Raw genomic sequence first — 72,089 nt, 5'->3', positions numbered from 1 at the left:
CTATAAACTACACCCATCTATCATTATTTCTGTCTCCGGTGCAACTGCAACTACCAATATATGATATCATTTTGTAACTTGGAAGAGCTGTTGTACTAAAATATTGAAATTATATAATTATTTATTTATTTAACCTGACCTACCATTTTTTTTTTTTCAAAACATTATGGTAGAACTTAAAAGTGTTTGGAATGAAACATTGGGACTGAAACGTGATGCTAAAACTTTCAACTGATTTATTGGAAGGTACAAAAGGAAAAAAAAAGCAGAGTTTCGTTCACAAATTTAATTGTTATACCTGGAAAGTTACACTTTGAGAAATATTTCTGATCAGACAAACACAAATATACTATATTAACGATATAAAATAAAGGAGTTGGCCTCAGTAGAACATGAAGCAAGTACATCGCCTGTCATAGACTGGAATAAAGTCAAACTGATAAATCAGACAGAATTGGAGTGGAAAGTAAACATTGGAGAAACATTAGAAACTGTAAATAATAAAACTGTTGTGCTCGATAAAGAGGCTGGTAGAAGTTTAGAAGAAACAAAGTATTGGACATACGTCTTATAAAACTTTGTGTTTAAGTCTAAAAGGAGCTAAAGATATGTAGAATATTTTTAGGGCTGATCCATGACTTTAATCAATTATTTATTGTGCAATTATTTTAACACTGTCTATTCCTTTTAATCATGTGCTATATGTTCTTCTTACAGGAAATCTTATCGAATCACTGAAGGAAGAATTATTAAAATTATTTTTTATTTTTATTCTGATGTATTGGTAGCCCAAGAACAATTGAATAAAGCTTACATTGACAATGAAACAGTTATTTTATTCAGTAAACAGAATTATGTTGGAATCAGTATATATTTATGGCAGACGTAATGACTATTTAATGTATGTTATTTTCCAAATGCCAGAAAGTCAAAAGTAGATTAGAAATGCTATATAGACATAACTGTTAAAGGGTCGACTTGAGAACTAAAATTTTTATATCCATAAATACTTCAATAGAAATTTCGAGAGTGTCGTACCTCATACGTCAAAATAAGATTATTACCCACAGCAACAACGTTCATTATGTAAAAAGTTATACTAATATAATTAAGCAAACACAAGTTAATCTGTATAAACATGTGGTTTTGCTAATGATTATGCAAGTATTTTAAAATGCATGTCTGCATATTAATTCACAATTGTACCTTTGTATTTATCTATTGTACTTAATTTTTGAACTTCTTTAAAAACGTTTGGGAATAATTGAAGCGTTGTGTGTAGGATCTTGACCCATAAAAAATACAAACGACGGAAATTTATTTATAAATTGTGAAACGATTCAAAAATAGAAGATAATGGACTTAGAGGAGTAAATCGACTAATTTTTTATATAAAAAACAACAACAGCAAAGAAAAACATATTATCTTTGAGTAAAGTATGTGTTTAGTCAGAAAGCACTTCCAATCCTCACGCTCAGATTCGTCCACTTCAATTATTTTTATGCGACCTTACAATATGTAAAAAGTGTTCCGTTTATAAAGTTATATATGTCAAACAACTCCAGTGAATGGAGAGGGCGCATTGACCTGAGCACATCACTGGAGCCAGCGATTTATGTGTTTACTAGATGAGTGACTCGTTATTCTATTGATCCATTAAAAAAAAAAGAAATTTTCTTTCTCTCTTCGGTGATTCATAAAAATCATTTTACTCAAGTACAGCTAGACAGACAATAAAGCTGGTGAAAATTTCCATAACACTTTACGTACAAACGTTTAAAAAGGACAATACAGAATTACTAAGCATAACTTTGTTATCGACTTACGAGTTATCATGTGTTACACAAATGGATTGTTTGTTTGTTTTGAATTTCGCGCAAAGCTACTCGAGGGCTGTCTGCGCTAGCCGTCCCTAATTTAGCAGTGTAAGACTAGAGGGAAGGCAGCTAGTCATCACCACCCACCGCCAACTCTTGGACTACTCTTTTACCAACGAATAGTGGGATTGACCGTCACAGTATAACGCCCCCACGGCTGAAAGTTTGAGCATGTTTAGTGTGACAGGGAGTCGAACCAGCTACTTTCAGATTACGAGTCGCACGCCTTAAAACGCTTGACCATGCCGGGACCACACAAATAGAAATGTATTGTTTGTTTTGGATTTGACGCAAAACTGTACAATGAGCTGTAATCACTGTCGTGGTCGAATCCCGCCATCTAGCTTTAGAACTTCCTGATCTCTTTTCTCAGCCCTCGATGAGCACGGAATTTCAAAGGTATCCTCTCTGTACAATATTTTATTTCATAAGCACTTTAATTGTTCTTTTTCTTTATTAGTATAGTATAAAGCTATCATTTTTTTATCATGACCAAGTTGTGTGGTACAGAAAGTAATTTTATTTACGCTGCATTTAAAATTACCTCATGCTTGAGACGTTTACTGACACCTGTATCATTTACACAATATAGAGAGGTTTAAAAAAAACGTTGAATTTTGCGCACAGGTATCCGAAGGTTATCTGCTCTAGCCGTCCCTAATTTAACAGTGTAAAACTAGAGGGAAGGCAGCTAGTGATCACGACCCACCGTCAACTTACAGGCTACTCTTTTCACCAACATATAGTGGAATTGATCGTCACATTATAACGCCCATTCCCCTGAAAGGGTGAGCGTGTTTGGTGGTACTGGAATTCGAGCCCGCGAATTTCGGATTAGAGGAAGAGCGAACTAACTACCTGGCCATGCTGAGCCATTTGAGATCAGACCGAATGAATCTCCTCTTTCGTTTCCATACTTGAGTTTTTAAACTTTGTTCTTTTGTAGCCATTAACAGTTGAATGTCTCATACCTGAAACTTTTCATGGTGATGTGAGGGATTGTTCGAATTAAAAACATACATTACATTTTTGGAAGTTTTAGTATGGAGACCTTAATCAGGGCAACTCTGAGAACTGGTTACATAGAGTTTCTTAAGAATTTATAAGAACGTAAATAAATACGGTGTTTTAAAACATAGTGTGCACAATTTTGTGGGTAGTAACTATTTCACGTAATGTTTGAAGAATAATTTACGAGTATATAATTAATATTTTGACCAAACTAGGAGATGAACATAATTTTCTAAGGTAAATAATAACAGAGTCGATAGTTTAGTCAGCATAGTTACCACAAATACTAAATCTCAATTTTTACTGTGCGATAGAAGTAACTATAGAAATAGTCAGAAGTTACTAAAAGTATTTCTTAACACTAGTGTGAAGTGTGAATGACACAGTGACAAAACTTTTGTTATTAACACAAGATGGTCTTAAAAAAATTTATTCCAGAAATTAATTAACACGTTTTCCTTTTCTGTGTGTGTTCAGGTTTATTGTGAAGTAGTGACTGCGCAATACCGATTGACTGTAAAAGAACAAAAGTGGCTCTGAGACACGCATTTCAAAATAATTGGATCTCATCGATATAAAAAAGAATTCAATGCAAATCTGAACATTGTAAAGGTCAAGATACACCATGGAACACATTCAGTACAAAGTTCTGGTTCAGTACTGAACATGGACTCTGGAACTTCCGGTAGGTCAAACGCTGTTTCAATCAATGAAAAGACAGGAATTGTGATAGACGATATTATCACTTACAGCGGAAAAGCAAATATCATGTTTCAAATAAACTGAACATTCATCAAACTAGTGTGTCTCATCTTACGGAATAATGGAATAAAATCCAGAACTTACAAACAAATTTGTAATCAGTCAAATCCGGATCAATACCTATTGAGTTAGTATTGGGACACATCTTGCTGAGTGGACATGTAAAGTAACAGACTCTTAGAATCTTTAGATGCGAAGAACCTGTTGAATACAAACAATGGCTACTCTTTCACAAACAAGTGGCTACGTGGACGTCATTTTTCACATACGGGATTACCGATCCTTATTTTACTGAGGATCACATTAATTGTAACCACCGTAATCTGCAGATTTTCTCTAAATTGAAAAGCTTTCATGAACAAATGAACCTGCAAGGTAGCGTAAAAACAAAACAATATTAGAGATGAAACTCCTGTCTTGCTATAACAGTCATTTTACGAAGATTTAGTCTTCGAAAGTCACTGAGAAGACACTGTTTAGTCATCTTGTCCTTCATAACTTGGACGACTGACAACACAATGCAGTTAATGAAACTGACCATATTCCACCGCTTTTACTATAATTGCAAATGTACCTAACTGAATGGAATTTTGCATACACGGTTAAAATAAAGAACACGTGATTCATCGATGACTGATGTTTCCGTCATATAGTACAAATGGAATTGTAGCTTGTTTGTTTGGAATTAAGAATAAAGCTACACAATGGGCTATCCGTACTCTGGCCACCACCGTTATTGAAATCGGGTTTCTAGCAGTATGAGTCTGCAGACATGCCGCTGTACCACTAGGGGTGAAACTGTAGTAAGAACATTGTGTAATCACTGTACAATCAATAATAAATCATGTTTTCCTCTGGTGTATATTTACTGGACCACTCGATACGTACTCTAAATAAATGTGTTTTAAATCATCACAAAAGCAAAAGCAATACCACTGGTAAAATATGGATAATCACTTGAAAATTAATTATGCACTAAAATGCGCAAGAATATCGTTTATTATATTTTCTCATACAAGTTTTCTTGGCACAGTTGTTCTTAAATTGGTTTCTGTTTGTCATTTAAATCTTACGTTATTGACATGAGCTGCACGACATTCTTTGCTTTCAGCGAAATAAACTATTGATGAAATTCAATAAAAAAATCCATTTAGCTCTTCACAACCCGGAAGCTAGTCTGTTTGTTTACAGTGAAATCTTTGAACCCTTTCCAGATAATATCCGCAGAAAGATTTATTCGAGAGAGACTTTTGAAACACTGATAATAAGACTAAGACTACAGAGGCTTGCGGTTCTGATTTGTTCAATTATGGCACTAGTATCGAAGATATTTCTGAGTCTTGCTAGCGAGTTGGTTGTTATTAGGTGACGGTGTACGGCTATCAAATCGGTTCAACGTATTAATGTTCTAGTGTGTTTTTTTATGTTGTTGTTGTTTTCTTAGTGCAAAGCCATGCAATGAGCTATCTGCACTCTGTCCATCGCAGGAAAACGATCACCGGATTTGTAAATTTTAATTGTGTAAATTGGCGCTGACCTACTAGAGAACAAACCTTTTTATTATTATTATTAGTAAGGAAATTAAAGTAAACTGTCTTGTTAAATGTTTTAAATATAATTGTTTTGTTATTTTCAGTTGAAATTATTATTTATATATGTTTTTTCTACTAACCTTAATATTGTTTCTGGTGAAACGGTATTGCTCTACTAAAAAAAACAACTATTTCTATTGTATAATTTTATGTAAACCTGAGGTTGAACGCATCCCTGAAAATTTTCAAAAGAGATGATGAAGTATTTCGTAGTACCCCGGTGGTACAGCGATAAGTCTTCGGATTTACAACACCATAAAATCAGGGCATTCGATTCCTCTCGGTGAACTCGGCAGATAGGATGCTAAAAGAAAACACACATGCATTTAGTATGCCTTCATGTAAAACTTAGCGTGAATAGTTAAAGAAACACGCAATATATAAATATTAGAAGTATCAATGCGTGTTAAAGATGTCGAAATAATATTACAGAAATGCGATGTACGAAACAGTAATAATTCTTGATCACCTGAGATTAGCTGCACCTGAGACTATTCAATAGTTTTATCAGGTCATCTCCTAAATAATGTCCGATTTTAGGTTCAGAAAATGAAAAATGATTTCAAACGCTTTTAACGTTATTTAATCAATAATGTATATTTCATTATTATTAATTACTTCTTGCCAACGATTTACAAACTTCTGAATGCCACTTTTATAAAACTCTTTGGGTTTGGAGGATGAGAATGAAGAGAGGGTAGTTTTGACTTCTTCATGTGTTTCAAGCTCTTTTCGATCAAAATAGTTCTGCAAACTTCGGAATAGATTAAAATCAGATGGGGCAAGGGATGGAGAATAAGAAGGATGTGGACATTTTTCCCAGTCTAGCTCCTTAATATTTACAGATGTGATCTTTGCTGTATGGGGCCGTGCATTATTCTGGTGTAACACAACACCTTTACCATTGATCAGGGCAGGCCTCTTTTCTTTCAGTGCAACATTCAAGCGTTCTAACTGTTGACAATAGAAGTCTGATGTAATCATTACATTGAGTAGCAGCAACTCAAAGTGAATCAATTAAAAATATCTCATCAACGCTTAACAAGACTTTCCTACGGTGGTGGTCCATTTTGGACTGTGCTTTAGCCAGTTTATCTGCACCTAACCATTGTCTGCGGCGCTTAAGATTTTTATAATATATGCATTTTTCATCTCCAGTCACTAACTTGTTAAAAAAAAAAAGTGACTTACGTTCACAGGAGTGTAGAAAAGTACAAATATCCACTCTTGCTCTAAGGCTGGCTTCTGTCAAATCATGGGAGACCCATTTTCTAAGTTTTGACACCTTTCAAGCTGTTGCAGATGACGGTAAACTATTAAATTGGTTGAATTAACCTTCTGTGCTAGTTCTTCAACTGTTACAGCACAATATTCATCAAGTGCAGCCAGCAACAAGTCGTCATTAAACTCAACAGGACGATCTGAACGTGGCGCATCACTTAAACTATAGTTACCTCATCTGAAATTGGGCCCGGCAAGGCCAAGCGTGTTAAGGCGTGCGACTCGATATCTGAAGGTTGCGGGTTCGCATCCCGGTCGCGCCAAACATACTCGCCCTTTCAGCCGTGGGGGCGTTATATGTGACGGTAAATCCTACTATTCGTTGGTAAAAGAGTAGCCCAAGAGTTGGCGGTGGGTGGTGATGACTAGCTGCCTTCCCCCTAGTCTTACACTGCTAAATTAGGGACGGCTAGCACAGATATCCCTCGAGTAGTTTTGTGCGAAATTCCAAAACAAACAAACAAACAAATCATCTGAACTTTTGAACTACCTTCGACATTTTTTTTTCATTGAGAGATTCTGCACCATAAACATTTTGAATTTTTCGTGTAGTTTCTGCTGCACTATTGCCTTTTTTAAATTCATAAAGCATTATATGTCTAATGTACTCCTTAGACATCCATCTTTACAAGGGTTTATTTGATTAATGATCTGAAAACGTAGAGTTGGGTTAGTTTCTTTTATTTGTCTCAACATTTTATACACGTCCTACTTCATATTTTAGTCATTAAAGCCTTTTAAAATGACAGAAATGAAAATGCACTTTCTGTATTAATATTTCGAACATTACTTATGGGATGATTTGATAGTAACTTGCAAGTAGAATATCCAAAGGAAAATGATTAATCAAATTGAAGTGACATTTTAGTGTGCGACAAATATCCTCATATTAAAATAAGAAAATTCCTATAAATAATTTTTAATGAAAATCATAATGAATTTAATGTACCCAGGGTGTCTTCTTGTGAAATGAAACATGTAAGATCTGTGATTGTTTTGTGTGTGTGTAGTAGCAGGGAAGGGGGTGTAGCGATTAATATTCACAAACTCCAAGACTTTTTGTTGCAATTTTAATATTAACTCTGAAATTTGGAAAGTTTCAGTAATTTTTACACTCTGATAAGGGTGCAGTAATTTTATGCTCTGAAAAGAATTGCTTTTCTTAGTTTTGAAAATATATTCAACTGCGTGTCTAGTGACTGACTACCAAAATAATTCATCCACTACTGTTAAAGACAGTGGCTGTGGTGTTATATTTTAGGATGTATACATTTATTCGTTATATACTGAACAAATATGATATGGATCTGCCTTTCTTATTCTAATTTGTATCAAGATATCTATCTCTTCTTAGTCATCATTTCTTCAGTGTTTTGTTTAAGTAAGAAATATGGTTTCCACCTCAAAGCACCTACTACTTATGAGAGGTTTTAAAGCACTAGTATTGTTGTCTCTAAATTGCCCAATGAAGTCCCAAATCCAATGAAATGTAACATCTATAAAACCATCTCAAAAATTACTTATAAATTTTATACCACGGTATTTTTGTTGTTACTTGTTGGAAAATAATTTGAAACTTTATTGGAAACAAACTAAGTTTATTGCCCCTCAGAGCCTGTTTTTATATGTTCCGTTTCGGCTTTTTTAAGTTCCTGGTTGAGTTTTTCAATTTAAAATTTTCACGGATAGAAAATAAATAGCCTCCTCCACCAAGGACTGATGGTAGAGTTTTATTTACACTATACCCAAGGGCATAAAATAATACAATGAAGAAGAACAAGAAAAGTGTTGAATTGACTCTATCCATTATTAGCCAGCCACAAATATTAATGTTAGGACCATCAATCTACAAGAATTCAAAGGCTGCTTTCTCATCCCATGTGACGATCCACCTGGCAAGATCTTATGCGATAGTCTATTTGCTATTTATTATGTACAATGAACTTATAGTGGGTTATTTGGAACCTAGAAACATTTACACAATGCTACACAAGTGTTATATGTTCACAGCCATCTCTTATTTTGAACTGACAGACCAGGAAGAAGCCAATTAGCCAACATTTCCATACACCAATTATTTGGTGCAAAATGCCTTTTTTGCTCAATAATTCAAAATCCATGAATTTTAGATTTTATAACAGAAACAAGCTAAGCCCAAACCATGATTCCAAAAGATACAAACGTATCATGTGTGAACCCTTCACCACGAATAGAAATAATAGAAGAAAATAACAATAGGATACCTGGGATAATATATCATTTTGAGGCTCATTAATAATAAGTTCGTAAAATTAACGTTGTTAAATAGACGATTAGAGTTTTAAGTCGCAAAGACCGTTTATTCATTTTTGTTTCTTTGCGAAACTGCATAATGCACTGCCTCCATGCGCTAGACAAAGAGATCGAAACCATAATTTTTATGTTCAGGATTACCGATGAACTACTATTGTGATTTATAGAAAATTTAAATACACACATACACACAGATAAATGTGTGTATTGAGATAATTAAGTAAAATATGCTGCAAATAAAATGTGTTTTTGTACCTACCTAATATATAAGTGGACGTGACAACGCTTGTAGACGACTGACTACTGATATCGTTAACAGATAACATTTTGACTTTTAACAGGTCTTCGTTAGGTTTTAATTTGTTATGGCACAAAATTACATATTAAGATATTTGTTCTGTACCAACTAAGATTATCAAAACCCGGTTTTGAGCGTAAAAAGCCATTATTAGACTTGTTGGTGACCAACAGACACTATCAGGTAACAGGTTGTTTTACATTGTATTGTTTATATAACTTATACTGTTTTAAAGTTTCAATAAATATCTTTAAAATCATATTAATGTTCACGAAACTTTTTATTTTCATTTTAACGTTAGATATAATTTTCTACTGTCTGAACAGATCGTTTGAGAAATACAATGCGTAGCACATTATAACTTACATCATTCCACATACAATGCAAATATGATGTTAAATATTGTCATATTGAAAAACTATTTATAATTTTACAAATTATACTGCCCCTCTAACGTTATAAGTTGTAGTAAAAACAATAAAAAGCATTTTGAAATTCCGAGAAATATAAAATAAAGCCCAAAACTGGTAGGTATATCCTCAAGGGATGTTTGCAATTTAAAAAAAGAAGAACACATATAGGTATCTATTTGACGAAATTCAGATTTCTTGCGTTCAGAATATTTGCATTTTTCTTAAGGCAGTTCTGCTAAGTCTACCTACAGGTTTCCGGAGCTGCCTTTCATTTTCGTAAATCCACGCACTACATTTTTTTAAGCATGAGTAGTAGCAAAAGCAATAATTTTGCATTAAATTACATTAAAGTATCTAGAAATTTCATATACAGAAGTCTCCAATAAGAACATTTCCTCTTTTTATTTCCTATCCCATTAACTCGTTTTCTCTTGTACTCCGATAACGATGTTAACTGGCATCCCTTTATCTATTAACATTCGTTAATTTGAAAGTTAAGTCCAAAAATGTATTTTACCCCGTACTAACGTCACAAGTAGTGTAAGTGGGCATTAGCAATTTCTTCGTACTTTTTATACATTTATATTCTTTTTTCTTATGTATCTAGATTTTCCACGTTAAATATTTCAATGTAAATTTATAACTTATTTTTAAAATTTTTGAAACTTCTGACTTAATGTATTAATTAAAGGCGGTAAATATTTAAAAGTAGAAATAACAATGGAACAATAGAATATTTAGAAACTGTGAGTGTGCTTCTGTGCATATTGGTGCTTATAATTCGTTTGCTAACAGAATGGCATGAAATGTCGAAAATCGATTTAGACTCCTTTTCCGACAGTCACTTCAGCTTTTCTTAATGTTAAACATAATTGCTTATTAAAGTCTGAAATATAGAGTATCGAAATTTTATGTATATATGAAACCTTGGAAATATATGAACATTATTTAATTATGAAACAAATATTTTCTATATAAGATAGCATTGTGAACCTGTTTTTTATTCTCAAGTCACCCGGCATTCTTTAAGCTATTTTGTTATCTTGTGTTATATAATAGGAACCATTTGTTGTAATTATAAATTTGAGTACCTTTCTTGTGATATTCTGTTTCTAAAACTTTGATGGTAAATTACTCTTCAAGCACAGAAATATTCTTTATACAGATTCCGTGAGGTTTTATTAACCTTTGATCCACCCTGTCGGAATAAGTGACAATGTGACGCATACGTAGATCAACTTGCATCATAAGACCAAAATCTCAGTATCTAGCTAGAATTATCCCTTTAGTGCAGGGCTCGAAGCTGCATATGTAAGAATAGTGCTATGGGAGAAAACAACTATGATAATTAAGAAATTTAAAGATAGCTGAAGTTTTTCAAATCAGTCATAATAAAATAATTTGTATTTTCTGAAGATCATTGATAATCATACATTTTTTTTATCATTAGTCACATGGCTACATATCTAGAATGTTTGAAAACACAGTATAAATAAACATTTTCTCTTAGGAATACTTCGCACATCCATTTTATATATCCTATAATTTTTAATTGTGTTAATGTTCAGCAACATTTGGTATACACACTTGCATAAGCACACAGTTGGTGACAACATTAATCGCATGAGCGACGCCGCCGTCGATGATAAGCTAAAAAAGGCTTCTTGTTGCAAAAAAAAAATAATTAAAGTGGTTTAATCATTTAGACATGTGTTGGACTTCGGAAACTCCCGTAACCTCTTTCACAGTTTGGATGCTTTACGTGAATTATTTGAATATCTGGCATTTTGGTTTTTGTATGTACAAAACCGAAACAAAAATTGGCAAACTGAAGACTTGCGCAAATAATAATAACTTATAAATTTTAAATATGACGGGTTACATCTCATTACATGTATTCTCAGACGCTTACAGTTAATTACGCGGGATAATAGTCTGCTGTAACACTCTCTGATTTTTCTGTTTTTGTGTGAGTGTTACATGATTTGTTTGCTATTAGCGAATATTAGAGACATAATAATATATTCTGTTATGTAAACATACGACGAACATAAAGAAGTTAAAGGAACGCAAGCATATATTTATTTTAATCTTGATATGCTGGAGTAACATTATAGAAAAAATTCCAGGGTATTGAACATGCTTGCTCAAAAATAACCACCATCCTAATATTTGTGCTTTGTAAAAAAACATTCATAAAATTACCTGTTTTAATGTTTGTTTTAGAGTAAAGCCACGTTGGAATATCTGCTGCATCTACCAGGGGGAAATTCAACCTCAGATTTTACTGATGTAAGTTAGTAAATTTACTTGTATCCCACCAGGAAACATGTTTGTTTGGTTTATTTTGAATTTCGGCCAAGGTTACACAAGGGCCATCTGCGCTAGCTGTCCCTAATTTAGCAGTGTAAGACTAGAGGGAAGGAAACTAGTCATCACCACTAACCGCCAACTCATGGGCTACTCTTCTACCAACGAATAGTGGGATTGGCCGTAACTTATAACGCCCTCACGCATTTTTGGCGTGACGGGGATTCGAAGCCTCGACCCTCGGATTACGGGTCGAGTGCCTTAACCACCTGGCCATGCCGGGCCAAAACAATAAATACAGAGACGGAAAATATTTATAATAACTAACAAAAATATTACTATTAATAATTATAATTCATATAAAAATTACAGAATATATCGTTACATATATATTGTCTAACACAATAATGAGATATGCTATATTTTATTTAAACATACACATGAAAATAAAGACACAAAAATATGTTTTATTCCATGTTTTACTTTGCTTTTTGTAATTTATTTAATGATTTATTCTTTACTGTTGTGAGATTATTTTTAACAAATTATTTATTATCTACAGGCATTCTCTTGATTAATTAATACAGTAAAGCTCTTGACATTCAATGTATTGAAAATGTACCAGTTTAGAGTGATGGTAATAATATCCAAGAAGTGCTGCAAAGTTTTAGATATCCGAATATCTGTTAAACCGCTGCTTCCAATTTAATAAACAAAGGTTTTTCGCTAATTTCACAGTTAGTATTGGAAATAACTACTTATTGGAAACTGGTCGTTCAGAATTTTCCTGTTGTGTTTTCTTTGTCATATTTCAACAGATCGTTTTTATACATTGTATAAATTATAATTAACGTTTCTTTTTTCAAACCTTTCTAATCGGGGCCCGGCATAACGTGGTGGTTATGACGCTCGACTCGTAATGTTAGTGTCGCGGGCTCGAATCCTCGTCACACCAAACGTGCCAGCCTTTTCAGCCGTGGGGGCGCTATAATGTGACGATCAATCCCACTATTCATTGGCAAAAAAGTAGATCAAAAGTTGACGGTAGATGGTGATGACTAACTGCCTTCCCTCTGGTCTTCCACCGTTAAATTATGGACGGCTAGTGCAGATACCCCTCGTGTAACTTTGAGAGACATTCAAAAACAAAACAAACAAAAACTTATAGGCTATTAGCGGAATGAAACATTAACCTTTTTTGATATTTGAATATGAATAATATAATAACTATATATATATAGTCAGCATCTATTTGTTTGTTTTGTAATATCGCACGAGGGCTATCTGCGCTGGCGCCGTCCCCAATTTTGCAGTGTAAGACTAGAGGGAAGGAAGCTAGTCATCACCACCCATTACAAACTCTTGGGCAACTCTTTACCAACGAATAGTGGGATTGATCGTCATATAATAACGCCCCCACGTCTGAAACATGTTTGGTGCAACGTGTATTCGAACCGTCGACTCTCAGATTACGAGTCGAACGCCTTAACCCACCTGGCCATGCTGGGCCGTTCAGAAAGTCATTTGAAGCTAAACCGTTAAAACCTTTAGTATAGACATTTCAAAGAATGAAAAAATATGTTTATGGACCAAACCACCATTGTCGAAAGAGAAGAAAATCCTAAACACGCGCAAAACATGAAATTCTTCCAGTCAGGGCTTGAATAAATTAATCTATGAGATCTTGAGTGCAGCCAATTACATCAGTCGAAAGAGTTTGACCTCCTGAGTCCAAAACTTCAAGTGGGTTAAGAGATGACAGAGCTATAAGTTTAAAGTTTGTAGTTGAAAAAAAACAATAACAATAAACAAACAAGAAACAACAGAACTGTAAGCTTTTCTAAGAGCTGATATGCTGCGACTAATAAGTGGGGTTCTTGTTTTCCAGCATCCAACTGTACAGTTTAAGGTATGTTATTACTTATCTTTCTTTGTTACTCAATGATGCTTTTGAAAGAAACAATTATATTGACTGAAAAAAATTGTGTGTTTGTATATACGCAAAGCTACAAAATGTTTTGTCTACAGTGTTTCCTCCTCAAGAAACTCAACCTTGAATTTTTGTGCTAAAAACCCTAAACCTCACCTCTCAGATCCGGAGAACAATAGACGAAATTTAATTTATTTTTATTATATTATAAATAACGTGTTTTAATTTTCTTAGTTAATCTAGAAATGTCTAGACGAAGCTCAAACCCATAAAATACGATCTGGTATCACAGAATTTGCAGCTCAGTAAGAGATCAAAAAACGATTGTTAATAAAGAATGTCATCTGGTCATTGGTTTCGTTAAAAGGAGTTAGAAGTATGGTCCATTTCTCTATCAGAGTTGTTCCCTGTCCATCAACATGAGGTTAACCACATGCTGTGAATGTTTTACCCTGAGGATTCCATACATGTTCAGCATGATACCAAAACAGTGAGTGTGATAACTAGACTTTTCTTCCGGGAAGTTTCCCAACTGCTGAGCGAGTTCGAAACGTGAATTGCCACCCATTAGAGGTAGTTTCTAATCAACTGCTTATTACAACATAAGTTTGTTAAGACTGCATATCACGTGGTGTTCATGGTGCCTTAGTGTAGCACATAAAAGTCCATGTGATAATCAACGCTGTTCTCTGACCTGACCAGTGTGTTGCCACCGCCATTCACACGTCTTTCTTTCATGAAATTTAGATTGGATCTAGTACCGGCAATCTACACATGAATTCTTATTTTATATCTGGCTGCAATTGTAAAGTATTATTCGTCTGTGAACAATATTTTCTCTTTAGTGACGTTTGGCCTATTCACATGTTTATGACACCTTTAAAAACAAAATGTTTTGGGTGGGGTTGATTAGAGAAACACCCTTACCAAGACTGTTTCTGACCGTTTGCATGCTGTCTTCCGATCCAGTTACTACTCTAAACTATCGAGTGAATTGGAAAAATGAGGTTTACCGTTTGCAGCGAGATCTATATAGTCAAACATCACTCAACTTGCAGTGTTGTCGGCAATAATCTACATTGTCTTAGTAATCAGCCAACTGCGAGTTTACACGCTTCTACCACTTCGCAACAATTTGCTGTGTTTGAAAGCGACCAAATATTTTCATTGAAATTTAGAATGATTTACTGTCAATCTGAATTTCTTCATAAAGAGATTTCGAGTATTATTTCTGTCTTATAAACGCTCTATTTTGTTCAATAATTAAGTTAGTTTCATAAGAAATGTTTAAAATGCGATACTGGCTTTAAATTTTAATGAATTCATGTAAAATGGTTATTAAACAATAAATGCACCGTAAATTAAATAAGTCGCATGTCTGATGATAAAGTTTATACTTTTGTGTGAAACCGTATGCATTTTCATCGGCAATACAATAATTAATAAATACGAATACTACTTGTAATAGAAATATCAAATTGATATAAATATATATATATATATAATATTGTCGCTGAACAGTCATGCATGTCTCCAGAGGGGTGAATTCAGCTGGCTTTTATTGTATGATTTACTTTTGTAGACTTATATCACGTTAGCTTTCAGACCTAATTTCAATTGTTAACAAGCATTCCTGTGTGAAAACTCTTTGTTAAGCGTAATTACGAAAGCATTTCTCTAAAAGTGTTGTATTAATTAATTAAATAAAATTTGTGAAAAGCGAGTTTTTAAAGAAAGAAAACGTAATTTAGTTTTTTTTAAATTTAGAAATCCATTAAAACATACGAATAATGTACTCAGTAGGTTAAGCAAGAATCGATATATTTAACATTTTATTTTACAATTTTTAAAATGGGTGTGATGAATGCATTATTTCCTCTTCTCCTAGACACAATGACAAAGTAAAAGACTTTTGCATAAAATGGGATATAGGATGATGTCTGTTTTTGCTTTGGGAAATATATTGTCAAATAGCAATTGGGCTGCGGGATTCTCGACAATGGCCTACTGTGTCCAGATCTTCGGTTAACTGTGATGGTTATCAGATAGTGTTTCCGCGTCCTACCTATCACATTTAGTGAGATACATAACCACTCCGCAACAGCTTGTAACGTTAGCTTTCAATCTAGTAGTTCATGCTGTCACTACTAAGTTTGTTTGAAAATGCAGACTAAATTCCTTGTACCTGTGACATCAAAGGTATTTGACAATTGTGTATATATGTATATTATAACTTCTTTAATATTCGAATCAATTTTACTCAGATACTAATGCACAAAATATATTTAGAAAATAAAGCGAATCAATATGTAGGATAAATTTCCCTTTTTCTGCAATACTACAGCATGTGACATTTCCAATGGCTTTGAGGTTCTAACTACGTAGCAACGACATTTACATTTTAGTTAGTGTTTCATATATACTTACTTTAGTTGAGTATAGTATTGTGAATTATTTGTTTTTGTTGCTGTTACTTCTAGCAATAGACTGAAATGATGGTAGAAGAGCATATAAACTACGTTTTCTCTTTCTTCTTTTTTTTGCAACTGCTCGGTGTTATAATTATACCATTACAGGCGATGCAACAATGTTAAGTAGTTATTACGCTTCATAAATTCACTTTTAGGAAACCAAGTAATTAAGTTCATTCAAAGATGCTTTAATGTAACTCATTGTAGATGGCTCTCTACGTTAAACAAACCCTCAAAAATTATTCTAAGGAATGGTATAAGAACCATAATAGAAACGTTTAGTGGAGTATAGCTCAACTAAAAATCTTTAATTACTCCTGTAACAAGCTTAAATTCTTATTTTGTGTGGTAGAATGACTGTATTTCATTAGAAAGCCAAAATGAAGTAGAATTACGTAAGCTTTGAAATGAAGGTGTTTGAATAAATGCTAAGTAGCTGGTTGTATTTATGAACTGCTTAGAGCTCGATAAATTACCCTGTACTATTATCCAAGTAAATGATCATTAGAGGGCGCTAGTATTCGGTCATACTGCCTTCTCGGCAAAGTTGAGAGCAAGTACCTACAACAACATACTTCGCCAACAGAAATGAGTAGCATTTGAAAGGGACCTATATAGTCGAACTTATGTATTTTGCACTGATAAATAAACTCAGAAATATTATTACGTATTGGAAGGCTTTTAAAGTATCGTTTAGGATATTTATAAGTGAGATTGTGCAGAACCTTCTATATTTTTGGTTAAAAACATCATTCATATTAACGGTCAATGATTAATTAATGAAGCGTGCATTTAATTATATGGAAAAAGTGTGTAATAAAACATCTCGTTAAAGTAACCCTCTGTAAATATTTTTGGTAAAAATATTTCAAAATCAATCTCGTGAGGTTAATTATGCTTTGGCTATTGGACTAATTAAAATAATGTAAAATTAAATGACATTATGTAGATGATATTTTTTGTTTTTATTAAACTTATTGTAAGCTTTATTTTTAATAAAGTTTTTTTTTATAATTGCTACTAGTACATTTTAGCAGGATTAATTTAATTTAAGAAGTATTATTATAGTTCTCATAAATAATTCAGCATTTTTTTGAGATTATATAATCGACTTTTTTAGCTTCAGAAACATATTAAATGATGTTTTTGGCTTAAACGAAGAAAAAATATTTAATATGAGGCCCACATATTAAAAGATATGCAAGAATTAAAGTTTAGATCTACAAGTTGGAGGGTAAATTAAATCATTTACACATTTCGATTGGGTAAATATTCAGAATAGCATCTCTGCGAAAGAATGAAGTGTTTTATCTTCAGTGTGTCATTGAAATTTCAGCTGAATATGTAAACATTAATTACTTGTTTTTTGGGTGACACTCAACTTTCGAATCTACTCGGTCAAAATCAGATGGAAAGTTTCCGAGTTATGCTGTTCAGATACCGCTGACTAACCAAGAGGAAATGGTAAACTAATCTGTCTTAGAAGATTTAGTTACTTATTTATACAACTATAGCTATTGCAGTTTGTGCGTTTTACTTTAGTATAGACAGTCAACACTTCATAACTAATAACATTATGAACAATAAAAAGATCTATATTGATGGGGTGAGGTACAATAGAGCTCAAAGTTTTTAAAACTAATATTTAATTAAACTTTCTATTAAAGTACGAAACCTTTCTTTTAAAAAACTTATCTTTAGTTTAATATAGCGAGTTATGGCTACCTCAGGTCGCAACAAAAATAATCGCTTTCAGTAGAATTAAAAAAAAAATCATTTCTTTGTTTTGATGTACTTTATCCAAAGTTACGCCAGAGTTATCTGCGCTGGACGTCCATAATTTTAAAATGGAAGACTACAGGGAAGGAATTGACTACACACAATCTACTGTCAACTCTTGGGTTATTCTTTTCCGAATAGTTGTATTTGGCTGTTACTCTCACAACGGATCTCCATCTACAAAGTGCGTAATGTGCTTGAATTTTTTTTTTTTTCAGTAACATAATGCGAACTACTCAGAACTATAGTCTGACACGCTAACTAATGGGCCAAGACGAGAAAAAATAACAAACATTTTTGTTCTCAATTCGTTTGTGATTGTGATATGGGATATTTAATTCCTAATGACATCCTGAACCAAAATCAATTGTTACTTTGAAAAACAAAACATAAATCTAAGAGATTATCGTTTTCTTCAGCTTACATTAAAAGAGACATATGACAACATAAAATTATTGCCTGAAAAATAGAAATAATATTCTGTGACCAAGCTCTAGAGCTTCGTTGAAAATTCCTAAATTCATTGTTTTAATCATAGGCATCTATTAAATTTCATCACTGAGCTTCATAAATAAATAATTTCGAAACACATTTTGTAATACAGAAGTTAAACCGAGATTTACAAGTCCTTGAAATTAAGATAACATATGAAACTCTATTATCCTCGCTAGTAATGAATGATGTTGTATCTGTATTCACATGAGTTTTAGTAATTCCCAAAAGTATTGACAAAATGCGTTTAAGTAATATTTCCATGCTCTTAACGTTATTAAATAAAAAGTAAAATAAAGAGCTGTTGGAGCCACAAAACGGGTGCGTGAATGACTTTTGGGAATTTTATTTTATAAAAGGTTTAGCTTGACTGTTTCAAGTAAATTTTTTAAATATATTACAATATAACAGGCTGATAAAACCATTGGCATAAATTCAAAATTAGGATTTTTTAAATATCAAATCCTTATGTAAAGGATTAATATCAATAGTATATTAATGGTCGCTTAAAGCATGACATAGGTGCATTTTCCCATGAAGTGTCTAGAATAATTTTCCAATAACATGTAAATAACAAAATAAAATAGAGGAAGTATGGCTCAATTACTTTGCACATAGTTTTCATAGTCGGATAGTTGCAAGTCCGAGGCTTGGTCCCATTGTGTTGTTGTGTCTCTGAGTTTGTTTGTTTCTTAAAATTAAGCACAAAACTACAGAACGTGCTGTTTGTTTTCTGTCTATCACAGGTATCGAAATCCGATTTCCGCTGTGCTACTGGAGCGCATGTCTTTTAGCAAGATACTTCACTTAAATTGTTTCAGTCTACCAAGTTTTATGATGGGTATTAGGCGTTGCAAGAGGATTAACTTATGATGGACTGGAATATCGTCCACGTTGGAATCTGTCTCCACTTTCATTTACTTGTGTAAATTAAGCAGGCATTAGGGCATACATGCCTTTTCAGCATGGCGGGAATATGACCGTCTGAATAAAATAAAAAATAATTACTTATTCTTTTTTTACCGTTCCTTTCGTAATTTCTTGTCAATGAACCTTTTCCCTGTTTGGATATGTAGACTACATATTCACAAATAATTTACAAAATGTTGAAGTCAAACAAATATGTATGATTCTACTATAAGCATGGAACCACCTCTAACATTTCGTGATGTATTGATTTAAATTTAAATATATGTTATCTTTCATTATGTGGAATTTTATTCGAGAACTATTCTTTTCAGCGACAATATCACTTATTTTTTTCTCATCTCATCATCTACCTTTTGATAAATAGGTGTTAATCTGTACTAACTCTACTTCAAGTGCATTTTTTTTTTATTTTGCGCAAAGCTACTCAAGGGCTATCTGCGCTAGCCGTCCCTAATTTAGCACTGTATGACTAGAGGGAAGACAGCTAATGATCACCCCCCCCACCAACTCTTGAGCTACTCTTTGACCGAAGAATAGTGAGATTGATTGTCACGTTATACCCCCATGGCTGAAAGAGCAAGCACGTTTAGTGTTTCGGGGATTCGAACCCACGACCCTGATATTACAAGTCGAGTGCCCTAACCACGTGGCGATGCCAGGCCTTACATTAGGTTGTTTAAGGTAACACAATTCAAGCTGTTAATTAATCGATATAACTTTAGTCTTAGTAAGTACTTTATTTTCTATTATCTCACAGTTATCCTCTGAACACAAACCGAGAGTATTGGCTACTGATTAACGTTCCGACAGTGTGTCTGAGAGTCCATGGATCGCGTCTCGTTAATGCAGAAAAGAGTGCTTCGTAACTGTGATCTCAGTTCTTATTAAATAGATCAGATTAGTCTAAGAGATAGCGATGAGTGAAGCTGACCAACTGCTTGCTGTCTGTCTATTCTATCCATTCAAAATTAGGAACAGCTAGTAGTGTAACTTTGCGCTAATATTCAACACAAGGAAACCTGTACTTTGACCTTTACTTTTTTTTTCTGAGAATTATTTCACGTTAAGCTAAAAATTAAACTTTTAAAGTTTACAATACGAACATCACGCCAAATATAAGTAGCAAAATGATGATTCGTAATCTGAAGTTTGCGAGTTTGAATCCCCGTCATATCAAACTTTCTTGTCCTTTCAGCCGTGGGGGTGTTACGTATAATGTTCGAGCAGTCCCACTATTATTGATAAAAAGTAGCCCAAAAATTAGTGATGAATAGCTGCCTTCCATCACGTCTTACAGTGATAAATTAGAGACGGCTAGCTCACAGAACTCTCGTGTAGCTTTGTGCGAAATTGAACAAATAAACAAACTATGCAAGAAACGTTCAAAAATATTCAAAGTTCAGTTTGTTATAGTTAAACAACATGAAAAGATTCTAAGCAGTATAGGTCCAGACTAAATATTTTGTTGCTTGAAAATTATGTTAGAACCGAAATTAGGTAATTTATACATTCAATTCAAATTAAGATTACTTAATGTTCAACGTTTTGAAATATTGTGAAAAAAAGAATGTCAATATTTATATTTTTTATTTTTGTTGAATGAAAATCAAAAGAGATTCGTAACTTCGGTGCGCAGCTAATTATTAACTCTAACGATCTATTATCTGTTTTGAATTAGGCACAAAGCTACACAAAGGGCTATCTGTGCTCCCCACCACGATAACGATCAGCAGAAACTGTGAAGAGTAATAACGCTAAAATGGGCGAAGCGCATACAGCCCGTTGTGCATATTTGCCCTTAAAAATAAAAAAGTAAATTTCTGAATAATGAAATAATATCACTTGGAAAATAATTTGACGTTCAAACGTGTATTTAAATTGAAACTTCTTAACACATTTTTCTGGAAATAATTATCACAATTTTACAAAAATAATTTTGGAAAATTTGCTAAAATGCTTTGTGAAGTCATTTAACCAAGTTTGGAATTTTATCTGACAGTCAACATAGTTTCACTACAGAAAAATCTTGCCTTAGATATCTTCTGACATTCCTTGAAAAGGTTACTGCTTATATAGATGAAGGTAATGGTGTTCTTAAGCGTTTCAAATAAGCAGATAATAACGGAAATCAAACCACTAAGCTTCACAGTTGAAACTTCAAGTCTTCAACCTTGTGATGTACAATGACAGACACACTGTAAAACACACGATAGTCTTTATTTGTGTGTATATACAATACTTCTAATATGAATTAAAACAACGAACTCCTCACATCGGAGATGGCACTGTGTAAACTGTTACGACCATTCTAAATAGAAACTGTGAAATGTTTTGTAAACGGACGTGTATCAGTTACAATAAATCTTATATCCCTTTTTTCTTCTTGCCTGTCAGTTTTTCTCTTATGTTGACATTGTTGTATGTTTTATCTCAGCTCAGTGAGCATAGGCCAGGTAGGTTTTTATTTTCTATAATAAAGTTACAATGTAGAGTTTCTTGTTCTGTGACAGCTACATCTGCCATGTCCATTTGTAACTAAATAGCTTCACCTATAAAATCTTCTTCCCTCTTAACGTACTTCTTCAACAGATTGTTGAGGTAAACTTCAGTTATCGCATGTGAATCGAACAATGTCTAACTTGGTTATCAGAAAATGTTTATGCATTATTTGTTTACAGGTTATTTAACCAATCGGTAATAGCGATTCGTATGCAACTTAAGTAACCACATTAAAAGCTGAATATACATTTATAAACTTTCTTCTAATTTATTTTGAAAATTTCCATAATCCCTCTTTCTTCCAAATCAAATTAATTTGAACGAAATTCTTTGCACTTGGCTCGTCATCATTGAGGATTACTGTTGAGTGTCGTTGGCTCAAGCTCCAACTCCAAATGTAATTATGTTTATTATTATTATTTTGCTCAACACTGAACATTTCTTGTTTATTGCTGAGAGTTATCTAAGAAGTCATTTTAATTATGCCAATATAACAAAACGTTATGTTTTATTGGATTACGATGAAATTTTGAAAATCTTATTCTAATCTTGCTAATTAAATTTTTGAGACTTAAATAAGCACTATAAACAGAAATGACCCATTATTTAGATCTGAAACTAATTGGAATTATAGCTTTACGTAAGTAACGAGGAAAAATCCCAAAGTTGTGACTTTTCAGAATTTATTATTTTATCTTTTTATTCATCCTCATAACTGTATCACAATATTAAAGACTCACATTATACGTATCTTTATATATACGATTGGCTGACTGTTTGGATTTAAGAACAAAGCTATACATTGGACTGTCTGTTTCTCTGCCCACTACGAGTATCAAAATCGCGTTTTCAACTGTGTGTGTCCGCAGACAGGCTTAATTACTTTTAGTTTGAGAACTAGAGAATCAAAGTCTCTATCCAAACATTTCGTTCTTCTGAAACCATTTATATTGCAATATCTTTGTAAATGTCTTCATAAACATGTCTTATACAGTATCCACATATTTGGCGTGTTTGTTCTTATAAACATATCTTGTACAATATCCCCACATTTGTTTGTTTTTTTTTAACATGTCTTGTACAATATCTCCATATTTGGTTTGTTTTTCTCACATTTTACCGTGACGTCTGAAATTTGCTTGTTTGTTTGTTTTGGAATTTCGCACAAAGCTACTCGAGGGCTATCTGTGCTAGCCGTCCCTAATTTAGCAGTGTAAGACTAGAGGGAAGGCAGCTAGTCATCACCACCCACCGCCAACTCTTGGGCTGCTCTTTTACCAACGAATAGTGGGATTGACCGTCACATTATACACCCCCACGGCTGGGAGGGCGAGCATGTTTAGCGAACCCGCGACCCTCGGATTACGAGTCGCACGCCTTACGCGCTTGGCCATGCCAGGCCCTGAAATTTGCAAGTTAATGGTAAAGGTATCTAGCATTTACATGAAGTAAACAGTAATACAAACATAAGTTAATTAAAACAAAGATAAAGTACTATACTGTATGCCACTAACCGTTATATTAAACATTTCTAGCCAGCCACTCACACGTTATTAAAGATTGTTCAATCTTTTTCTTTTATTCACGATACAATAAAAATAATTTTTAATCACCGAACTATTTTTCGTTATGAACACACTCAGTACAGGAACTTCTTGTATTCGTACCCACACTATACTTTATTACTCTCATACTTAATTCCGTTATTCTGGAAGCGTCCCTTTTAACAACAGCAATAAAAGAGAGAGACGTAAAATGTCACTTGATCAATGTTTAAATCACGAGCAGATACAAGCAACTTAATTATCAGAGCTTAGTCTGTGTTGTTGATTTTTGTTATGCACAAATCTACATAATGGGTCATCTGTACCTGCTATAAAGCCTTCAGACATATCGTTGAGCCACAGGAGAGAGCCATAAATTATTCACATTTGATCTTGTTTTTAACGTATTTGAGCTTAAATACGAAAGATTTGTTTTTATTAAGACCATATATATATACTTTATTTTTAATACCATTCATAATAAACAGGATAACTATATTTAAAATAAACAACGTTTTTTCTTATTATAACAGGAGAACACAAGTAAAGTTACCGATTTCTAAGATCACACAAATCAACCACTAGGCGATGCCCGCCACTGTATTGGAAAACATGATACTCTGCACAAAAATATTTGCGAGCAAAATCCTTGGGAAATTTCACTTATTGTTTTTCTTTTACCTTTCCTTATCCTTCGGGGACTCATGCAGTTAGTTTAAACAGCAAAGTTCAATACCCTTAATAGGTATGGCACGAATAGTTCACTGTGCAAATTTGTTGTGTTATAACCTACGAACACTAGCTCGTTAGAGATGTAACCTAACTTTAGAACTGTAATGACACGCACAAATATACACATATATATATATATGTACGTTCTATTCGATGGAACAACTAAGTGAAAATTTATATTAGGTGATAACCAATAATTCTACCAATTTATTGCATATTTAATTTATTGAAAATCAAACTATTTATTCGTGATTCCTTTCTCCGTTATTCAGGAATTTATGTACTTCTCGCAGTACAATAAATACAACGATGGGTCTATTTATCTCTATCTCATTACAGTTAAATATTAAAATAAATAGTACGTTTCCTGTGGTTAATGAATAAACATAACTGCTTATATCAATAAAAGTTTGGATTCAATCCCCGCGATGGTTACAGTTCAGATGTATAATTGTGTTTCTCTGTGCTTAAAGATTCACTATAAACAAAATATCAACTAAACTTCATATGAACGGCTGGTACAAGCTAAAGCAGTTACTACAGGGCACATGTTTGACAACTGTGTATTTGGTTCACATCGAACACTCGACTATTTATCATTCGCTGGTGCAACCTCTAAGACTTATTGAGTATAGGATATGTACTGCAGTATATTCTGAGTAGAGATATTTGCGGTTAGTAATGGAAAGCAGTACTATGTCTCTCTACTTTCACACATGCAGGTGTACTACCTTAAAACACATGACAGTTCCTGAATTATAATATTAGAAATATAAAATGAGATTGTGCGCTAAAGGAGAACTTCTTTGGTCAAAAAAGTGTCATCTCATCATAACAAACCTAGCTTGTTTTCACTTTAATCTCTCTCTTTTTGTTGTTGTTGTTTTGAGAATCTCAAAATTACTTATGACTTTTGGAGCACCATAGATGCTGATTTACCATTGGTGATTCACTGACAAATTTTATCTAATGGTGTTAATTTAGTTTCTGGGTTACCATTCCTAGTTTGGCTGTGAAAGAGTAGATGTGTTTCATATTGTTTAATAAAACAAAATCTACTAATGTAAAAACTTATCTACACTTCATAGGAATTACTGATATAAACTTAAGCAACTGCCTCTGGTAAACACCACCCACTGCCAACTCTTAGGCTAGTATTTTACCACGAATAGTGGGATCGACCACCTCAATATAACACTCTCATGGTTGAAGTTGAGAGCATGTTTTGCGACTAGAACATGAACTCGTGACCAGCAGATTGCGAGTCGAACGCTCTAACCACAAGATCAATCTCTATATGTACGTGATTGTTAAATCTATTTGTAAAAGAAGATAATCTGTTCCAAGAAACCAATTAATCAGTATCGTATTAGTTTCTAGCTTTTCCTCTGACGCTGTGAAACTGTAAGATTTTTGAATAATTGTTGATAACAAAAATTAAAAAGAATTGTCTGGAGTAGGAACTCCATGCCATACTAAAAGTATTTATTCCTATTATCTTCGATTTGCAATATATTCTTACTCCGTATTATATTCATTTACTACTAATGATTTTGTTATTTTACATTTCTTAGAATTGATAATTTTCTTCTCCAGTTTCTTCTGTTAGCTTTAAGAAGAATTTTGACAAATAAAAAGAATAAGAAGGATTGTGCTGGCTATTAATAACTTCATAACCTGGATTTTGATTGAAATAACTCAATGAAGGCTGGCCTTGTGCATAGGTTTCTTCTCATTGTTGAGTTATTTTCGTTGATTAATTTTGAAAATCTGATTAAACTTCCGTATATAGTTTTATTTTTATTAACAGCAAGAAAATGATAATTATTCAACTCGAAACATAACATAATTAAATAAATTTTCTTGTAACAAACCCGAAGAGAGTGAGAGTAGAAAGAAGGATTTGAAATTGTAAACATTTTTTTTAATAATTGAAATAGAAAATAGAGTATAAAAATAACATTTTAGTCTAAATCTGATACTTGCGCGTGCAGTATTATTAAGGTATTATGCAATGGCATAAATTATGTTGAATATTAAAATAACAAAAATAAAATTATTGTTATATTGAATAAGTATTCTGGCGTTGTTATTGCAACATAGTGTACATGAAAACAACTGAAGATTGCTGAACTAAGTACCCACATACACTATCTATTAATATACAATGAGCTTTAAACCGATATTATGAAATTGTTTCTAATTATTAATGTATACTGAGCTTTAAACTCATAAGATGATCTTGTTTTTATTTATTAATTTATATTAAAAATTAAAGCACATAATATGACTTTTTCTAATTATTAATGTATAATGAGCTTTAAAGCAGACAATATGATCTTGTTTTTAATTATTAATGTATAATAAGCTTTAAAGCAGATAATATGATCTTGTTTCCAATTATTAATGTATAATGATCTTTAAAGAAAACATCAAAACATCATGATAATTATCAATCCTCGCATAAAAGTTGAGTAAAGTTTAAGACTTACCTATCTCTAGTTTGTAATGTTAAGAGTAAAAAGAATGATAATTAGAATATCCCATTATATTCTGACATTTGAAAATGCCAAATCAAATTTTATAACTTACGAAATAAATAACATCAATAAACAACAACCTCAATAAAAAAATTATGGAAGTATTTTAACACTGAATTTTTACAAAGAAAGTTGAATTTAAAACAAATTAAAATACAACATCGACTTTAGGTGTATTATAAATTAGAGATATAGCAACTAATAGTAGTTTATTTCAATGGTCTTACCATCATGCAAATTCCTATTAGGATTTAAACAGTAAAACTCGTGTATGTACACACACACGCATATGTATAGATGGGTAATAAAATTTGAGAGATATTATGGGTTGTTATTATCTAAATTTTGCAGTCGAATTGATGTGTTTGTGTGTTAATACTGTTTCGCCTCAATAGTCATAAACGCAATCATTTTGAGCTTTCAGAGTGACAACGATATAACTTATGCATACCTTGATCCCTTACAATATTTCATCAACGTTCTCCTTTGGAAATTTCTTGACAGAATCTAATTTCGTAAGACTATCCGGAAAAGAGATAACTGTTACGATGTGTTTGTACAGATTTTGATTAGAAGAATTTTGGAAGAAATAACATTTAACTAAACAAAAATTCTATACAGGTTTTTGTTCTTTTTTAGTAACTAGAAATACAACAAAAAGTTAATACAGCTGGATAAAGACTGTTTGTATTTCTCAATTAGAGATTATTGAATTCATTTTTAGAATAAGACCAACAATATTTAACAAAGAAATAATAACTAGCCAAGAACAAAATATATAAAACACAGGAAAAAGAATGAAATGTCAAATGGTAACTAGAAAATACAGGAGCAGAAGGTCAGGTGATAACTAGAAAATACAAGATCAGGAACAAAATGTAACTAGAAAATACAAGATCAGGAACAAAATGACAAATGGTAACATGCTTTTGAAGAGTAACGTTAGACTCTATAACATTTCTAACAGAATGAGGATCTGTGTCAGTTATTAGGAGGAACATGAGAGAATTCTCAATAGCTGCTGTAGTTGAAATTATTTTAGGCAGGTTTAGAGTAAATAAATCAATGAGATATTTTTATTAGCTATTTTTTTCTGAACCAGTAATCCCAAGCGTGGGTCAAGCATATACTCAGTTTATTTTTATTGCTCATTAGGATCTTTGCCAGCCTACTCTGAAACAAAAATTGTCTTATGCAATATTAGAGTACTTCTTGATGACGAGAAACCCACTTGAAATAAAAATGCATTTCAGAACGGCTGGTATGTGTATTAACACTTTCATCGATAAGGAGAGAACAACCTAAAGATGACCTAGGAAGGTCGAAACGTTGTTTTCTCCTTATCAATAAAAGTTTAATACCCATACCAGCCGTTTTGAAATACAATATTAGAGTACATTAATCTACGAGTCCTTGAACGTGGACAAATACATCAATCCAAAGGGTTTGACCTCCTGAGTATAAAAGTGTAATAAAATATCTAATCAGACAAGAGGTAACAGAGGTATGAGCTAAATATTTTTACTTGAAAAAATAAAATAAAAAAGAAGCTCAAAGCCGTTATGCCACGGCTGAAAAGCTTATTTTCCATTCATGTGTCTACTTTATTTCAAATCACAGAAAGCCACATGGTGCGAGATAAAGTTCACAAAAATGGAAACGAGTTGTCAAGAGTGGCGAGTTATATAGTTGTTTCTTAAGACGACCTTTCATGGTTTTATAAAAACAATTATAGGGCACAGAAACAACGTTATCACCTACATCTTTCACCCAACGTATATTTTATGCCTTAACGAGGTCAATTTGTTTCCTGACCTATAAAACGTTTTGTGTGTTGGATTTTGCGCAAATACTACACAGTGGCTAGATGTAAATCAGCGTCATTCGTCGCCAACTTTACAACTATTCTTGTGAGACTAAGTACAGGCAGACCTCACAACTCGGAGCTTTCTTTTTCTTTTAGTAGCACATCGTTTGTTTGGTTGTTTGTAGTTAAGTACAACGCTAAAAAATGGGCTATCTCTGCCTCGGGTATCGAAACAGTTTATAACGTCGTAAGTCTGCAGACATATTGCTGTGTCACTGGCGAGAGAGGGGAATAGTACCTTGATTCAAACTATGGGACTTCCACTACATAGTTTCATAGGCTAAACACTAGACCAACACTGAGCACCCAATTACTCTGAGTAAATCTTTAACCAAGGGTAAAAAAATATGTAAGCATATAATTATTCTGCCTTATGTAAATTACTATTTGGATAAAGTCAAAGACATATTTCACACTCTCTCAAAATCTAGTATATATTATTTCTTAACTCCGTTTGAGTTTGTGATGAATAAATATATTAAATATCCCAATTATTCTATAATAAATCCGTAGATATAATCCTATAAACACAGTCATTGGTGAATAAAAAACACTATCCAAGATTCCACTTTTTTGGTTTAGTTCAGTTGTTAACTTTAAGTAAATACAATATTTTGTTGCACAAAATATTAAAAAGCACATTATAAAACTCCATGTATTCTATAAAACATTGAAATAACATAATGATATGAAACTATGTTTCACTCACATGGAACAAAAATAATAATGTTATCTTAATAACCTTTATTAAGTGATAGCAAGTGCGCAGCATAACAAATGTACAGTATATTCCTGTTATTAACAGAATCCCTGTCTGGCATGCCGGTACTTAAGGCACTCGACTCGTAATCGGAGGGTCGTAGGTTCAAATCCCCGTCACACCAAACATACTCGCCCTTTCGGCCGTGAGGGCGTTATAATGTTACAATCAATCCCACTATTCATTGGTAAAAGAGTAGTCCAAGAATTGGCGGTGGGCGGTGATGACTAGCCACCTTCCCTCTAGACTTATACTGCTAACTTAGGGACGGCTAGCGCATATAGTAATCGTGTAGCTTTGCTCGAAATTCAAAACACACAAAATCTCATCAGTGGTGGGTTAGAAAACGTAAAATGCTAAACACCTGAGTTTTAACCTGTTTTTATAATTCTACGCATATATTTCACTGTTCAAAGTTTAGATAAAAACCAACAAGTATCAGAGCATATTCATCAGTTACGAAGCACAAAATTTCCGTAATATGCTTTTATTGAACAACATTATACATGTATATTTCTGACCACATAAAATATGCTACCTTGTTAATTTTTTTTCTTTATTGAAACCAAGAAATGTTGAAATATCGTATTACTTATGTTAAACTATTTGAACATAAATCTTAAAATGTAGTAATCAAAATTAAATAGATGAGGATTTTAAATTTATTACTACGAGTGCTATTCATTTTATTTCTTTTGTCCTACTTTCTTTAAAGCCAATACTTTGGAATAAATTTAATATTGTTTTTTAATGCAGATAACACAATGGCTGATAAAAATTTATTTGAATTGTATCGAAAATTTTCTGGCTGCTGAAATTACTTCCTTGAGTGATGAGTTTACTTTGAGGTAAACCTTGGTTTGTTTTTGACTACTAGTCAATATTCTCCGTTCTAGTATGACCTAATGGTTAGGGCACTCGACTCGTAATCTAAAGGCTGAAATTTCGTCACCGTAAGTGCTCATCCTTTTATCTGTGATACTGTTATAAACTCGCGGTCAAATCCACTGTTCATTGATAACAGAGTAGCCTAAAAGTTAGCGGTGGATGATGTTGAGTAATCGTCTTCCCTTTAGTCTTTCAATCCAAAATTAAGGAAGGCTGCCTCTGCTACCTTCGAGTAGATTTGCGCGAATTCAATGAACAAACTATATTTTCTATCTGCCTAGAACTTCCATCAAAGTAGTTTAGAACTGAGGTGGAAGATGAAGTTCATTTTGTTTACGGTATTTGTTTATATTATTATCTAGATGTATATCCTTAGATAATTCTGTAATGTTATAAAAACTAAAAAAATATATAATGTTTAATCTATAGTACACCAGGCAAATTAGAGGGTACTGAAACACGTGTTATTATTGGTGTAACTTCTATTGCACTGTTACTTAAAGCAAATAAACAGTTGTACATCTGGTGTCACTTGTTGGGAATTGTACGAACATTCTTGTTTTAGTAGACAGTATTCTCTACAGTATGGTGATTTGACAGCAAGGGCAGTATAAACTATAAATTTGGTGCTTGTGAAGTTTATTAATACGAGCCAGACCAATAGGAACAAACACATTATATATACAATAATAACACATCCAACAAGATAAAAGAGATCTATTGGTAACTCATCAATTGTGCTCATGTTTGGTAGGAAAATACTGCTGCACTAGGATATTATGAATAGTGCACCTTTATAATAGAGCAGTATGAAAGAACATATGGAATGACTACATTAACTGATGTGTATATATTTACACACATATACATAAGATAGGCTGCCTTAAACTAGAGAACACATTACCATACGTTATTAAAGGATTTTTGATCTTTAAATGAGACCGGTTAAAACAAACTTCGACACAACATTACAGGAACATTTCGTCTGTGGCGGAACATATCTTTGTTTCGTACTCTGACTGATAAGTTCATTGTCATAGAAGATATAATGAACACGTGATGTACATAAGTGCTTGGAACAAACAAAGATATATGGTATTTTTTTTACATATGTATTAGATAGTAAGGCCCGTTAACAATTTCAATCTCTGATATCTTTTTGTGTTTGTCAAATAATGAGACTGCACAAATTTGACAGACTGATCCAATTTTGTTTTTTATGAAACAAACAAAAATGCAGTGTACATGCTTGCACACATTGAAAGAACACATTATTTTTCGCAGGACAGATTTCTGTAGAGCTAACAATCCTGATTTTAAAATAAATAAAATCAATGCTGGTGGAGACGATAGTCGTTAGAAAAATACTTATTGAATACCAATAATATGTAATCGATGGTGCATATACCATCAACTTAAGTAACTATATGTGAAATATAAGAAATTCAAATGAAAACTGCCTATGTCATTAAATACTAGAAATGTATTGCAATATAATTACAAAATACATATCAGGACCGTTATTTTCTTAAACATAAATTTGATTAACTTACACCTTCAGAATGCTGCTCAGGATATATATATATATATAACGAACATTTCTGTGCGATATAAAGCACTTTTAACAGAAGGTAAACAACTTGCATCATTAAGACTACTAAACTGCTTAAGTTAGACTTTTAATGCATTTTAACTATCTTGATTACCTGAAAGCTAAGTGATGATTTACATGAAATTTAAATATTACATACTTGGTTCGAAGAAGAAAATGAAGGATGGTAGTGATAACTTGTTGAAAGCGAGACAAATACTCATTTATGGTTGCTCCAGATCATTTTTAAGAGGAAATTCCAGATGTTAGGAAAGTTCCACAACTCTATAATGTGCTTTATTATTTCCAAAGAAACAATTCATGAATGTTACACGTTCATAACTAGTTTTTGTTTGCCATTGTTGCGCCATTTTGAGAACATTAGTGCATGTCTACCTAGTTAACCCAGAATAGGAACTAGTTAGTTTTTCGACCTTAGTATTTCTGGTTTCCTTTTAATGATCAGCATATTGCCTCAGTATTATCCTTTTGTAAATATATTATTAACATTTTAACCTTTTGTCCGTTCATGCATAACCATCTTCTAACATTTTCTTCGCATTTGTTAATAATTGTCGTCTACTTAACTTTTAATCGTATTGTTTCTTATAGCGTAGTTTCGAAACTGTGCCTCATTAGCCATTGCACACAGAAACCCTCAGCTGATCTTTTGAGAGTAGACTCATTACCAGCTGCCTCTCTTGGTCTGTGCTTCATGAAAAACTTAAGGAAGAAATTGAACTTTGAAAACATGATTGAATTCAGTAAATAAACTTGATTTATCTATCTAATCGATATCACCTCCTTTTGACCTTGGCTCTTTTAGATCATTGGTTTTGTGAACCATCATACAACACCAGCTGGTTCAGCAAAGGATGTTAATCCTATTAACCTGGATGCTATATGCTATTGCAATATTTTCTCTTTCGACTAGAAATTATATACTAATATAAAGAATAAAACGATAAAGCAACTCAAGACAATTTCAATGACTTTTTGCGCATGTATCTGAGTTACAACATGCAGTTACTACATTAGCTTGTATCGCTGAGGGTGATTAGTATGTTTTGATTCGGTTTGCTAAATATTAAGCAGAAAGCTACACAATGGGCTATCTGTGTTCTTCCCATTGGCAATATCGAAACCCAGTGTCTAACTGTGTGACTCCACAGACATTCCCTGTGTCACTGAGGGGAAGCATGTGATCAATAGGCGTTCAAAAACTTAGTAAAAAGGCGTTTACATTTTGCTTTCGCAACTACTGAGCAATTTCTAAGTTGAAATGCAAGTATGACTTCTGACAAGATAGCTCACCCAACCGAATTAAATCGTAGGGGTTCTACAGATCACGTGATATTCATTACATTATCTCCTCTGTTCCCTAAAATGTGTATGTATAACTCTTTACGTTAGAGTGTATCTATGACTTTTTATGTTGGAGTGTATAAACGACTCTTTATGATGGAATATACATATGATTATCTTTGTTGGAGTGTGTATGCATGACTCTTCATGTTGGAGGATGTATGTATGATTCTTTATGTTGAAGTGTGTATGCATGACTTTTTATGTAGAGGGGTAGTCGTGTTTTTTCTCAGCACAAAACTTATTGTTATGAATTTTGGTGGAAGAATGTTTATTTGAATGGATTTGTTAGAGTTACTTTTTGTGGTATCAGCCAAAACATACAATATTTTAAAGGGAAATTAATGCACCTGAGAATGTGTGTGTGTGTGTGTGTTTGTTTTCTTATAGCAAAACCACATCGGGCTATCTGCTGAGCCCACCGAGAAGAATTGAACCTCTGATTTTAACGTTGTAAATCCGTAGACTTACCGCTGTGCTAGCGGGGACACCAGAGAATATCACAGTTTCAAAAAAACATGGGACGTGAACACTGTTCTTATAACGTGTAATAATCTTTCCTTATAGATTAGATTCATGTTATGTAATCTTAAAAGTTGAAAATAATTTAGTTACCAATGTATCATAATATTAACATTAAATCAATGACTTGCGTGTGATATTTGTATATAGACACATGAAATATTTTTCTAAAATACCAAATGTAGTTTGTTCTAAAATATTCATGTGTTTGAACAAACAATAGATTCCTTTATCTGTACCATATCTTAATGACATAATATACATAATAAACAAATATTCAAAGCTTCTAAATAAATCCTCGGTGGTCTGAGCAGATAGCCTGATGTGGCTTTGCTATAAGAATAAACACAAACACACTAAATAAATCCACTATGATTTTAAAATGACATTCTTCTATAATGCTTCGTAATCTATGAATTTCATTAGTTTACTAAAAGTTGTGTTATACTATAGAAATACATGTACGTATATTAATTTTTTAAATAAGTTTTCTATACTGTTTTATTTTGTTCTTGTTTAACCGCAAATAAGCGGAATGGTCCATCTGCTCTAATCCCACCTCATAGATTGACTCCTGAATTTTAGCGTTATAAGTCTTTAGACTGGACCACTGAGAGGAATACAACTTCAGAACAAGAGAAGGTATTTGAGGTATCATGTCTCAGTGTTTCGAACAAAGTGTTTTAAGGCACAACAACTTACTATTACATATTTAGTTTTGTACGAAACAAGCATTTGAGACTTCTATGGTGACTTTCAACTAATATTGAAAATTAAAAACAGACAAACGTATTATTAACAGCTCAGTCAAACAAGTTAACTGAGTTTTGGATGTCATCTTGCAGTAATTACGATAGATCTACGTACCAGAATTTGATTGTCTGCACGCAGTATCCATGCAATATTCATTAAGTTTCTGAGACCGGCTATCCAAAATTTAGTTTATTCATTGTGAAAACAAAAGTAATTTAGACACGTTTATAAGAAATCCACCGCTCAAGAAATTACAATATCTAATGTTCTATTCAGCTGCAGTTTCATATTTATGCACTAACGGATGTCATATTGATGCTTTAAAAAAAGAAAATGCTTGTGTTTATGAAAAAAATAACGAAAATACTTTCCTTTTTTCACAGTTTATTTATATTGTTTGTAGAAATTTGTTATGATAATGTTGAGATCGCATTTCGCGTTCTCTTCCACTTTATGAAAATTGTGTTTATTTCTATACAAGACATGTTGCAATTTACTACCATAATCAACAACACATGGACTAGGTTTTGTTTCTCGGGTGATGATGACATTTTTATATCCCCCCACAGTGGCTCAGCGGTATGTCTGCAGACTTACATGCTAAAATCCGGGTTTCGATACCCGTGGTGAGCACAGATAGCCCATTGTGTAGCTTTGTGCTTAATTCAAAACAACAACAACAGGTTTTGTTTCTTGCAGGCGGCATAATACTTCGTTTCTTTATCGTTTTATTGGTTCTCTCACACGTTTCCCGCTCATTATTTTCTCTTTTCTTGTAAATTCCCGTCTTTTATGTTATTTTTAACCAAATTAAATACCTGTTTTCCTTATATCGGATTACAACGTCTCTTACACCTAAGATATATCGTAATCTCAATAGCCGCTAGACAAGGAAGGAAGCAAATCCATCCAATTATTTTCTAACTGTAATTTCTTACTCCTTTAGGAATTGACCAAAATCTTGTTGCTTTCTCACCTTTCTCAGTCCCAACCAATATTCTTTAAACCAAATTTCATAACATGATTTCACTTACCAGGTTCGTTTTGACCAATATTTTAGAGAGTGTGCATCATAATTACTACGATTTTATATGTCAGTTTAAACCTGAATTACTTCTTGAGTTATAGTGCCTGTGATTAGGAAAAAGCTTTTCGGAAGGTTACGTTTCTCACAATAATTTTATTATTTTCAGGTAATCGCATTGTTGTTTGTTTCTTTTAAAATATAAAGATTTTGAATGCTATATTAGATTATTAATTCTTGTACTTAGAATTTATTTTTATAATACTGTTGTAACGTTAAGCTATAAGTCATACCAAATCGTATTTTCCTAATGTGATTTTCTTTATCTTTCTTATTTCTGTATCGGAGTTACGTGTAAGCAAACAACCTTAAGCAAGATCTATATAGACGACACTGACATTGAGCCTATTGTATTAGGTGGAAAAAAAGATATAAATAGGAAAAGAAATCTGGTTTCCTTGCCAAAGCCAATAAAAATCTGGGCATAACTGAATAAGTAAAGAATGATGACTGCTTTTTCCATATAATTCAAATATTATTGCCCCAGACTTATCAAGGTAATAATGCTATTTTATATCATAATATATGTTTGGTTTTCGTTAAAATGATCACTAGAGATATTCAAAATTTCAAGAAAGCATGCCCATGGTCATCCCTAGATTAACGCAATTGCACCGTAAATTTATGCAATTGGCATAATATCACAAATGCAGAGAAATCCTAGTAATTAATCATCCTTGGTTCTCTGTTGTGTTTAAGATGGGTTTACAATGTATCTTAATATTATTGATATAAGTTCTTGAGATCTACCTAGAACATCATAACCGCTACATAATTTAAAGTTAATTATGTAGATAATAAAATACTGCTGTGTTAAAACAAATGTGTATTAGAATTTTTACACAAAAGACACACTATGGTTCACAAGCAAATAACATACAAATATGAAATAATATTAAATCTAGTTGATCAGAAAACATGCATGAATATGCGTTAGACAGAAAACTTCAGGGAAAAATCTACGAAGCAAATTGTGTAAAATATAGAGTGAATTATTTAATTGATAAACACCCATCTGAAAATATTAAAGTCGTTGCGACAGAGATTTGAGACAGAAAAATGATCATTAGATAAATTGGGACAAAAATGTCGTCACTAAAATACATTTTGAACATTTTTGGTACAAAATTTCTGTGGCACGAACGTTTCAAAGTAAAATAACCTACGTAATTATTTTGTGTTTTAATTTGTTTTCATGTCACTCATTTATCGCTGAAGAAAACGACGGCGAAAGTACCCATATATATTTAATTGGATTTTGAGATATTGAGGTTGGTTGCAATACAGAGGATATAAACTATTAAAACACCCACATTTTCACTTAACTTTTACAAGAAAAACATTTCTTTAACTCGCAAGCTATGGTCACTTTTTGTCACACCTTCTTTTCACACCTAAAGTGTTTTTGATATAGATATTATATCATGACTTTTTGTCAATATACACCAACAAAGCATAGCAAGCAAAAAAATGACACTCAATAGTAATGAACATTAGCTTTAGGATCGCAGCCTTATTATCCGGAACGGACCTATTCTTTACAGAAATACACACATTCTATAAAATATATGTTGGTAATTTTTCTCTCTGAACTTTATTAATACCTTCCTTTTCAGTGATGTCATGGAATCTAGATTAAGGTTTCCGTGTCAACACCTGCATGCACTTAGTAAAACCCTATCAAGCATCATTATATACACTTAAACTAATATCACTTGACATTAAGCTTTCCTTAATTAGAATAATTTTACAATTAATAAATAAATTATAATCGTTCATCCGTATGGTTATTTTAAAAGCTTAAGCTAGAAACTGCTAATATAGTTTGCTTGCCCTAGCTGAAAGTTACGTATCTGCACATACTTTCCCCCTATAGTTTTGCTGTTCTAACTCAGCCTCTTTAATCCGAATGACAAAAAACTTAAAATGGCCCACTTTTACTCTAAGGTTAAGATGTAGTAAAATTGTTACACAAATAGCTATTGTGATTTTTTTGCGCAGACGTGCACAAGCATTTTCGTTAAATTTGAGCGGTTTCTGCTGAATAACTTTACACGTGTGTCTTGTATTTAGACCAAATTTGAGACGTGATTGGAAGCTGCTAAACACTATCAGTATACCAAATACATGAAACGTAACTATGCATTTCTATCAACTAAATTTTCCGTACTTTTGGTGCAAAAAAAAAGAAACACAGTAAGAAATTCATTCAAAATTGGAGGTTTTATATCCCTGGTAAAAGCCTTGAAGTTTGGTATATGAAATAAGTATCTAAAAGTTTCTATAACTTCAGATTGAGCTACAGAAAATGAAATATTGCCAAATTATTATTCCTGTTAATGATACACGGAATGTTTTAGGTTGTTTTGTGCAATGAAAATTAAATAATAAACAATCATGTCTATAGAAAATTATCTAAACATCTTCAGGTGGATTTGTTTCTTTGTAGTTAAGCACAAAGCTACACAATGGTCTATCGTGTTTTGTCCACCTCGGATATCAAAACTCGATTTCCAGCGTTGTAAGTCCGCAGATATATTGCTATGCCACTGGGAATGGGCTCATGCCCTTTGTCAGTTTATCTCACTTCATGTCTTCATTTGCAATAGTCCGTCTATCTTACAGTGATGAAATGGCCACCCATTTAATGAGTTCGGGATTATTTCACGAACTAAAATATACTTTGCCGTATTCGCAGTTTGATGCTTATATACAAATTTTATTTAACTAAGTTTTCCTTGTACTTTTAGTTTCAAAAATGGATGTTTTCTTACATCTCGACCTTCTATCAATTGATATGAAGTTTTTGTTAGACTAGTAAACTCGTTAGTTTAATAATAAAAACAATAGTTCCGTATAAGTTCATTTTCTTATACAAAGAAGTAATGCATTTATTTTCCAATATTAGATTTACTTTAAAAATTTGTCTTAGGTATTTTTTTATTTTTTTCATTTATTGAAAAAGAAATCTAGATATTGTGCAAGTTAAACGTAAAATGCTTTAATTTTTAAGATATGGATAAAGGCATCCGATTAAATGGTAAACATTTCCGAAGACACTCGGCATTTATCTGTGTCAATATTTTTTTTTTTATAATTTTAAATAACATGTTTAGTTATACCTTAACTCACAGTTTCGTTTTTATGGTTCGTTGGTTGGTCTGGTGTTTTATGGCGCAAAGGAACTAGGCTATCTGCGCCAATCGTTTTTATTAAACGTGAAATAATCTAAAACGTAAGAAAATTTTTTACCTACAATACTACAAAGATTAAATTGAATTATGAATAAAAAATATTTCACAAACAATAATCATTTCTATAATTTTATATTTCTTCTATGGTAGCTAGTGCATATTGAGTTATGTATAATATTATTGAAGGCTAACTAGTTACAGTTACACAATACTGTTTCACACTCATGTTGTCCTTAACACAGTGTTTAAAACTTAAGTAAATCCAAGCAATTTTTTTTCAAAATGTATTTGACTCTTTAAATTTAAATATCGCTTTTCTATTTTTGTTGTAACAATTCAAGACTATATCTCGATTCTTTTCACCCGACGAGGCTAAGAGTGATAACTATTAATCTCATTAAATTCAACTAAATAAAACGATACGTTTGTTTTGGAATTTCGCACAAAGCTACTCGAGGGCTATCTGTGCTAGCCGTCCCTAGTTTAGCAGTGGAAGACTAGAGGGAAGGCAGCTAGTCATCACCACCTACCGCCAACTCTTGGGCTATTCTTTGACCGACGAATAGTGGGATTGATTGTCACGTTATATTGTCACGCTAAAAGAACAAGCACGTTTAGTGTGACGGGGATTCGAACCCACGACCCTCGGATTACGAGCCTTACGCGCTTGGCCATGCCAGGCCTAGAACAATACGATACGATAAGCGCTTTTTACCATATGTGCTCAAAGTAACAAGTATTAATAGAAAAAATTTATTCTAAAGTCGGCTGGTACGGGTATTAACACTTTAATTAGAATAAAGTACAGAACAACTTTTCGACCTTCTCAGGTCATCTTCAAGTTAAGAAAGAGGACCATCATGAATAAATATAAACTGAAAATATCTTGATATGAAATATTTCAGTATTAAATGTTAATTCCAATGAAACATAAAAAATGTAATTTTATTGAATGAATAATTATCAAATTAGGAACTTTAGACAAATTAAATATACTTCTCTTTTCTTATCAGTACGAACTATCGATTTTGTTTGTTAAACTTCTTTGATGAGATTTTCAATTGAGATCGAAAGTGTAATATATTATACATGCTGTGCTAAGGTAAATATGAAGTTAAATATTCTTTCACCTGTTTTTCAACAAAAAATTTCAGTGTTCAAAAACTTTGTATGAAAATAAATCAATAAGCCTGCATCATCAAAAAGTGGTTTAATTAAAACAACTGAAAAAATGAAACCTCCTTGCAACGCACTTTTTTATTAGTTATTTAAATCAGCAACAGTTGGAAAATCAGATGACGTAGCTTGGTCTTACACATTCTTTGTGTTAAATTTATCTTTATGATAAAGTGATTCATTTTTATTTGCTTTTTAACATATTCACAATTTAATAAAACTAATATATTAAACATTATTTTTCGCTGTTATACGTATTATAAAATTACATATGCAACACAAAAATAAATATTTTTGCTTATTTTCTGACAGGATGTCTAAAATCAAATCTTTTACTTAAGAACAGCAACATATCCTATTAGTATGTTTACCAAAAGTTAAGTAAAAATTCAACTGTATTTTGTACGTACATACTTCCTGTCAAAGACACTGGATTTAGTGAGTGACTCTGCTGTTAGTATCTTTCTCCTTTGATAAAACAAGGTTTATTTTATTAGATATTGGAAAAAACTTATATTCTGAAACCGCTGAATAGCAGCTCCTAAAACGTCTCTGAGTGTGTCTTTTCTTCAAGTACAAACTTTTAGCTCATAGCTCTTTACCTATTTAAGATCTATTTACAGTTTTAGGGTCAGGAAGTAAAACCCTTTCAAATGATTTATTTGAACAAATACAGTCTTCTAGATTAACTTACTAGACGCATTACCGAAGCCCCCCAGTGGCTCAGCGGTATGTCTGCAGACTTACAAGCGAAAATCCGGGTTTCGATACCCGTGGTGAGCAGAGCACAGATAGCTCATTGTGTAGCTTTGTGCTTAATTCAAAACAACAACAACATTACTGAGAAAAAAGAAGTCTCCCGGTGGTACAGCAGAAAATGTATGGATTTCAACGCTAAAATAAGCGGTTCGATTCTTCTCTGTGGACTCAGCAGATAGTTCAATGTGACTTTGCTATAAGGAAACATATACACACACTAGAAAAAAATTTCAAGTGTTACAATTATTATAGATTATCTTCTGTTAAAACTCAAAAATTTATTTATCTGTTGTAAATAATTAAAACGTTTGTTTATTTTGTTTATAACGTTTTAGTAGATTTAACTGGAGTCATCAGGTGAGATATAATAACTGATACTAACAAAAAATAATTCAAATAATATTTTCCTCTTATAAAAACAAAATAAGATTATTTGTGATGTAGTAATAATTGGCATCTTAGTTGTTTACTTACATTATATACTCTTCAAAAAAAGAAACGCAAAAGGGATAATTTTGTTATTTTATTTTAAAGAGAAATATATGTAATAACGTTAAAAGCTCAGAGTATGTGATGTTACACGTGTTAAGGCACTGATTGTCAGACAAAAATGACAATAAAAGATGTGCACTTTGAAAACGGAGGAAAACATCGGATTTTTCGCCAAAACGCATGCGTGTCCAATAAATTTGTTTGAGAGATCTGCATGTTCTGCAAGTGCAACATGTGCAAAATCCCTATAAAAGTGACGGGTTCTCGGTTTCCATAGCTCAGTGTTAAGCCACCGACACGCAATATATATACGCCAAGACTGCCTGAAGCATAACGCAACAACGCCATTGGTCGCTTGGAAGCAGGCGAATCTCAATCAGATGTTGCCAGAGTTGTGAATGTCTACCCAAGCATCATCACAAGGCTATGGAATCGTCACCAACAACATGGATCAACTCGTGACCGTCCACGATCTAGCAGACCTCGTGTGACCACGCCCGCACAAGATCGCAACATCCGGTTACGTCACCTTCAAGATAGGACCATTGCTGCGACGTCTACTGCCTCAACCATACCAGGGCTGCGTAGGATTTCCGATCAGACCGTACGCAACCGTCTACGAGATGCAGGAATCCGACCTCGACGTCCAGTCAGAGGCGTCATCCTCACCCAGCAACATCGTCAACCACGGCTGCAGTGGACTCAGGCACATCGGGTATGGCCTAATCGACGATGGAGACATGCTTGGTTCAGCGATGAATAACGTTTTATGCTTCGTAGGCAGGATGGAAGGACCCGTGTTTACCGTCGCCGAGGTGAACGTTTTGCAGCAAACTGTGTGCATGATGTTGACAAATTTGGTGGTGGCAGCGTCATGATGTGGGCTGCCATCGCCTACAATGCCAGAACAGACCTTTTGCACATTCGAGGGAATCTTACGGCTCAACGATACGTCGACGAGATTCTTAGGCCCCATGTGCAATCCATCATGGTGAACGTCAACGACGTTTTTCAACATGACAACGCCCGTCCTCACACAGCCCGACTCACCACTGTCTTCTTGAGACACCACAACATCAACGTTCTTCCCTGGCCCTCCAGATTACCAGATGTAAACCCCATCGAACATCTTTGAAACGAGTTGGACCGACGTCTGCGACGGCGACAACCTCAACCGCAGACTCTACCTCAGCTTGCAGCAGCTTTGCAGGCTGAGTGGACAGCCATTCCACAGGATGTGATTCGTCATCTCATCGCTTCCATGGGCAGGAGATGCCAAGCAGTTATTGATGCTCACGGGTGGCATACTCGTTATTGACGTTGAGCGACGTTAAACTTCACCTAGTGAGCGTGGACTTCGCCTATGCAGACTTTGGATGTTCAGCAGTGAATGTGCAAATTTTCACACATGTCATACAGAACTACCCGGAATAAACTTGTTAACAATTTGTCTCATATTTTGCCTTTTGCGTTTCTTTTTTTGAAGAATATATTATTTGCATAAGTTGGTTTGTTATTAAGCGCAAAGCCACGTATGGGATATCAGTGCTTTTCACACCTTGTGCATGGAAACTCGATTTTTTTGGCATTCTAAGCTCAAAGAATTGTTGTAAAGCCACCAGAAGCTGTTTTTGGGAAGATGAACTTGTAGCTTCATTGTTAAGAATTTTAGGAAATCAACAATAAATTAATCATACATTTGCTTTTTAAAATAAATCTATTATTATGGCGAGTTTTTGTAACCAATCGTTTTTATCCGAATTCTAGCTGAAATTTGATATAATTAGTATCTTGTTAAGTGTATTTAAAAATAAAAAAAATATTGTCACCAGCTATTTGTCACGTGTACGTGAGAGAATATAAGACAAAGTTATTAGAAGCAACTGGCTTCATTAGTTAAGGAATATGTTTCTGAGGCGGCCACATGGCTAAGAAAAGTTTTTACTTTTCTTTGTGATAAGCTGTAGTTTTTTTTATCAAGCAAAAAGGTAAAGGCTATCGGTACTCTGCCCATTACGGGTATCGAAAACTGGTTTCTAGTATACATACAAAAAAACGTGAAAGCAATGAAACCATGTCCTCCATATGTACCAATACATGGAAATCGAAAAAAAATACAGACTACTAATCACACTTTACATGAGTGATTTGTATATGTTAATTGGTATCACAAGTGCCTAGTTTAGAACCTATGTATATTGTTTTTTTATAATTTTATCCACCTTACTATTATTTTGTTACATATCTAAATTACATAATATGTTTTACTTTAACTACCACGATAGCATTGATTCAGTAATACGGTGCATGTTACGGCGTTTTACGTATTATAATTTATTTCGGACGAGTCTTCGATTTATTATACGTTACTTGTTTTTTAAATAACCCAAAAGTTCAATTTCAGCTTAGTTTTTAATCAAATATTAATATATATTAAATTTATCCTATTTGCCAGCAAGAGTGATGCATATAATTTGCTTTTATAACAAACATATATTTTAATATATAAACAGAAAAACAATACCATTTATAATAATGGTTACTACTCGTAGTTATTACAAATGATGGCTTGTGTACAAGAGTTTTACAAACTATACTGGTTCTTATATTTGGTGAAGAATTAAATATTTTATTGCAATTCAAGTCCACGACGAACAGATTAATTCTGAGTTGATATTGTCATACCTCGCTTATGCTAGCTAAGCTTAATTGGCCTCACACCGCTACAAGTTCACTTCTTACCGATGAAAATATTTAATGTCTTCATAGAAATACGGACGTCCGAAGTTATTCAGAGAAGTTAAACGTTTTGTAATGTTTAAATCCATAAAGGTTCGTGGTCCAATTCAGTAGTTTTTCGATTATTAAACGTTGATCACAATTATACCTTTCTAGACCTATAGCGTGCTCATTGCAGCCGCCCAATAAAATATTACTAATCTTGTCTCTCACTTGGCTGATTTTTATATAAATCACGTGAGACTCTAGAACCTTCACATAGAAGCTTAAACATAAATGTTATCTTTTTTGGCTTAATACAGCCATCAATCGCGTTTCTGAGGTGTTCTTCGAAAAGTGGGATAGGTTTTAATGGAGTGATAGGAATTTTCTTATTAGGTTTTCTAGCCATGTATTGCAAGTTTTACCGTAGTGGCTAATATCTTGTTTACTTTTTGGCCAAAAGAAATATCTAATACTTTTTTCACACGTCTTCTTGTCATCTAGGCGACCTTACACTAGATTTTTTACCAGAAACTTTCAATACTTCCGAATAACAGGATTTTGGAACACCAATTCGATAAACTACAATGCCGTTTTCAGAAGCTGGTACATTTGGTGGTCTCTATTTTTTCATGAGAACACCATTTTCTCATAAGTAAACATTTGGAATTTTGTCCAGTTTATCTTTTGGGAGTGTATTTGTAAATAGTGATAAAATCTGTGAGTCCTTTTCTTGCTAATAGATCAGTTTTCTTTTAGCAAATGGAACCTTACAAGGTAATCCAGATCCCGCACGTCCATCATTGTCACTCACCATTTAATTGTCAGTAGGACAATTATCCACAAGATCCATGTCGGACTCAAAAATGATCGGTGGAAAATCTATAATGTCGTCCTTTGAATATATATATCATTACTTTTTGGCTTAATTTCTTAGCCTGAGCTCGAATCACAGCACACGAGGGAAACACTTTTGGAATGTCCACAACAACATCATCCTCAGATGAAACCAATTTTGGGTTCTACAACAACCTTTTTCTAAGTCAAATTGTTTCGAAACGAAACAATAATAACACATCCTAAATTGCAAGAGGAGGTCTTACTCCAACTATAACTATTCCCGTAACTATGTCTGATCTTAAACAAATATTATGGAGAGGATCATTAATAAAATCACCCTTAACAATAACAGACCCATAAACTGTTTGGTTGTTGCAGACTGTGTTGTAGTTAAATGATTCATTATAGGTTTTAGTTCATGATGAAATCAACAAAATAAAACATCAGCACCAATACATTTCCTCCAAAAATCGTGGAAAAAATTATACGTACACACCTAGATCAATAGGAAACAAGCAAGAATAGATCCCAAGATACAAAAACTACAAACCTTTACACTGCTGTATACCATATATTCTGAATATCAGCAAACAAATAACCAACATTTGGAAAAAAAACTTATAACAAAACACAATATTGCAGTAAACAACAAATTTATTCAAAAAACAGGTACAAAACTAAAGTCCATACTATGTAAAAACTACACTGACAAACACAACACACACCAACATTATTTATAAAATATAATGCAACAGCTGTCACAACTTCTATATTGGAGACACAAGCACCATAGGAAACACCCAGATATTAAGTAGGGAAACAAAACAAACGCAAAATCAAAGAAGCCCTACTTATGCAACAACTAAAACCAAAATTAAACCAATATAAAGGAACACCTTTGGAATATCCATAACAACAATGGATATTGTCATCTAAGAAATATCTAGCTTTATTTGACTTTAATAGCGTAACTTTCCACTGCAACACTCCCTAAAATCCTGTGCCCGTTTATACTCTCGTCCCTAAGACATGTGCCCGGGAACGGTCAGTTGCAAACTCTCTTTTTCTTAGCCTGAAGATGACGTAAGAAGGTCGAAACGTTGTTCTCTCCTTATCATTAAAATTGTTAATACCCATACCAGCCGTTCTGAGATACATGATCTGGTTAAACTACGTCCATATGTAGTCACAAACGTATTTGGTGTTGCCTCCTTTTTCTTTTTCTTTTCAAACATAATATGGCCAGTTTTCTTTTTAAATAACAGACAGGTTGAGGTGACTTTAATAACGTTTTATACTGTCTGAAGATTTTTAACTGGATGACCTGGATCTTTTAAAAGGATCTCCATCTTTAGCAGACTGAAGAGATATTGATTTTTGCTGGGATTATGAGAATTTCTTTTTATGTGTTAAAATGTTGCACTCGGATAAAGCTGCTGCTTCCTGTAGTGTTTCAACTTTACCTTCATCCAAATAAGTTTTGAGGTCGTCACTTGTGCAGTGTATAAATTCTTCAATTAGACATAATTGTCTTAATTTGTCGAAACTATTGCCAATATACATATAATTACACCATCGATCGAAATAAACCTCTTTCTCGTGGGCGAATTCTGTATAAATTTGGTTTTCTTGCTTGTGGTAACCTTGAAACCTTTAACGATAAGCCTCTGGTACCAACTCGTATGATTTGAGAATAGCTACTTTAACCTCATTATAATTGGTACAGTCTTCTAGAAAGAGAAAACAATAAGCTTTTTGGACTTTACCAGTCAAATCATTGTTTAATAACAATGGGCATTTTTTTCGATGGGCTATTCCATGGTTTGGCAACTTTCTCAAAACGTTGGAAAACATATTAACTTCATTTCCATTAAATGGTGTTACCTTAATTTATCGATTGAGTTCAAAGTTATCACTTTGCCTTGGTCTATTGGGGTTGAGTCCAATTTCCATTTCTTTCCACCTCATTTCATTTTCGTCTTCGATACGAGTTCATTTGGCCTCGAGACGCTTATCCTGTCCTTCAGCTTCGGTACAGGCTTTCTCTTTCTAGCCTTCGATATGGGCATGTTCGGCCTCGAGAACTTTGCTTTCTATTTCAGGTTCATTTTTTTTAGTCTTAACTGGATTCCCAATTTATCTTTATCACTTAGCTCTGGTTAACTAGTGTTGACACTAGGGTATTCCCATGGTGCTTCCTTAGACAATAAATCATCGTCAACTAATACTTCAATAATACACTTTTTAGTTTATTTTTCTCATTGATTTTATGACTTCTAATTCTAAAATATTTGCAAATTCAAGTAATTAACTTTTATTATATTTTATTGTTGCTCAAGAGATGGTGATCCAAGAAAACCTTAACAATCAAGTCTTGTTGGCACTAATAAATATAAATCGTATTTTGATTTGAATTTAAAAATATTCGAATTTTGTCTCTGATTCAGATCTCGGACGGTCTCCCAGATTATTATGTTACGTACTATAATTTAGTTCGGACGAGTCTCCTATTTATTATGTTATGTACGTTATGTATTACTGTTTCAAATAACAGGAGACTTGTATTTGATTTTCAGTGTACATTTATATGTACATGTAACATCTTAGTTTGAAACTGTCTAACGTCAATTTTTAATTCTCTAATGAGGGAAGAGTAACGAATTTACCATCGAAGGATAATCACGTGATAATCAAAAATCATAGCGATATATAACAACACAAATAACCTTATGATAATAAAATTACACAGCACGTGAAAGTGCTCAAAACATTTATTTTAATACTTCTATTTAATGTTTACATTTACTTCGATGTAGAATCAACCGTCCTTCTATTTGGAACATTAGGCGCATGAAAGTTTAATATCGAACTTAATAAAAATTAATTATCAGGATTGTTTCATTGGATCCTTTGTACACCAGTAGGCCCAACTGTAACTACCCAGTGTAGGCAACGTTATGTACGCATTTAATATAATCAAAGTGTGCAGACATGTATAAGTAGTTACTAATGAATCCTGTGTAACACGTGACAGCGAGCTGTCAACTTCACCACGTTTTCTGAATCTACAGGGAATATGAACGACTCTGTAGATGTTTATAGATACGAAAGCGAATTAACTTGTTCACATACGTTTTTCATAAGACGTTTAACGAAGTTTTATACTTAGTATATCCCATTATATATGAGAAAAATTAATGTAATATTTTATGATTGTTATATGCACTTCCATGATACCTATTGGTCATCATGTTTTGGTGGGCAAATGCATCCATTACGTGCAGACATAACAAACTTATTAACACAATTTTAAAATGAAGAATGCACCTCTATGTAGCTATAGAAGAACATGCTTCAAGTGTCACTAAACTCGTTTCACTGTTATTATTTGTGGGGAACGCTTAGAACCTTTGTATAAAAATACTTCAAAAATAAAATATATAGGTACAGATTAGAAAATAATTAAATATAAAATGCTTTGTCTATTTTGTTTCAATTAATGTTAGAGGATGGCACACTTCACCAAGGTTTATTTTAAATAACCAGCCATATTCTCGGTTAGGAAAAGGTTGACCGTGTTTAGTGTATCAGATGTTTCTAATACGTTTCTGTCAAATGTGGCGCAGATAGCCTAGCTGCTTTGTGCAGTAAAACACCAAACCAAACCAATCTGCCAAATGTTATTTTATGCAGCCTCCCTGAGAGATATTTACTTAATTTGTCTCTTAGCAGTTTCTTAAAGGTTAATTTCTAATTCTTTTAGAATTCAAATTATGTTGTGGTAAACAATGGATGTGAGTGTGTGTTTTCTTATAGCAAAGCCCCATCGGGCCATCTGTTGAGTCCACCAAGGGGAATCGAACCTCTGAGTTTAGCGTTGCAAATCCGTAAACTTACCGCTGTACCAGCTGGGGGCTAAACAAAGGGGGAAATATTTTATTTTAAAGAAAACACACTTTGCTTATTTTTGTATATTTTATAAATCGTATATTCCCCTTGGTGGTTCAGTAATGAGAAGCTAAAACGTTAAAAATAAGATTTATATGTCACGATAAATAGAGCACAATTAGCTTGTTGGGTAGTTTTGTGCTTTAGCAACAAGCAAATATAAATATTATGAGAGAACAATATTTTCTAAGACCCTTAAGAATCTAAAATACTTAAATAATAGGCTATAACTAGATAGGGAGACAATCTATTTCAAAAGTGCTGATAAAACTTATGTATGACAAGCAAACTGCAAAAATAAATTTCTATGACCACTCACTCTGCTTTAGGTCATTAACTGGGTACTCTCTCTGTTAGCGTTTCTAAAATTCATAGATTTGGTTGGAAAGGAATCTCATTTAGTAAATACCTAAAGTTGTAAAGCATGAATACAATAGAACATGACATTTAAATTAATAGATAAGTATGTTAGAATACATCACAATAAAACTCTTAATAGCTTAAATCACATTACTCTACAACCTGAAACGTGTTGTCTTACAAATGGTGAATGCAAATGGCGCTTAAAGTAATAATTTGTATACGCAAGGTGGTCTAGAACTGAGAAAAAAGCTCCATCGACAACATAGTGCAGCAAAGAAGGTGTACTTGAAATGTCATTATACATTCGTCGTGGGGCAGTAATTTAATTGTAAAATTTAAATTGTAATATCATATAAAACTTATCAAAAATAATTCAGTCTATGAATATTTCTGAAGGATATTAGACAATGCATTATAGTAGTTGCATATGTAAACATGTCTTCATGTACATTTACGAATAATGCATCTGGTACTTTCAGTGTGATGTACATACAAATTAATTTTGTGGTAAAATGGATTATACTAGATTAGCTTAAAATTCGCTTTTGTTTGTTTGTTTTGAATTTTGCGCAAAGTTTCATAAGGGCTATCTGCGTTAGCCGTCCCTAATTTAGTACTTAAGACTAAAGAAAAGGCAGCTAGCCATCACAACCCATTGCCATCTCTTTTACCAACAAGTAGTGGGATGAACTCTGATCTTTATAACGCCCCCGCGGCTAAAAGAGCAAGCATATTTAATGCGATGAGGATTCGAACCTTCGATCTTCAAATTACGAGTCGAACGCCTTAACTACCTGTCCGTGCCTGGCATAAATATGTGCAGTAAAAATATTTTGACGATAGCTTTTTAAACTGAGTATTAATTTTTTTGTACGTCGAACAGTACGTTTTTATTTATGCTGGATTGACTGCATTATTTATGTTAGTTGAAAAATCAAAACAAAACATTCATTTGTTTTCTAACCACCTGGTCATGCCGGAAATTTGTTTTTGATTATTTTATTGATTTTGGATTATTATCATAAATGATGCATTGGTAATTTTCATATTTTTCTAAATCCAGTGGTTAATCTGTATAAATTCAATAACATTCCATGTAAGGTATAGTGATATATTTCTATTGTACACAATATATTCAATGATCAAAGTTTCAGTAACTGTGTGAAACAAGCAAATAGTAAGTATTTCAAGTGACCTTGAAGTAGCATTGTAAGATTTCTATTTGTCTTTCTATATTTAATTCATCTTAAAATGACTCTGCCTCTTCTATTTAAGTAAACTTCGTTTCATACGAGACTTCATTGATCACGTTCTTTGTTCTCTAGATATTTACTTTAATCATGGTTAGCTTGTCACTTGCTGTTAAAGGTTAATTGAGATGACTTTGTATTCCGACGTTTCTGTTACGTACAGTAGATAGACATAAGTGTAATATAGTCACGATGTTATTGGAGGGCGAACTATGGAAACATCAGAACAGCGTTGTGAATATGGGAAGTACGAACAAGAATTTGAGAGTATCAGGTGCCCTTGAATGTTCATTGTTGAGTTATTCTATAAACAGCAACTGTACACAAGTAAGAGTAAAGACAAATCAAGGTGCACTTATCTTGTTTAGATTACCAATGGCATAAATTGAATTCATATGACAGATTCTATATAAACAATGTTCGGAAATCTATATAAATCAATGACACTTAATTTTGATACTTATGAATTGATTGTCAGAGAAGGTTAAAGTACGAAGATGTGTTTGTGTTGAATTAGAATATTTTCTCCTTGGAAATAATATGTAATTGTAATTAGATGCATTTAAAATTAATAAAAACTGAATGTGTAATATACGTTTATGGCTGCTTGTACGTCAGTATACACAATTTCATATGTGACTTCCACCATCGAAGTTTACAAGTTTGAAAGGTCAAAACTTTTATACATTAAGTTCTTATATGAAAAATATGAGTTAGTATGTGTAGAATATTAATAAGGGGATAATTATTCTTATGCTTTTTTTCAAGTTATCTAGTTCGCTATTTATTTGATTCATGCTTTTAACTATCTTAATGCTGGCATCTTTTTTTGTAGATATAGTTAAAATTTTTATCATAGAACTGTTAGTGAGAAAACTAAGCTAAATTGTAAAAAATAGGTCCATTTAGAAACTGTTCTTAACTTATGTTAAAATATGATTTATTTTATAATTACACCTTAAGACACAGTTGAAAATTAAAAGGTATCTAACACGAAAATTTCTTATTTTAATTTTTGAAAAACAATAATTCAGACTAAAGTCCGCTTGCATTTCATAAGCGAGCCTGAGCTGTTAAAAACCGTAGTTTCGTTTTGTGTAACACACATCTGTCTATTTAACGTTTTGCTAGTAGACGGTTAATGTTATGAGAAACTAATAACAGTATTAAAACAAAACTTTATTTGTTATATTTCTGAACTTTTGAACCTCTAAGACATACATTGTTCAATCATATTTTAACCTAACTGCGGTGCACATCTTCTGAAAAGAAGTTATGTCAATATCTTCTTTAATGAAACGTTATTTCAGGACATTTTCCTTTATATGTATTTGTAAAAAATACAAAAATTCCGATAAAATCTGCAAAACACAAAATGTGAAACCACAAATTTACATTTATCCTCAATGGACACAACGAACTTACTTCCATACCAAATTTGATAAAGATCCATTAACATGGAGCGAAGTAGTTGTAATAAAAACACTCGAAAACGCCCACAGAAATGATAAATCGCAAAATGATAAACAAAATATTTATGTGTATCTTCCCATGGACCCATAACGACAACCTATTCACAGGAGACGAGGTAGCGGTAAAAAAAACAACGCAATAATAAAAACCGGAAAATTCAAAACTGAAAATGTTTATGTACCCATCATTAATCTAATGAATCTCCACATCAATTCTAGTGAAAATACATTTCAAGACAACAGACAGACTATTATATTTACATAGATATGTTTATGAATCTACAACTACTGCAGATTCCATGCAATATTCCATGACTATCTGTATTTACATAAACGGTACTAATATTATATCAAATTACCAAGTAACTTAAACTCAGTTCTAGGGTTTTTTTTATTTGAGCTATAGATTCTCTTACTGACAATAATAAAACAGTTAATAATGAAAAAAAAACAAGCCCAATATTTTTAATACTAGAAGTGCTGGAAATAACAGATTTATTCCACTTAACGTTTTAAATACATAAATAATAATGGAACACGTGAAATTAATTATGTGTTACCAAAGGCGTACCTCAGTTTAAATAGTTCAAATAAAATATATAATCCTACTTTTGAAACTTCAGTAAACCTGAATAACTAGCCTGGTACTAAAATCTAATATACGTAACTATTTTGAGTTACGTGTGCATGTGTTGTTTTGATCATTCAACCATTTATCACCACATCATCTCAGCTCAAGCACCAACTGTGTATCAACCCTTCTAGTTCTCGTGAAATTTCCAGTGCACCTTTACGTAAAACAAGATTGAATGTGAGCGTTTTAAGAAAGCTACATGACAACAGAAGTGACGGATGGGAAAATATCTAATGTAAACTATGAACTAGTATAGAAGGAAACAAAAATACATGAAACACAACCTTAACACAAAAGCAGTTCATGCATACCAATCACAATATTACGTGCTCATAATACAATAAAAAAAACATTTAGAGCATATTGGAAAGGTGCATTATTTTTCCTCGCAAATATTTTGAAAACATCTTTTACATTAGTTTGATCGCGATAGTAAAATGAAAATGAAAAACAAATCATATGAAGGTAGTTTGCATATTAGAAATGTTATACATTTATTACGTCTATGTTAAAATTATTACTTGGAAAGGTAGTGCTAGGCCTTATGAACATTATTAAAGACGATACACGCATTTATTTCAGCTTAAGATGGACAATATTTACTGATATTAGCTTAAATTAACGGTATTTTTGATGTTGGTAAATAACTCCACTTCAGCAGTTTCAATAACAAATATTTAACTCAAATGTGGCCTGGCATGGTCAAGCGCTTAAGGCGTGCGACTCGTAATCCGAGGGTCACGGGTTCAGCGACGCACTGAACATGCTCGCCCTCCCAGCCGTGGGGGCGTATAATGTGACTATCAATCCCACTATTTGTTGGTAAAAGAGTAGCCCAAGAGTTGGCGGTGGGTGGTGATGACTAGCTGCCTTCCCTTTAGTCTTACACTGTGAAATGTTTAAATCCATAAGTGATATATGAAGGATGCACAGGCTTCATGGTATTGTCCAGGAGAATCTCAGATATTTTCAGGAATGCACTAAGTGTGAAGAGAAACATCAATGTTTCAATTTCTTATTCTAATTCTTCTTTTATATAAACACTCAACTGTTTTATTCACTTTATTTTGTTTTCTTATCAGTGTATTCCCTTGTTCCATTTTGTTCATATTTCTATAGGCAAACATTTACAAAATTAAAAACTTTGAAATATTAAGCATCAAAATATGTTTCCGAAGCTTCAAATAACGCTTTTACAGACACATAAAATTACACAGAAGGCGGGTGTGTGTGTGTACGTGCACTATGTTACATGTCATACGTTTATTGAAATACTCTTGTTATTTTGAACATTTTGTTAAAATAAACATTTTGAATTAGTCAATCTTATCCTCTCTATATCATACGTACGGCCTGGTACAGTAAGGTGATTAGGGCGATCTATTCATAATCTGAGGCTCGCAGATTCGAATCTCTGTCACGACAAATATGCTCGGCCTTTGAGCCGTGGGGGGATTATACCATTACGGTCAATCACACAATTCGTTTGTAAAAGAGTTGTCGGTTGGTGGTGATGACTAGCTGCTTTACCCTGCTAAATTAAGGACGGCTAGCGATCCTGTAGCTTTGCGCATAATTCAAAACGAACATATAACATATATTAATTTAGCTGCTTATCTTGTGACATTAAGGTTTAACGCAATACGTGAAATTTCTGTCCTGCTGTTTTCCACGTAATGGCATGTAGCACACACACACACACACACATAAATAAAGTTGATAAATTAGAAGTCGAGACATAACAATGAAACTTATGAAACAAAACAGATGTAGGATTATGAAACAAATGTAATAAGGTTCTTGATTCTAAAACAATAATTAATTAAATTATGTACATTTCATTAGCTTATAATAAGCATTGCCATGCTGGAAATGCTCATTTCTAAATACGTTCTCGAAATCTATATTCCTTTTACTTTTCACAATAATGTGAAGTGACTGAAGAAAGCTAGTATGTAATATGAAATTATTAGTAAAATAGATTAATAAGTTAGATTAATTTTATTAATAAATCGCATGCACTGCAGTAACTCTTATACTTTACATCGAAAGAACATGTGTATGTGTGCTTGTGTATTCAAAAATAACCTTATAATAAGATTAAAATTAAAGATAATTCTTCCATAACAAACCCTTGTTGTCATCCTTAAGTTATAATATCTGTGGTCATACTACTCAAACGAATTGGGGATAATCTATCTATCAGATAAGACCATACACCGATGTAAAACTCGCCAGCAGCTATGGAAAAGCGGTTAAGAATTAGGTATTGAGTGCTTGAATCCTCACAACGTTTTAACATATACTGCTTTTTGCTCTCTCCAACCAGAATTAAACTACACTAAAACTGTACGATGTAAAACTACCAAACATCATCTCATACTTAATACTATAAGAAATAAAAGCAAACAATCTTCTTATAATAGAAATAAACCATCCTGCATTTATACAAAACTTCCAACCTCCATCCTATTTATTCTCTTGAGAAACTTAAGTATAAACTAGATGAGATGAGACAAGCACAGCTACCTGAGGTTTCTTTTTCTGCCCCAGTATACTGAATAGAATATAATTGTGTTAAAGTTAGTTATTTTAATCCAAGAAAAATATTGAGTAAATAAAGTCCTTTAAGTTCTGTACAAGGTAGTTTCCAGGAAAGAAATTTTAGTTTTTAATGTAATTTCATTTTTATTGTAAAAATTATAAGAAAGAGTTTTTAAATAACAGTCCTTATAACTGTTATTTTTCGAGTTACTTACGAATAATTCAAACTTATCCGAAAGAAAATTATTATTAATACAAAATTGTGAGACAAAAGGACAACTTTCTACTCGTTTGAGGGGCCTGGCATGGCCTAGCGCGTTAAGGCGTGCGCTTCGTTACCTGAGGGTCACGGGTTCGTGCCCGAGTCGCGCCATACATGCTCGCCCTCTCAGCCGTGGGAGCGTTATAATGTGACGGTCAATCCCACTTTTCGTTGGTAAAAGAGTAGCCCAAGAGTTGACGGTGGGTGGTGATGACTATCTGCCTTCCCTCTAGTCTTACACTGCTAAATTAGGGACGGCTAGCACATATAGCCCTCGAGTAGCTTTGTGCGAAATTCTAAAACAAACAAACTACTCATTTGCATGAACACTTAAAATCTAAATTTCATGTTTCTGAACACGAGTTGTAACAATTTTTTTTATCCTCCTCAGAGAATATTTCTCAGCAGAGGGGAGAATATTAAGAGACGGCGAGTAAAGGAACCCATAATAATAAAAACATAATCCTATTATTAACATACACAAATAAATGTTCAGTTATAAATAGTTTAATTCCTCTCTCGTGTGTATAGAACGATATTAAACACTTAAACTCAGGTTTAAAAGCTGTATTAATCAATTTCTAAAATTGATAGTTCATTGATAAGTTATTTTAAGTTTGCAATTGTTTAGTCACATACTTGTAGATTATTGCACTATGTAACAACGTTTTTACTTTTTCTTGTTCCTGGGCAGAAAGTGTTATTTACCAATTGCTTATGCCTAAAGTAAGTGGAAAAGACCTATTTTTCTCTTCAGACTTTGCTTTTGTAACCTGGGTAGATTCTGTGCTGAGTAGCTGATAGAGAATTTTCTCGAATTTACAACAATTTTCAAGAACCTTTTAGAATTTTCTAGAATTTTTTCCATAGTAATATATATACAGAGACTCACCACTCACCACTTCAGTTTAGTTCTAGCTACCTAAGTGAACACATATACCTATCTAATTTTATCAGAAATGGCATCACAAGCATTCTTCAGACACCTTCTGCTATGTATGTCGCCAATTTATCAAGATAAGAGCGAAAAAGTGCCATGTGACAGCATTTGCTAAAATGCGTGAAGCCTACAAGGCATATTTCGGCATGCCTGTCGGGGATCAAGACAAACCCTGGGCACCTCATTTTACCTGCAAACACTAAAAAAAACAACACTAGAAGGTAAGACGGACAATTTTTGCTTGATTGAATAGTAATATTTTATATTATACAACTTTTAGACCTTTTAAAATTTAAATATCTTTCGGTACACCTCAAAGAGGAATACAACAGCGTCAAGACCTTGCTAGAAGCCTTGAAGTATGTTGAGTATGGCTGGGAGGTTATCGGAGACTTCAGAATGTTAGCATTCCTGATAGGTCTCCAAGGAGGCTTTATTAAGTTTCCCTGTTATCTTTGCCTGTTTATCTTTGCAGCACACTACAACAGGAAGCACTGGCCACAACAAACAGTTCTCTGTGGGGAGGCACAATGTCAATTATGAGCCACTGCTGGACCTCCAGAAGGTGTTGTTCCCACCATTGCACATAAAATTGGGTCTAATGAAACAATTTGTTACAGCTCTTGATAAGGAGTCTGTAGCCTTCAAGTACCTTCGAGACTTCTTCCCTAAGCTGGTGTTTTCGTTGGACCACAAATAAAGAAGATCCTGGAGTGAACAGAATTCCCCAAGAAGCTCAGTAGGAAGGTATAAGAAGCTTAAGGAAGCTTTGTCGCAGTGGTTTGGCGCTTCTTGGGCAATCACAAGGTCGAAAATTATGTGGAACTGGTTGAGAATCTGGTGAAGAACTACGACAAAACGGGCTGCAGGATATCCCTGAAAGTCCATATCCTTAACGCTCATTTTGATAAATTCAAGGAGAACATGGGAGCACACAAAAAAGAGCAAGGCGAGCGCTTCCACCAAGATATAGTGGACCTTGAACGTCGCTACGAAGGAGCGTATAACGAAAACATGATGGGAGACTATATTTGGGAGCTGATACGTCAAAGTGATTTACATTGCACTCGGAAATCTCGAAAAACTACTCACTTCTAAGTATTTTTGTATAACTTTAGTACAAATACATGTAAATCTTGATTCATATGTTGTTTTATTCAGACTTTATGTAAATGAAAATGTGCAAATTTGCCCGTTTTTACATAGAAAATAGGTTAATTTCTAAATTTCATTATCCAGGTCACAAAAGCAGTTTGAAGGGAATAATAGTCATTTTCTGTACTTTTAGAACATAAGCAATTAGGAAATAACACATACTATACAGGAACAAAATTTGTGTTACATAGTGTTATTGTTATAGATTTTCACGTGATTCCTTTTTACTTGCAGAATAGTGTCTCAGGGAAAGGCTTTGAATATTTATTTTTAAAGTACAAACCTTTAGCTCGTATCTGTGCCACCTCTTGACCAGTTTGAGATCTAATTTTCGTTCTGAGCTCTTTTGATGCATTTTACCGTACCCAAGATATCATAGATTAATATACTCTAATATAATATAAAATAACTTCAATATGAGGGTTGGCTGGAATACATACTGATAAGTAACAAAAATGAGTCGAGTATACGTGTGCCACACGCTATGTATTGCTGGCGCAGAAAATTAAAGGTAATAAAAAGGTGGAAAAAAGGCTCATTACTCTAATCCTGTTGCGACTATTGAGAATTCATTCTTTTTAAAATTGTTTTCTTACTCTCATTCTAGTACCCTGGCCTGATGGTGCTAGGTAAATCTGATGAAATATTGTGAACAAGATAAACAAACGTTTAGCTATGTAGAACGACAAAAATATTGTTTTTTATTTTCGAAAAACATAGTTCTTTTTAGAAGTTAATTCCTGTGAAAAATTGATAATATTGTAGTATGCACGCATACACGATGTTTCCTAATCCATTATTTATCTATGTTTTCATTATATCCGAAAATGCTGTAGTCTCAATATAGAATGATAATTAAGAACGTCGGTTGGTATCTATTGCCCCAGTCATCTACTGAACCTGTTCATTATACTATAATACACCATTTTTTCACTTTTTCGTTGGAAAGACTCTTGCAAAATGTAGCATACTGCTTTGTAACAGACTGTAGGTATTGCTTGAGGGTGGAAGACAAGCATTATATTGTTTAATGTACGTCATTCTATGTTTTTTCGATCTGAAACAGGTTTTATGTACATATTGCAATACTCTAGAGCACTCTCCTGTAAAAATACTTCAAAATACACTCGCTTACCTATGATTCTTTTTAAGTATTAAATAAAGATTGTTTCAATACATAATGCACCAACAAAGTACTTTTGCAAAGAAATCATCACATTTGAAGATGAAATTAGCAAAAGTATTTATTTTTCCAGAAACTTTTGATTTTCTTCTGACATGTGTATTTGATTGTATCTAGTTGAATTTCGTAGTTAAGGACGTTGCATTTTCCACAAGTCAAATGACTTACGAGCAGGAGAAAAATATGTAGCTGAATGTACAGAAAATTATTGGTCATTGAACAAAATAGGGACTCATCCTCCAGTATAGGCCCCAAACACTGACTTTCTCCTTCTCACTCCAGATGTCTCAGTCTGGAGTTAATCGAGATTACATGGGTGAGAAATATACACCAAAATAATAGAGATGCTGTGAAAGAAGCTAAACAGGTTATGATGCTTTAGCCACAGCAGAAGCCCATTCTTTCTCTTCTCAGACGACACTCTAGAAGAGAAGATTAAACCATCTGGTACGAATGCGAACAAGGAAAATGAGTTATTTTAACCCTGTCACAAGGGAGCCAGTATGGACTGTGTGCTCACATACCTTATTTTAAAACTTTAGTAAGGATAGGGATTCTAACTTTATTTCAGCAATCGTTTTACATCTCTGACATCTTTTAACTTTGCTACACCTACTTAATGTAATTTTCAGAAAAAAAAAATATGTAGAGCTCTATTACACTTCAAAATACACTCATTTACCTATGGTTCTTTTCAAGTATTAAATAAAGATTGTTTCAATACATAATGTACCAACAAAGATGTGTTTCGTTTTTCTGTCAGAATTTGATATGATAATCTGTGCTGCTTTGTTATTCTCAAATAAACTGGTTTTTGCACAAGTGTCAAATGGGCTCGTATAACAGCGCTAGGATATGGCAGGAAATTTAAGTAATTTTATTTGAAAACTATTAGAATTTTGAGCTATGTGATAAACATAGAAAGTATATTTATCTATTAGAAATAATTCTTATTGATAACACACACAAAAGTGCAATACTTGTGCAGATACTTAGACAGTTTCCTTTATCATATCTATGCATGGATCGTAAACCCATTTTTGATATTGATGAATCACTGCAGAATTAGTTTTAATGATAATCCAGTAAAACTCTGAAAGTACCAAGTACATGAAACTCAAGTTATTTTCTTCGTAATAGTGTCACCATATGACTAATCATTCTCTTATAGCATTCGTTGGCTGGAACACACATACACCATCCACTCTGACGGTAGAAGTCGTGACTTTCATTTGTGAAAATATTTTGTGTTATATTATGCATGTACAAAAGCTACAGGAGTATTCTTCTACAAGAAGACATCAGGTAAAGGTTTTAGGGTTAGTAAATATGATTAGATAGGGGTTTTTCAAATGGCAAACTATTAAGGTGATGCATAAGCTTTTTAATTGCGTGAATAGCAACATATCACCTACATAAGTGTCGGCCATTAGCTACGAGTGCTAGTTTTATTTCTATCAGATAATATTTTAACTATTCTTACGTGTTTTATTCTATCTTTGCTTTTACATAACTACTTCAGTGCGTACAGATGAGTAACTAATGTAAATTATTAATGAAAATAAACCAACTTACATCTCTCTAGATATATAAAACACAACTTTATGATCAATAATAGTAAAAAATCCACTTTTTTAGTTTCATATATTACAACAATAAATTTACATAAGTCGAAGAGCTTTTATAAACAGACGAGAGAATGGTTATTCTGTTTGTAAAACAACACAAACATAACATCTTTAGATGTATTGGATATCTTTGCAAGACTATAAGTATAACATAAAATTAAAACACTAAGACTTTAGGAAGTTTTTCCAATGTTGTTAAACAGTGTTTCACAATAAAATTACAAAAAGTCATAGCTTAAACTGTAACAAAACTACTGAACAAAGTCTTCAGTCACAGAGTATGTTACCCTCAGGGGTTTGGAAGAGCTTAATAGTTAGGGTACTCTACTCATAATGTACGGATTGTAAGTTCAATTCTCATCATAAAAAATATTGGTTATTCCAGTAATGGGGTCTTAATAATATGATGGATGATCCCAGCTTTAGCTGATAAAAGTAAATATTAGCCCAATAGTTGAATGTTAGTGGTGTTGCTTAAGCTGCTTTCTTTCTAGTGTGTCACTTATAATTTAAGGACGACTAACACAGAAAGCCCCCGAGTTGCTTCGCGTGAAAGCAACAAACCGACAACATCACTGCTGTCAGACGGAAGGAAAGAAATATGTTTCATTTGATAGATGCTCTATTATACCATATTGCAACAAATATTACTCCATTAAGAGAACTTACATCAAATAACAGTTAATAGGTGTGATATGACATAATATAATAAAACCGCAAACAGCAGTAAACAACATAGAAAGTGTAATGAAAATAATATTTCACATTATTTTTGCTCGGCCATGCTTCGCACGTTTAGGTGTTAAATACTACTTATTATCATAGCTCTTTTTTAGCAATTAGCCCTTTACACACTTTAGACCGCATCTTTTCTTCCAACTAAATAGTACGAGATTTTGTCGATACACACCAAAACACCACAGCAAGTGAGAAAGTGACCATCGATAGTAACTAACATTAGCTTTAGAATCCCAACACTATTAATCGGAAAAAAAACGATACTTTACAGAATAAACCAGAGTCTTTAAAATTTATGGTGTTAGTTTTTCTTCCGTAAAACAGTGTTAATAACTTTCTTTATAGCAATGCCATGGAATCTAAATTAACGGTTTCTTTTCATCAACCATATGTACTTGATATAGCCTTATCATGCTTATTGCTTAAAGTGATATCACGTGACGTTAACGGCCCTTTATTTAGGAACATTTGTAAATTTATGCTTAAAAGTATTCAATGAATAATAACTGTTCACTTATATGATTCCTTTTAAAACTTGGGATACAAACTTGTTTGTTTGTTTGTTTTGGAATTTCGCTCAAAGCTACTCGAGGGCTATCTGTGCTCGCCGTCCCTAATTTAGCAGTGTAAGACTAGAGGGAAGGCAGCTAGTCATAACCACCCACCGTCAACTCTTGGGCTACTCTTTTACCAACGAATAGTGGGATTGACCGTCACATTATACACCCCCACGGCTGGGAGGGCGAGCATATTTAGCGCGACGCGGGCGCGAACCCGCGACCCTCGGATTACGAGTCGCACGCCTTACGCGCTTGGCCATGCCAGAGCCGGGATACAAACTGCTATTCTAGTTTGCTTGGCCTAACCAATACTTATGTACTATAAAGTTTTATAGCAATTGTGATCTTAGTAAAAGGGATCCATCCAACGAAAAATAATCATAAGTTATGTAATCATAAAGTGTGACAGAAAAAAGAGAAAAACTCGATTAAGTGGATGTAAAGTGTACGATAACATACAGTTAGTTTGATTGAATGTCTAGAAAAAAATATGTCATTATTTTCGGTTAATGCATTAAAGATAAAACCTGCAGAAACAATGACTTACAATATGTATAAATTAATCACGATATATGTTTCGTTGACGTTATACACTGTTAGTGCAACTTCTGATTCCTAGCTTCCTAATTTTTGTGAAAATCGTTCCCCCCAAACATTCCAGTTCACACGGGGTGCGTAGTTTTGCGCTTTTATAAACAATGTTACGTCATTTCATCGTTTGTATCTTTTCTTAGGTAATTTCAGTGATCAAACGTTTGAAGTATAGATTACATTTAGTTTCTTATTTTTCTTTATATTATATATATAAAAACGGCTCGTTTGGCTTGAGAAAATTTTTTACGTAAAGAAGCGAACATCAGTCATCGGTCTCAACCCAAACCAGCCGTTTTTACATATATATTTTTCTTTACAAGTGGGTTTTCTCGTCATCACTGATTATTTTCTTTATATTGTCGTCTTTTCTTTTTTCGAATAGTGTAAAAAACTATTCGGAGAACACTCCACGAAAGGTAACTTTCATCTAGTAATAAAATTATATTTTGCAACTATTATAATTATCGAATGTTACAGAAAATGTTGTTTCCAATAACATAGTTATTTAGAGTACATTATTTATAAAACACAACATGTCTAATGCCTAATAAAGTCTTACACATTTATCAACATTTTTACAAGTGTACTATGTTTTTCTAGACCCTTTCCACAATAAACGTAGCTAATTGCAACCAAACTAGTATACCTTTAGAGTTTTATCTCAATTAAAGATATTTTTTTTCAATATTATAAAATACTGCTGTGCTGCTGTGTGCTATTTAATTATAAGCAGTTGGCATGCTGGTTTAATAAAAGAAGAAGATGTGCGTAGGGGTCCTCAATGTGTAATGTTTTGGGCTAGATCCGAACTTCAATCCCCGTTTGACCTTCATCAAAGGGAATTTAGACTGCATACTAAGTATGGTTGTCAACAATTCATTAAGCGGTTTTTAAGTTTTAACTGGTCACAACCAGGATTTCTGGAAAATAATAGTTTAGTTACTATTTTCAGCTTTCGAGTTTCTTCTGGCAAATGTATTTTCAAGTTATTATTTTTTTCTTTTAATAGCTACAAGAGTGTTTCAGAAAGTCGTAATGTTGTGAAATAATATAATTTCAGTTGTTTAGTTAGATTCACATATTCTGTACTTTTATTATATTCTTTTGCAATATCATTTTACGGTATAGCACAAACAAAATAAAATATTTAAAAACTATCCCCAATTCCACTATGTATAGGCAACTTGGAGTTTTAAGTACAGTTTGAATGTAAAAATCACACAGACCGTTTTATTTAGCAAAGATAAAGTACAATGTTAATAAATTTTAGGTAGTGCAAAAGATGGAGATAACATCAACTAATTTATAGTATTATATTAAACATTGGACATATGTACTGGTTAAACAAAGTAACAAGTGTGTTTATTCCCCCTCTATCTCGCCTTAAATAAGAATACGGTTTTCACGCATGCGGTGACATAAGTAATTATGAACAACTGCTTAGAATATCTACTAAAACATTGTTCTGCTAGTAAAGAAAATGTAAGGGATTAAAAACCATCTTGTATACACTGCATGTTATTTTCTCTAACGCTTCCAACGGAAAGATAAAAACTGGTTTGCTGCCAAACACAAGATCTCAAGCACTGACACTGTTCAAAAGTCAGTTTACAAAGATAACTGTATTGAAAGGGGAGAAGAATTATATGCCAGAAATTTCGACAAAAATATATGAACATGTTAACGATATAGATCCATTGAGAGTAGAATGTATTACCTCAACACTAATTGCCTACGGATAGAATGAAACAATATATATACTCTTCAAAAAAAGAAACGCAAAAGGCAAAATATGAGACAAATTGTTAACAAGTTTATTCCGGGTAGTTCTGTATGATTTGTGTGAAACTTTGCACATTCACTGCTGAACATCCAAAGTCTGCAAAGGCGAAGTCCACGCTCACTAGGTGAAGTTTAACGTCGCTCAACGTCAATAACGAGTATTCCACCCGTGAGCATCAATAACTGCTTGGCATCTCCTGCCCATGGAAGCGATGAGATGACGAATCACATCCTGTGGAATGGCTGTCCACTGAGCCTGCAAAGCTGCTGCAAGCTGAGGTAGAGTCTGCGGTTGAGGTTGTCGCCGTCGCAGACGTCGGTCCAACTCGTTTCAAAGATGTTCGATGGGGTTTACATCTGGTAATCTGGAGGGCCAGGGAAGAACGTTGATGTTGTGGTGTCTCAAAAAGACAGTGGTGAGTCGGGCTGTGTGAGGACGGGCGTTTTAATGTTGAAAAACGTCGTTGACGTTCACCATGATGGGTTGCACATGGGGCCTAAGAATCTCGTCGACGTATCGTTGAGCCGTAAGATTCTCTCGAATGTGCAAAAGGTCTGTTCTGGCATTGTAGGCGATGGCAGCCCACATCATGACGCTGCCACCACCAAATCTGTCAACATCATGCACACAGTTTGCTACAAAACGTTCACCTCGGCGACGGTAAACACGGGTCCTTCCATCCGGCCTACAAAGCATGAAACGTGATTAATCGCTGAACTAAACATGCCTCCATCGTCGATTAGGCCATACCCGATGTGCCCGAGTCCACTGCAGCCGTGCTTGACGATGTTGCTGGGTAAGGATGACGCCTCTGACTGTACGTCGAGGTCGGATTCCTGCATCTCGTAGACGGTTGCGTACGGTCTGATCGGAAATCCTACGCAGCCCTGGTATGGTTGAGGCAGTAGACGTCGCAGTGGTGGTCCTATCCCGAAGGTGACGTAACCGGATGTTGCGATCTTGTGCGGGCGTGGTCACACGAGGTCTGCTAGATCGTGGACGGTCACGAGTTGATCCATGTTGTTGGTGACGATTCCATAGCCTTGTGATGATGCTTGGGTAGACATTCACAGCTCTGGCAACATCTGATTGAGATTCGCCTGCTTCCAAGTGACCAATGGCGTTGTTGCGTTATGCTTCAGGCAGTCTTGGCGTATCTGTATTGCGTGTCGGTGGCTTAACACTGAGCTATGGAAACCGAAAACCCGTCACTTTTATAGGGATTTTGCACATGTTGCACTTGCAGAACATGCAGATCTCTCAAACAAATTTATTGGACACGCATGCGTTTTGGCGAAATATCCGATGTTTTCCTCCGTTTTCAAAGTGCACAACTTTTATTGTCATTTTTGTCGGACAATCAGTGCCTTAACACGTGTAACATCACAAACTCTGAGCTTGTAACGTTATTGCATATATTTCTCTTTAAAATAACAAAAATATCCCTTTTGCGTTTCTTGTTTTGAAAAGTATATATACATGTAGAATAACATATTTTAGTTGCAGAATGAAGCCCAGTGATAAAAAAAAGACCAACACATAATCACTTGTATAACATTCGTCTTTTTCTCTATATTTGCCCAGCATGACCAGATGGTTAGGGTACTTGACCGTAATATGAGGATCACGGGTTCGTTTCTCTGTCACATCAAACATGCTCTCCATTTCAGCCACTGGAAAGTTGTAATTGCACGGTCCATCTCACCATTTATTGGCAAAGGAGTAACCCAAGAGTTGGTGGTGGGTGGTGAACACTAGTAGTCTTTCCACTGTTAAATTAGCGACGGCTAGCGCAGATAGCTTTAGTGTAACCGTGCGCAAATTCAAAAACAAAGAAACAAATTTTATTGGAATAATGAATAATGCTTTAGTTGAATTTTTGTTTTCTGTATATGATATTCTTGATATTTCCAGTTATAAGAGGTAATACTTAGAACTAATATTCCTTGAATATTTTAACTCCAAATTCCAATATATCACTAAAGTACCTTTATTAGTAAAATTCTGTATTGTTTGGAACGTAAACGAGTTATTGTTCTGACTTCTCTATTATTATTGAAAATAGTACATCACAAGGTCTCACGTATCATGTTATGTTTGTTTTGAATTTTTTTCACTTCAACCTTATCAGTTGTCTTTGAGATTTTCTGAATATTGCATCATCCCTATATATATCTGAGATGAAACCTTAATGACAATACCTTATACACGAAACTCAATAAGTTCTTATTATATGTAAGGAAAACAATTCGAAGAACGTTTAACTGCACTGCAAGAAATAAACATGAAAAAAATTTATATTACTTACTGAAGTAATATGGTATAAAAATGGTGTGAAAGCAACAGTATTCAGTCCATAATTATAAAAATAGTGAAAGGCATATTTTTAACGCTACCTCATTTAACAGACGTACATCATTAATACGTATTTAATCAGATATGGTTATATGCTTTGTATAATGTAGTAACGTATATCTTCAATTCTTTTAGATTTGATGCTTTAATACAATTTAAGAAAGCAAATGGTGAAATGAAATAGAAAGAAAAGATCAATTAACCTACGAAGGAAAGAGCCATTACACCTGTGTAAGTTTACATATTTTGTAGAACTCCAGTGGCACAGCGGTATGTCTGCAAAGTCTAACCACCAGAAACTGAATTTCGATACCTGAGGAGGGCAGAGCACAGCTAACCCAATGAGTGGCCTTCGTTTAATTCGAAACAAACAAAAATATTTTGTACAATAATTGCTAACAAATATCATTTTACTATATTTTAAACCTTTAGATCCAAAAGGAAAACGTAATATGTTTGAATGTATGTAATTTTATATAATACTGAGCTAGTATACATTAAGCAAATAACATTAACTAATTATATGCTTGAAGGTTTGAGTGATTCAATGAGTGAAAAGCTATATAACTTAAAAAAATTAGAATGCTTTTTGCCTCATTTCATCATTAATATCTGTAAACATGATTGATTTTCACACTTAAGAACTTTTATTTTCCTCTGTCACACACACACACACATACACACAAAATCAGTTAATGTTAAGTTGACTGAAGAAATTTCCAAAGTGGAAGAACTTGGTGCAGAATAAAGCATCCAATGTCATGTTATTCATGGATATTAGTGAGGTATACAATGAGATTACAATACCATAACGTCACCATAAAACAAACAGTGATAAATACAAACATTCTATCTATATCTATGGCCTATTCTGTTCACAGATCATTATATTTGTTTGTTTTTCTTTAAGTCCTCCAGATTTTGTTTTCATGTTTGGTTTTGCTCTTCTTTTATCAGTATAAATTTCATTACTTCTTTTATCATACATTACCATATTTAAAACGTTTCTAAAACGTTTAGTTATTATTTTCTTAGAAAAATTTCCTGATGACTCTTTGTGTCAAAACATTTCATCAGATGCTTTATAGAACTTTGTTTTGGTATCTGTCAGGAAAAACCTGTTTCACTTGGTTTAGCTCGTTTTACTGTATTTTTCATTTACTCTGGTAATGTTTCGTTAAGGTGTTTTTTGTAGATACCATATTATAGGCATCTTAAAATATTAGAATCATTTTGGAGTCAGAAGGAATGATTATACGAATGGTCCAAAATTTTATAGCTTATAACAAGTAAAAACAAAGAAAAGTCGCTTGAATATCTAGTAATTTTTTGTAATTTCTTAACTTGTGTTTTTAATAAATGACGTAAAATAACATACACAAATAATATCATGGTACACTTCAAGAACAATTTTCCTTTTAATCTGTAGTTCAGTATTGTATTTACTGAATTATGTTAATCTTTGATATGTTCTGCAAGATTAAAATATCTGAGCATTAACTTTTCAGTTTGGTGTTTTGTATAATTATATTTTTTCGGTGTTGTTGTTAAGCACAAAATTACCCAATGACCTGTTTGTACTCTGCCCACCACGGATATGGAAACCAAATCTTTAAGCATGCGGACTCATCACTGAGCGAATAGTTGGCTTTTCTCATCCTGAAAATCTTCATTTGCTTTAACTAAAACTTTTAAAATGTTTATCATACCGTAGAAAAACATTTTTAATATATGTGGAAAACTAATACAAATAATCAATAAATAACGCTATTTACAACAAACAAATACTGATCAAAAATGCACTCTTTGTTTCACAATTACTCCTATTTATTGAAAAAACCTTGTTGACTTTATTAATTTTTGTTTTCTCTCTGTAATAAAGCCTTGTAGGTACTGGATATGGCAGTTGGTGACTTATTATAACATATTCTCCTTTTATTTTGCTTATAAGTTCTTGGAATTACTAACTCACTTTTCTTCCCTTGACATTCTGGTGACTTTACCTCGGAAACAAAAGTCTAGCCTGTTTATTCGCCAGTTCTTCTGAATATCAGTAAAGTTATTTCAAATGATGAAGAAAATGAATAAATAATATTCTGTATTGGTTTAGTAGTACGTATAAAAACGTGTCATTTCGATATATCCCTTCTGATTTAGACATGCAGTGTATAAAGATATTTTTTATGTAACTTTCGTCTTATATTTTTATTTTCATGTATATTTCGAAAAGCAAAGAAGAGACCCTCTCGCATATTTCGTGCATAAATCATACCGCTAAAAAGGTTTCAGTCAGAAAATTCGATTCAATTTTCTTCCATCGCATACCACTGAGAATATCTAGAACACGAAAAAAAATAGCATCGGTGAAATTTTTAGATGTTCCCACGATTCGTTCCTTGATAGTATAAAATCAATAAATGCACATGCACAAATTCATTTATGGTTCGTGTTGGGTCTCTTCACGTCTTTCATTTTTCATTGTTTCCTTATTAGCTTCTTCTGTCCGAGAAATTATCTTAACACGTGCTTTTTTATTCGTAGCTTTTAAACAGAGCTCTTTCACAATCCAAGTGGTAATGAAAACCTATAGTTATCAAAAATTTCACAAGTAAAAGAATATGAAAGGCTTTGGTTATCGATAATTAATTAGGTCAATACATTGTGCTGTGATAAAGTCATTACTTGCACGATTGAAATTTTATACCAGTGAGTATTTAAGCGTTTTAATTTGGTTAAAGATAACGTTTCGCTGCCTTCTTTCATTGATTCCTTTTGGATTTTATCAGTAGATTCTCCAAATTTTGATTGCATTGTTAGGGTAATAATTATATGTTATCTAAATTAATTATCAATACAAATTGTAATGTGCTGAAAGCTATTTTAGACTGGACGCTGATGTCATGTTTATTAAGGAAGGCGATATATCTTATTGTCACGAATGTTGATAAATACCTAAGCTATCTAATACAAAAAAGATATAAGTTTAGTGCTCCAAAAATAAAATAATCATATTATTTTGGTTATGTTTCTACAGAAACGTTTCGAATACATTGTTCTGAAATCATTACATCAGCTTATGAAAACAAAACATATATTTGATTAAATATTAACATTTTTTAATGCCATACAAATTTATGCATTTAAGTGTGTTCAGAATTAAGCATATATTAAGCACAAAATTACACAATAGGCTATCTCTGCTATATCCAATATAGGTATCAAAACCCGATTTCTTGCGGTGGGAATCCGCAAACATACCGCTACGCCTGTGGTAGGCATGAATTTAAGAGTGTTATAAAATGTTTTTGCGTGAAAATATATGTATATTCATGATCATAAATCACATTATTATACACACATATATTTCAGTGTATGTTATTTGACATGTTAACCTTTCTAAAAGCCTTATGGGATACCTTAACGCTCATTAGGAAATTTATTTGTTTTCCAGATTATCTACAGGGCTGTTTTAGAGTCTTATAATACTATGTGAGAATAAAGTGATAGTTAATTTGTAGAAGTTCTAGTGAATATAATAAATTAGCAAAATATCTATACTGCGTTTGTAGAATGATCATTTCATGCTTCAATTACATTTTGTTTAACCATACACGAATCTTAAGATATACTTACAGATCATTTTAAATAAAACATAGGAATATATGTGCTGTAAATATTTTATACTTGTGAGAACTTTCCTTGCTTATATATACTAAATGAGTTACGTAAGAATGAGCATTTTTAATCTGTAGTGTTTTGAGAAATTCTTAAAAAATATTTAACCTTGTACTTCAAGTTACTTTGAATAAATCGGAAAGAGCGAATACGCTTTCAGTTCTTTTGTCCTTTATAATCCCTTGGTAAATCCCTAATTCTCAATAAACTGTATCAATAAATTTAACAAACTTTCTTAATTAGAACTACTTTTCACAGGAAGAAACTTGGAATGCAAAGGTATAAAGTTATTACGATTCGAGATTCTGGTGAAGAAAAGTTAGGTAAAAATTTAATCAAATGGTTAAATAGACCGTCAAAATGTCTTCGCAAGCTATTTCACAAATCTCAGTAGTATGTAATTCATCTTTGTCTTCTGTCTCTTCTTCAGATGACGTATAGTGTGACACAGACCAACTGCCAAAGAACTTATCAAACAGCGACGCCTAATCCATAAAGTAAAATATTTCTTGCGAGATTATTTTTTATCTGATAGAAATAAAAAGATGAAAGGGAACTATAATATGTTATTTCATATTCTGGAAGGATAGAGAAACAGAAATATTAATGATATTTTCAAGATTTTAAAGTGTTATATTCTCAATAGAAGTTTGTGAATCATAAGATCCTCTAACTAGATAAATAAATTAGGTATTATTGCATAAGTTTCTAAAATATTTGAAGGTTTAACTGCAAGATTTTAATTTCATTCAAAACTCACCATATAGACTATAGTAACTATTAACTGCACATACGACAAACGTTTTGGAAGAGAAATATATTGAATGGAAACTCTTTTTGTAATTTACATCGATAGGCTTCACAATCTAAGTAAAATTCTAGGTATAATATTCCTCCAGAATGCCAACTTTTAAATAGTCCGCATTTTTTCAACTGATTAAAAGTTGATCCTGAAGTCATGAGCGTTAAAACAGAACAGAAATAGTTAAAGTACAAGATGTAATGGATTTATCATTTTTCATTTATTACATTGCCTACGCTTCTTTCTGTATAGTTTTCTTTTTTACGCGAGACATATGTTGTTGATTACGTATTGCGAAAGTCCCGTCTAGTCTCGAAATCTGTAGAACATTTGTAATAAACAATACTTGTTTAACGGAAGCGCGTGAGAATTTTGTCAAATATTTTTTAAAAACTCGCGTGATTTTTATAAATGTCGAAAGATGGGAGAGAGAGATTACTGTCGGATAGCTACTATCAATGTACAATAGGAAGCTATAATTGTCATTAACGACTAATTATCGGAAAACTACGGAATTTGACCAGGAACATTTATGGAGTTCAAACATTGTAAACCGTTTAACTTCAGTGAATCACTTCGAACGTGGCCTGGCATGGCCGAGCGCGTAAGGCGTGCGACTCGTAATCTGCGGGTTCGCGCCTGCGTTGCGCTAAACATGCTCGCCCTCCCAGCCGTGGGGGTGTATAATGTGACGGTCAATCCCACTATTCGTTGGTAAAAGAGTAGCCCAAGAGTTGGCGGTGGGTGGTGATGACTAGCTGCCTTCCCTCTAGTCTTACACTGCTAAATTAGGGATGGCTAGCACAGATAGCCCTCGAGTAGCTTTGTGCGAAATTCCAAAAAACAAACAAAAAAACAAACACTTCGAACGTTAGTATTTTTACAAGGACATTAAATGCTTTTGTCAGTAAGAAGTGAACATGTAACGATGGGAGACCACCAAGCTTAGCTAGCACAAGCAAAATGCAACAATATTAACTCAGAATTATTTTTTTCGTCTTGGACTCGGATTGTTAAAGAAATATTTAGTTCTAGACCGGACATAAAACTTAGTATTGTCTGTAAGTTTGTAAAACTATTGTATATAAACCATCATTTGTAATAACTACGAGTAATAACCGTTATTATAAATTGTATTGTGTCTTTATGTTTGCATATTAAAATATATTTAGGTTAAAAAAATTATGTTTTTCAGTCTAGTTGGAAAATAACATAAATTTAGTAAATAATAACTTTCAGTAAACTTCTAAGCACAAATTTAAAATTTAAGGTTATTTCAAATAGAATTACGTTAATATACGTAGCATAATGCGTCGGAGACTCGTCCGAAATAAGTAATAACACGTAACAAGAATTTATTACCAGATCTCATCGAAGTTTGCCAACTTAAATGTCTCATAGGCTTATAAGTTACCTTACAAGGGTTATCGGTTGATA

The sequence above is a fragment of the Tachypleus tridentatus genome, chromosome 7 (assembly GCF_004210375.1).
Source record: "Tachypleus tridentatus isolate NWPU-2018 chromosome 7, ASM421037v1, whole genome shotgun sequence".
NCBI lineage: Eukaryota > Metazoa > Arthropoda > Merostomata > Xiphosura > Limulidae > Tachypleus > Tachypleus tridentatus.
This window is presented reverse-complemented; position numbering follows the sequence as displayed.